This window comes from Rattus norvegicus, chromosome 9 (assembly GCF_021556685.1).
Source record: "Rattus norvegicus strain SHRSP/BbbUtx chromosome 9, alternate assembly SHRSP_T2T, whole genome shotgun sequence".
NCBI classification, from domain to species: domain Eukaryota; kingdom Metazoa; phylum Chordata; class Mammalia; order Rodentia; family Muridae; genus Rattus; species Rattus norvegicus.
In genome coordinates, this window is record NC_141542.1 from 64,270,844 (window position 1) to 64,342,932 (window position 72,089).

The 72,089-nt window shown below is 40.9% G+C and overlaps 1 protein-coding gene across 3 annotated transcripts; it reads left to right on the forward strand.

Annotated features, from left to right (window-relative positions):
- Window positions 1-5,892: 5,892 nt before the first annotated feature.
- Window positions 5,893-45,311, forward strand: Nab1 (Ngfi-A binding protein 1). 3 transcript variants are annotated; one of them, XM_087567544.1, is made up of 8 exons: window positions 5,893-6,131; window positions 15,184-16,018; window positions 24,531-24,664; window positions 25,971-26,022; window positions 34,811-34,900; window positions 36,738-36,897; window positions 39,361-39,477; window positions 42,346-44,334. In XM_087567544.1, exons 2-8 carry the CDS (start codon window positions 15,203-15,205, stop codon window positions 42,432-42,434), a joined length of 1,458 nt encoding a protein of 485 aa, XP_087423670.1. In that variant the 5' UTR covers window positions 5,893-6,131; window positions 15,184-15,202; the 3' UTR covers window positions 42,435-44,334.
- The last annotated feature ends 26,778 nt before the right edge of the window (window positions 45,312-72,089 follow it).

Genomic DNA, 72,089 nt, shown 5'->3' on the forward strand with positions numbered 1-72,089 from the left:
AAACAAAAACAAAAACAAAACAAAAACCTTTCTCCATTAAGTTGCCTTTGTCAGGATATTTTGTCACAGCTACAGGAAAGGAAAAGTGTAAACACAGCAACTACTTTACACATTAAGCCACCTCTTCAGCCCCTGCAATATGTTTTAAAATCTCCCACATATACACAACGGGATGGCCACACTTATTACTTAGCAGTTATCACTTGTGTCAAAACATTACATTGCTAATTCTATCTCCAAGTTCTACAGTAAATCTCCCAGACTTACTCCTTGTTCCCAACTAAAGCCCAATATCCTTTAGCCAATCTCTCCCCACTCACCTCTGATGGTTATTCCTGGTTGTCAACTTGATTACATCTGGAATGAACTACAATCCAGAAATGAAGAGCACACCTCTATCTTGAGGCTGGAAGACAGGTTTCTGACCTGGATCTTGACATGGAGATCTTGAAGCATAGTGGCTGTGAAAATCTTAGGCCCAGGCCAGGTAGTACATGCCTTTAATTCCAGGAGACTGAGGCAAACAGATCTCTGAATTCGAGGTTAGCCTGGGACAAAGCAAGTTTTAGATCCAGACATGGTGGTACACAGCTTTAATCTGAGCCACACCGTCTGCTGGAGGCCTACATAAGGACATTAGGAGTAGGAAGACTCATTCTTTTTCGACTGCTGGCACTTCCTAGCAAGCACATCTGTTGGAACCTACTTCTAAAAAGCCAGCTTAAACAACTAGCCTTGTAGAACTGAGCAACTACTAGATCCTTCAACTTTTCATTTTCAGCTGCCCACTGTTGGATTAGTTGACTACAAGACTGTAAGTCATTACAATAAACTCCCTTAATATATAAAGGCATTCCATGAGGTCCATGACTCTAGAGAACCCTGACTAAGACACCATACCAGCTCTGATTCACCATCATTGTCCTTCTCCTCTGGGTTCAGCTTCCCCAGATTCCACATGTATGAAATTATGATGGATTTGTGTTTCTGTGCCTGGCTTATCTTGTTCAAGGTTCAAGGTTCAAGGTTCAAGGTTCAAGGTTCAAGGTCCATGCAGGTTACTGCAAGTGACAAGATTTTGTGCCCTTTGAAGACTAAATAGTATTGTGCATATATCACATTTTCTTTGCTCATCCCCTGATAAAACACTTGCTAATAGCATAGTTTGGCTTTTGAAGTTGGTGTTGGAATACACATCTCTCTGACATTGATTTCATATCTTTCAATCAATATCCAGCAACATTTTTTAATTTGTCAATTCTATTTTGAATTTTAAGATAATTTTGTATGACTTTTCATAATTTACATTTCATAATTTATATTCTTACCTTAGCAGTTTTCTTTTATGCGTGTTTGGGTTTATTTTACTTACATACATCTATTTAAAAGATATTTTGATATTCTTACTTCAGTGGATTTCACTTGCCTCAGTAGAGGACAAACTTAAAAGGGAAACAATGTTTTCAAATTCTAGCTACAGACTAAGGCCTGCCAGAGGCTCTGAAGTAAACCTGGTATCTCTATCTTTCTTTTAAGACAGAATTTAGTAAGTGTAAGAGGATTAAAGGCAGATTGGCACCAACTTGAATTTCTTTCTTCGGAGGACAGAAGGAGAAGTGCAAAGGGAATAATTTTCTCAGCATGTAATTTGCTGCTATCTGATGCCACCCTCCACTTCAGTCTTGATCCTTCTGGACCAGCTTCCTGTGCTCTGGGAGCCATTAGAAGACAGGGAAGGAGGGGCAACATCCCTTTGCTACAGGCCAGTTTGCTGCTTTTTATAGGTGTGCTGTATGCACCAATTGTGCCTTTTTTATGGCATACATTTGTATGTATGTATGTATGTATGTATGTATGTATGTATGTATGTGCGTAATGCATGTATGTATGTATATAAATCATTTTGAACCCCACATCCAAGAACTCTACAAAAATTATAATTTCTAAGCTCAGAAGAGAAAATTCAGTGTTCTTGCAGGATACATATTAGATTTGACTATATGAGATGACATATTTCACATTGATTAAAATTAGCAGTAGAGAAGCTTTATCTGGGAATGATGGAGAGCTAAGACAATAACCTAGCAGAGGGCTTTGAGACTCCTTTTTAAAAAAGTGTTTGCAGAACTTAGAACATTCTAGAAGTAATTTGTGAGAAGTAGGCCTGTAGAATCCTTGCGTTTGGAGATAAGGAACTACATCTGGGATATCTGCAGATGGTGTTCCCAAGGAGAAACACAAGTTAATAAGGGATAAGGGGTAATACTTCCTAGGCTACTTTCCAAATGAACTCAGCTTACAACTTGGTGTATTTAACAACCTTTGCAATTGTTTTTTTTTTAAAAATTGTGCCTGAAAATGCAATATCAATAAGTTCAATAATCAGGCATTGTGTTGTAACTTATTGTATTGCAATTTACATAGCATTTGTAAACATACTCTTACCCTTAATATTTTATTGAAGGTATTAGACATTTGCTCAGAAGTAGACATCCATTTTAGATTCTTCTATTAGGAATACAGTCCATACTAAAAACATCTACAAAGCACATAAGAAAGAAGTCATTTTCTACTTTCTATTTCATTCAGTGACTCAACAAATATTTACTGACTAGTATGTGTCAGCCATTGTTCAGCACCACATACAACTCAACAGATACTCTAAAAGCCAGAAGGGCTTGGGCAGATGTTTACAAACTCTAGGAGACCACCGATGCCAACTGAGCAAAACCTTCAGTCCCCTTTGATGGAAAAAAACAAGACATCTATCTGAGTTAGAATGTTACTGCTGTGCACAGACACCATAACCAAGACAACTCTTACAAGGACAACATTTACATGGGGCTGGCTTGCATGATCAAAGTGGGAGCACAGCTACATCCAGGCAGGCATGGTGCAAGAGGAATTGAGAATTCTTTTACCTCTTCATCTGAAAACTGCTAGGAGAAGACTGGCTTCTAGAAAGACAGGGTGAGGGTCTTAAGCCCACTCCCACAGTGACACACTTCCTCCAACAGGCCACACCTTCTCCAATAAGTCCATACCTCCTAATAGTGATATACCCAGGACCAAGCGTATTCAAACCACCACATTATCCTATGACAAAATCAATTTGTAAGTATCTTTCCACAGACCTAGACCTACAGAAGATACTACACAGAATACTGCATCCCAAAGAGGATAACTACACTTGTGAAAACACAGGAAATTAATAATCTCACACAGCAAAAGCAAAAGAAGAGAAGTGCATATGTAATACACACACACACACACACACACACAGAGAGAGAGAGAGAGAGAGAGAGAGAGAGAGAGAGAGACAAAGAGAGACAGAGAGGTTGATTAGAAACTATATTCTGCTATCCTTAAGGCTCTTTCTGGAATGTGGGATGAGACAGGAGCCTCCCATTTTAAAGAACATTGGTTCTCTTTCATGGTGACATGGATTGGTGACATGGATTCAAGGGAGGGTCACACTGATAATTATGTTGCTGGTCTACGAATCTGTTAATATAGGAAATAAAGCACTGAAGAGAAACAGACACTGTTCCTTAGCTTTCAGGCTTTCTTTTGTTCTCCTTATTTTTGCTGTCTTATAGAAAAGTTCTGGGAACAGAACCATGGTTTAAACTGTGGTTTAACCATGGTTATTTGTGTCCTCAGAACTTAACTTTGGTATTTAATTAACACTAAACAAGACGTACTGGAGAAAATGAGTAACTTAAGCATACAGGTATTTATGGTAAAATCAAACCAGAAGAAACAAAGCGACTGCAGGGTTCTTTTTTAACAAAAGATAATCCAAATGATCTCAAGAAGAACTATTTGTGTTGCCATGTTCTCTTAGAACGGCCTGGGACTGCCTCCAAGGAATTCTGAAACTGTCTAATCTCTCCCAGAGGGCCTTCAGAGAACAACCCCACTCTGTAATTGTCACCTTACAGAATGTATCCCCTCTCCTCCCACTAAGGAATGAGGGAGGTAGAAGACCCTGCACTGAGACCAGGGAGATGGTGCTTAGGGACAGGAGGGAAGGCATGCCACAGAATCAGTGGCTTCTCCTCCAACCTGTCTCGCACACAGGTCAATACCTCAGGCCTGTCCCACGGTCATGATGACTACAGTGTGCCCATAAAGAACCTGATGCCTAAAAGCTTACAATTTTTTCTTTCATTTTCTTTCCTCCCACCACCTCCCCCAGCAACCATGGGGCATTTAAGCAAAGCAAAGTGGGCCCAGAATGCCATTCTTAATGTGGGAAGAACACGCTATCTAATGTGCCCAGAAAATAAACAAGGAAAGACTTAAGTGGTTAGTTGTAGAAAGGACCAGCTCCAGACACATTTCCTTGTCCTTATAGCCTGCAGCACGGCAGAGGTCCACCCCATCAGAGCATAGCATGCTGGTTATGCCAACTGGACTCAGTTCCAGAGAGGGCTGTGCAGCGCAGGTGAGCTCACCAAGTTCATGAGTCACGAGGTTGCATAAAGCTACATGAACACCTCCCCCAGAGGCTTTTCAGAACCAACAATGTTTGCAAGCCATCCGAGTTCCCAATGAGGAATTAGAAGAATTTTATGGATTTCATTAGCCAGCCAAGAAATTGTCTTAGTAGCCCTGACTGTACTTTAACCACCCAAATCAAATTTCTCTTCACTGACCAGGGGCCGCAGCTGCATAAACACTGGCAATTGGAGTGGTGGGAGAAACTTTAGGCAGTGATTTCTTCTGAAGAATTTGAGGAACTAAGCATTTTTATTTAAAATACCAACTATTCTAGACAGGCTCGTCACCGACAGGGAAGATATTTCAGTTTAAATATATATTTAAGTATGTAAATACTTATATATTTTTGTATTTAAGTATATATCTACTCCATTGACATCACTCATTTGTAGAACATGTTTTTACAAAAAGAAGAAAAAAAAGGGTTTATTTAATAAGGTCTTTTTCTTTCAATATTATTATCCCATCCATTGTTGCAACATAAAGATGTGGTTTGAAGAATTTCTTTTCTCAAAGAATGCCTTGTATCCCCTTCAACCAAGTAGGCACACTCTGGGAGGCCAGCCAGTAAGTGGGGACGGCCTACTAGATAAAGCTCTTTTTTTATATGTACATTAAAACAGGATTCTACCTGTATTGCAGTAAGAACACACCATTAAAAGTTGAAATCTTTGCTTTGACACCCCTGTCCCCAAGGAAGGCAAAAACAGATTTAATTTTTTTTCTAACATTTTGGCAATAGCTTCAGTTTTAGAGGTGCTTTAACACTTTCTTTGGCTAGAAAAGTTTATGCAAACCAAGCTCAAAATTTCTACACCTTGCCTTAAGAATTCTATTTTGACACATTCAAGACAGCACTGATGGTGTCATTTGCCTACAGGAAGACAACGGAGAATAGCCCTTAAAGTAACCCAAGGTTTCCAGACTTAACAAGGATGGCATTAAGTTACCAGGCCAGAGGTTTCCCTCCTCAAACAAGGACCCGGCGAGGGTGGGGACAGGGCGGAGTGGGAGAGGCGCCGCACCTGCGGTTTTGTGTCGCTCCCCCCTCGCCCCCCACTCTCCTGGGCTGGCCGGGTTGCGGGGCTTGGCAGGCAGCATTGTGAGCCGCTCCACAGAAGCCTGCTCTTCCGACCCGCGTGCGCGCCCCCACCCGCGCGCTCTCAGCTGCCGTGGGAATGGGCCACCCTCGGGACCGCGCCGAGCCTCAGCCCCGCCGGCCCCCACCCCCGCCCCGCGGCCGCCCACGCTGGGATCTGCGTCACTCGGCCGCGCGTGGGCGGGAGCCGGAGCGGCGAATGGAGCAAGAGCGGAATCTCCCGATGTGACAGCGCGCGGGGCGGGGCGGGGGCGGCGGAGGTGGCGGGGGAGGGAGAGGGAGAGGCCGAGGGAGGGGCGGCGGTAGAGGCGGAGGGAGGGTGCCCCGGGCCGCCGCCGCCCGCCTCCACCCGAGCCTCCGCCCGCGCGGCCAAGCGAGCGCCGTCGGGGCGGGCGGGGGACAGAGCGCACGCCCACCACGTCCCTGCCCCCCTCGATGGGCGCGGGGGCGTCCCGGCCGCCGCAGCCGCCGCAGGAGCCCGGCAGAGCCGTTGTCGCGGATCGCTCCGCAGCCGCGGGCCGCGTAGGTACCGGGAGGGCCTCGGGCCGGAGCGGGGGAGGGGGGCACGGACGCGTGGCTCGGTCGGACCAACGCGTTCTGCCAGGCGGGGGACGCGGGCTGGGTGGGGAGGACGCGCTCGCGGGCCCGCGTGGGGTGCCAGCTCCGCGGCGACCGGGGACTTCCTAAAAGTGCCGCTGAGTCTCCGTTTTCTTCCTGTTATCCGCCCCTTCCTACTGTAGTTGTGCTTTCAAAGCGGAAGGAGAGTTTTGCTTGGAAGTGGCTTTCAGAAACTTGGCACCCAGGTGCAGGGGAAGCCGGAGTCGCCGAGCCTTGAGGCTGAGTGGGGAATGTGCAGACACGTGTAGGACAGAGAAGCTTTGGATGCAGGTGTGTGACCTTATGGGGACAGACACCGAAGTACAGTCAACCCGGGAGATCTGCAAGGAGTCTCCCGGGTAGAGCTGGAATTTGCGTTTGTAGGTTGTGCTGACCAAGTTTTGCGGCGGGCGAGCAGCAGGAACCGTGTCCTGGCTCAGGGAGGCTTGGGAAATTTTGGAGTGCCTGCTAATTTACAATTTGATCCGAAAGAGCAGGTTTGGAGTAAGTTGTCACTACCGATTGGTTTGCCAGTGACGTGCCTGCCAACTTTACGGAGTGCAAAGATCAGAATCTCTAAAGAGATTCTAGGATCTCGTTTAAAAATATTTTGGCAGTTTTAATAGTTAATATTAGATTGCATAGGCGCAGAGGAACCGAATTTAAAAATAGATTAGTCACATCCGAAATGGTTCGCTGTTTTGTACACGCAGCGAATTACCCTTTTTAAATATTCACTTTTTGAAAATTCTTTCTTTATACAAATACGTTATGACATTTATAATTTCTCTGCCGGTTTTAAGAAGAGATATTGGAGAGAGGATGTATAGGATCCAATGTATAGGATAGCCAACCAGAGTGGAGGCTCTCTTCCTGAGATTGAAAAGGCTGCTTCACACCCAGCTTCTGTGCCAGCACAAGTGACTTCCATCGAAGGTTTCTTCCTCCAGCTTGCATCTTTTGAGACATTTCATTCTGTTCTTTCATTAAGCTCAAGCAGATTAATAAATATGCTGTTGAGAATTTGTAGACGGGCAGCATGGTCAGCCTTCCTCGTCTCTGTTTCCTGTGTAGATATTGGAACATTACATCTTGAAAGAAAATAATTTCAAGGAGCGCCAGGGATCTAATTTGTTTCTTTTTTCTTTTCTTTCTTTCTTTTTTTTTTTTTTTTTGACTTGACCATCTTTTGCTTAACCTGCCATTCCACTTCTGAGCATACTTTTTCTCTCCTGAGGCCAAGTCTCCTGTATTAGTGGCAGCAGGAACAAACTTATACACACGAAGCACTGTATATTTTACTTCATTCTGGCCCTTAGATGTGAATACGTTTCGGATGACAAATTCCTAAGATTGATATAGATGATACTGAAATTTTTAGTGAGCTATTATAATAATAAACTCCATCAAATAAGTAAATGATTAATCTTGCATAATCTTAACCTAAACTAAAAGTTTTTCTTTTGTTACTGGTTAGTAACAACCATGCCCTGTAGAAGCCTAGGCTTGTCTCCTTGTCATTATTTAAACAATCAGCTAAAGCACTTCCTATCTCTTTTATTTCAACTTTAAGAACATATGGTTTGTTGAAATTAGTACCGTAGATGCTTTGAAAGAAGAATTTGTTTCATACACTCTAGATTTTAAGAGTAAAAAATGGGTGGATAAAAGCAAGTGTGTTAGAGTTTTGTGTTTGGTGATTTAAATCTGTCTTAGAGTTGGGCCCTGGCTATTTCATTGTAATAAACATGTCTTTGTTGCATTTTTTAAAAAGGAAATCTCTAATTTTGACATAATGCAGATGTGTTTTGTATACCACAGGGCCATCATATATTTGCGTTACTTCCATGAAAGTGACCATCTTATGAACAGTTCCAAATGGTGCTAATGTGCAACTCTCTCCCATGCTCATATTTCACTGTGGATCTTATCAAACATAGTAAAGAACAAAAAGCAGCCATTTGAGTATCCTCTAAGGTTGCCAGCTCCTTCGCTGGGGTCTCACTCGTCTCTCGCCTCCTTTTTCTCATCCTTGAGTAGTCATTATAGTAAGTGCAACTTTCCTTTCTGATCTGACACGTTCAATAACTCATATTGTAGTAGGAGATACCCTCATCTTAATAATGGAACAATAGGGAAATTTCAGAAGCCGATGCTGGGAAAAAAAATCATTACTCTTCATCTTGAGAATTCTCAAAGCTAAAACATATCATTAAGCTTTCAAATAATGTGTCATTTTCCAGCACATTACATCTAGGAGCTGTATGTTAATTCACATGGTATGTCAATACTTTTCACAAAGGAACTTCTGAAGACCGTGAGATTCATATATGTATACACGTTGCCTGCAGTCTACCTAGATGCTCTTAATGCCTGCCAAATGCCTTCTCTATTGGCTGAACTATTCCCAGCTGTCGCTGGTGGTGGTGGAGGTGTTTGTCTGTTGGTATTAATATATAGCTGTTTAATAGACAAGTAAGTCCAATTTACCTTCTCCTAATTTTAAAAAAGCATGTTATAAACCTACCCCTTATTGTTTGGGCTGAATTTTAAAAGAGTCTGTTTAAAAAAAAAAAAACCTACTCAGAATTGCAGGAAGAATCCATAGGGAAGAATACTTTAATTATCCCAAATCAGCATAAATCCCTTAGAAGCTGAGGGTGTAATTCATAGCTGTATAAGCAGTAAGACCTGAACTTGTCTTGACTTAAGATTTGTCACTGTGTGCTTGAGAGTATAGCTTGTGCGGAGTGTGCACATAGCTTCTGGTTGACCGTTCAACCCCCAGCACCAACAAAAGCCCAAATACTACCCCATACTTCTGAGTGAGTGTGTCTAGGGATGACTTCTTAGAACTTGATGAGTATTCAGGGAATGCATCAGTCTTACCTAAGCCAGGAAATGCAACCGAACCACATGGAAACAGTTTCTAGCCTTGAGTTCTGGATTTTAGTATTGGAAGTGAGACATCTGCATGTCCTACAGGGTCCTCCTTTTCTAGGCACTTTTTTGAGTCTCTTCCTTTGCTGTGGCTACTGCTCCCTTCTCCCAGGCCTCTCTGCTTCCGAGCTACTCTCTGAAACTGGCTGGCCAATGTCCTCTTCATATTTAAAAGTTCACTTGTGGGGGCAGCAGATCTCACTTGGATGTTAGGGAGTGGAATTAATACCCCTTCATCTATAAATGATGCATGAGATCTTCAGTAAGTTTCACACAATGCTTTTCAAGAGGTTGCTATTAACTCAAAAGCTCCCAACCTGAAAGTTCAGACTCTGTTGCATAGATAAGTCAGGCCTCATGGGAGATGCTGCTCTTGATTTCTTGCTAGTCCCCGAAGAGTCTTCTGGACTGCCCTGGACCTCCTGAGAGTATATTAAATATATATTCAGAGATGCTAAATGTGTATGTGGCAATCGTTTTTTCAGTATTGCAGGAAAATATTTAAGAATAGACACGAGTCTGTTAAAGGGTAGTGTGATCTATAAGATGCTTGTTACTTATTTGAAACACACTACATTGGACGTTTAGGAACACAGACAAAAATGACCCAGGATCTCTCATAGTCTAACCTCTAATTTCTTTTTTAAAAATGCTGACCTGGGGGATTGGGTTCATATACAATGAATGTTACAGCTCTGGCATGTCTAGCTCCTGGACTTGGCTTTGATTCTTTGCTCTCTTAGGTAAATAGCCCTGCTATGAGTGTCTGCAGTGTAGCCTCCATGAAAGGATGAGGGACAGGAAAGGATGCAAAGGAAGGCGCTGCTGCCTGATGGGCAGTTTTGGAGACACCAAGTTACTGAGAGGGTGCCCATGAAGTAGGAAAGGGGGCTACTGCTGAGACTGACTCAAATATTAGGTTTCATTATATAGCCATGCTTGTAGAAATAGTGTTCCACACAGAACACTCTGCTGAGAATGATGGTGAATAAAAGGTTAATGAAACCTAATTCCTATCCTCAGGGTGCCTGTAACCAAACAGTGCCTGTCTTCAGAGCTGGGGTAAGCCCTTTGTTCTGAAGCTCCTTTTGTACAACACACTGCATCCTATTTATCACAGCACTTAAACATGTGCTTCTGCTTAACCGATCTTCATGAAGGACAGCCTTTCTTCGGGGTCATCTTCATGAAGGGCAGTCTTCCCTCGGGGTCCTCAGGACTGGCTCAGGATTTCACATACTGGAATAAGTTAAAAAAAAAGAAAGAAAACCAAAAACTGGGGAGGGTGTTGGGCAGAAAGAAAGGAAAACATTATTACTGTAGGCAGCCTGAAAACCAAGAGAAAAATCTATAGCCCAGCTGTATGGGAAAGGCTATGGAGCAATGCCCAGGATGGGCCCTGAGAGAAGGGATGGAAGGTAGCTTACAGGACAGGGGAGGAAGGTACGGATAGTATATGTGTGATTTAGATTGCTTGTGTTAAGCTGTGGTAAACTTACAGAGAAGAGGGAAAAGCCATACCTCATTGAGTGGGAGCAAAAAGCAATGGAAACCAGGATTGAGTGCTTTGGGAACAGAAAGAAACAGGTTGATGCTGATGATACGGCCCAAGGACATGCAGAAGTAGTGAAAACAACAGTGGAACATTTTTATTAATCTGGGAAACAGGGAAAGTAGTACAATGGAAAAGACTGAGGGGCTGCAGAGAGCAAACCTGGGAGTCCAGAAGTCAGGAAGCAGATGAAGCCCTGCCCTGGGTTCTGGGCACCCCAAGCATGGATTTGGCAGTCTTCAGGTAGGATCCTAAATTACAGCCTGAAAGAACGGTTCAGGCTCATCACTCTCAAGTATTTCCGGCATGAGAATCACTTTTAAAATAAAGTCCTGCAAGTACTCAGGATTATTTTACGTTTAACATTGTTCATTGAGAAAACACTGGGCATTCTCAGAGGAACAAGTTCAGTTATACTTTAAATTAGTGTGTACCTTGTGAAATAAAAGAAGCGTTCATTTACTTTCGTTTGTAATGAAAAGCTTCAATTTTACTTTGAGATCTCTTTGTTGTGACTCCATAATCCTCTCCTCCATTATCCCACTAAGCCACAGGTTCTTCTTCTTCTGTTTTTTTAAAGATTTATTTAATTTTATGTGGAGTGATGTTCTGCCTGCATGTCTATGGAAAGATGCTAGATCCTTTGCAACTGGAGTTACAGAACAGTTATGAGCTGCTACGTGGGTGCTGGGAATTGAACATGGGTCCTCTGGAAGGGCAGCCTCTTAATCATTGAGCCATCTCTCCAGCCCCCTAAGCCACAGGTTCTTTTTTTTTTTTTTTCTCCCGGAGCTGGGGACCGAACCCAGGGCCTTGCACTTGCTGGGCAAGTGCTCTACCACTGAGCTAAATCCCCAACCCCAAGCCACAGGTTCTTAAACTACGGGTTTTGACCCCATGTGGAGTCATGGAATCCAGTGTGTGAGATGGTGAAGGTTTCTGCGGTAGTTAGAATTAAATGTGTAAAAGAGGCTGAGGTGTCTCTGGCAGGTGGCCTGTTTTGCCTCCGGCGTCTTCAGTGAGGCCTTGGTTCTGAACACACAACATGCACACCTTGCACTACACAAGGCTTCAGTGCAGGGTAACCCTAAATGCAGCTAGAAACCTGTTGACTCACGTTCCAGACTATGGGTAGGTTATGAATTGTGTTGTTTCTGCTGTACAAATTAAAGTTTTCTGCTTTTTATAAAACTGATATTTTAATTGCAGAAAACAAAGGCAGTGTCCTTCTGCCGTCATTTTGAATCAGGTTAGTATCTAATTAGCATATCCATAGATTGTATCATGTTAAGATGTTTGAGTTTGAAAATTGCTGTTTGAGTTGCTGACAAGTTTCAAAAGCACACAAATTTATTAAATAAACTTCGGCCTGAGATTGGGACAGGGTTTCTGAAATGGCTCTAACTACAGTGCTTTCATTTTGTTCTACATATTTACGTGAAGCACCATACTCTCAGCACGGACAATTACAAAATAAAAATATCGATCAAGCCTTAAAGAGGCTTTAAAGTACCAAAGAGTGCCCGAACTTAGGATGTAGTAGGGGAAGATGGGGGAGGGGAATCAGTGTGCCGTTATCAGATTCCAATGAAAATGCCTGAGGGAGTGACAGTGGCAGAGTGATTGCTGGGACGCCCTGGTGAAAACTTAGTAGTCCCTCAAGATTTCGGATATCCCAATGGGTCCTGACACAGCACGCTTGATGGAAAGGCTCCCCTTTTTCTGTGAGACCATGAAAGGCCTCTCTCTGTCTTACTCTAAATCTTCAGCCCCAGGCCTGGAAAATTCTATTTCAGTAAGCGAAGTAAGAACGAAGCAGTGACTTTTTCTGCTCGGTTTCACACAGCACAGGTTGAGCTAGGCAGGTGCCCAGTGCTGTGTGGGCCAATGGGGAAAATGTGTAAGGTTTAGGAACTCGGTGTTACCATTTAGTGAGCAACGAGCAGTCTAAAATGAATTCTGAATGAACTTCTTTCTGCCTTTTAAATTCGTCTTTCCCGTGCTCTGGACCTTCTCAGCGACCAAGTTAATAGGGAATGAAATGCTTTGCAGGGGTAAGCAGGGCTGGGTTATCTTTAGGAAACAGCAAAAATGAATGAGTCGATGGTTTCTTTAAATCATGGGTTTTATGAAAAGGTCAGAGTGGAGGTGATGCTCCATGGGGTCTTGGAACAGCCAGGTGCAGTGGCTTTTAGCTGAGTGGATTTATCGTGTTGTCAGTTACTGGAGTGTGGTGGTGTTACTATGACCCTTTGATTCCCAGTTCAGAGAGATACAGGCAGAGGTTGTTTCTAGCTAATTTGACCCTCGTATTGAAGCATGAATAGTTACAGATTTGGTGGAAACAGAAACTCTCATAGAAGTTTCAAGTCAAATCAAGTTAACATGTGAAGTGAAGCTGACATAGTCTTCTAGGGAGAAAGCTTGGGGAGAAACCTTCTTGCCCAGCCCTTGAGGGTGGGTCTTGAGAAAGGCTTTGGGATTCCAAATAGTGTGTCTGTCCTTCATCTGCCATTCTGACTTTGGAAATGTACGCTTTCCCCTTCATTCTTTACAGTGTTAGCTGCTTTGCCAGTCCACAAGGCCCTTCTCAAGAACTAGATTTGTTTAAGTACATGAGAAAGGAGAAGACTTAGAATCTGCTGTTTTCTAAGCCCATTACCTTACCTCAGAAGACTATTCTCTAAGTGTGCATCGTTGGGTTCCTGAGGTCCTCTTATATTTTTTTATTTGTCTAAGAAATACCCTTTTTCTCTCCCATTGTTATAAAATGACTGAAAGATTCTGTTCATCTAAGTTATGGACTGTGTCTATATTCCGTGATCTGGGAAACAAATATGGTGAATTAATTTATCACTTAGTAGGTTTTGTAAAGCCACTGTCCTCTTATGGAAAGGACTGTGCATATACATGCTTTTCTGTGTGTGGATTTTTTTTTCCTGTTGTACTGTGAAAGTATGTAGAGCGGCTACACAGGCGAATGACGAGGGAGTAAGTTTCTTTGCTTTGCTTCTATTCAGACACTCCAGAAGCTCTTCTGATGGAGAGTGTAGGTTACAGACTTAAACTTGGTCTCCCTCTCAAGACTGTTTTGAGGCCTAGTGTCCAGTTAGGTGATAGACACTGCCTAGATGGGTCATCACTGAGGTGATTTAGAAGAACATTTTACTCAGAGGACTGAGATGGAGTAACTGTGTTGGTAGACCTGAAGTCCTGAGGTGCTCACAGAGCATGCAGCTTTTGTTGGATGGGTATATAAAGTGAGAATCTAATTGTACACTTTGCCTCATTTGCCAAACCCAGATTCTCACACAGTGGAACTGAGGGTCTAAGGAAAGTGCTTTTCAAAAGCACACTAGATGGTTCCCCCTAGGTGTTAGCAGAAGTCACTGGATACTCTCTCTATTTTTAATCTGTCGGACTTTTATTAACGCCATGCCTGTACTAATCCATGTAAATATAGAGCCATTGCTGATAATGGAAGTTGGAGAAGGTTGGTAGTTGATCAAAACACGGATAATTCAAAGGTCCTGGGAGACAGGACTACAGAAGCAGTGCTTAGAATGGTAGACTCTTTTTTGTATTAGGGTGGCTGAGATTGTAATTTTTGTAGCATTCTAGTTGGAGCTTCATGGCGACTTTCTGTTTCCCAGTGTTCTCTTAGTATCTCGGCTTCTGTGTCTCCAGTCAGCTTCCTCCACACCAACAGAGTTGGATTTCCTTTTGCCTCCATGGTGTTCATGTGCCGGGCTTCTGTGGTGTCTCATTTTAATCCATGGGTATATTGCTTACAAGGTTGCTTTGCTTAATGGAAGTCCTTGGCCAGTCCTCATTCCTGATCTCATAGGAAGTGTTGATAAGTGATAACTCTGTCTCTTCTGTGTTCTACATGCCTAAGTGAGCACAGTTTTCCCTCATTCCTTCACCCACCCATCTCTAAGTATAACACTTATTTTCTTATCTTCAAGTCACATTGAAATCTATCTCTTTCACTGGCTAGGTCTAGAAATAACTCTGTCAGAGGGTTTACATGAAGATTAGACATAATAGTATTCATCACGTTGCCTGGCACAAAATAAACAGTTCAATGGACGGTGATGTGATAGTGTCTTACTTCCTGCTGGTTTTTTATTCATCGTCACCACCATGTCCACACCATGAAGGGAAGAAAATGCAAAGCTGAAAATATGGGATAACCCCTTTTTGAGCTTTGGTCTGTGTTCCTAGTTTGTGTTTAATGCTCATTTTCCTTAGGGAACATGGGTGGGTTTAGCATGACTTTCTGAGTTGTGAAGAGTAGGGCTTGATGGAGTATGTGTGTCAGGATGCAGCTTTAACTACCAGTTGCTCTGCAGATACTTTGTGTCTTGTTTTGCCCATGTTACTTTCTAAGTAATGCAATGTTGCTATCTAAATAATACAGTGTTGCAAGCCATTTAAAAAGCTTAAAGCACTGTGATGATGAGTCTGTCTTTCCTTCTTTTTGTAGGTTAAGCCCATCCACAGTAATGGCCACAGCCTTACCTAGGACCCTGGGAGAGCTGCAGCTGTATCGAATATTGCAGAAAGCTAATCTGCTTTCTTACTTTGATGCCTTTATCCAACAAGGTGGTGATGATGTCCAGCAACTGTGCGAAGCTGGAGAAGAAGAATTTTTGGAAATCATGGCACTGGTGGGCATGGCAAGCAAGCCCCTTCATGTTAGACGGCTTCAGAAGGCTTTGAGAGATTGGGTTACAAATCCTGGCCTTTTCAACCAGCCATTGACTTCCCTTCCTGTCAGTAGCATACCCATCTATAAATTACCAGAGGGATCACCAACATGGCTGGGAATATCCTGCAATAGTTATGAAAGGAGTAGCAGTGCCCGAGAGCCACATTTAAAGGTCCCTAAATGCGCTGCCACCACCTGTGTTCAGAGCTTGGGTCAGGGCAAGTCAGAGGTGGGAAGTCTAGCACTGCAGAGTGTCAGTGAATCCAGACTCTGGCAAGGACACCACACCACTGAAAGCGAGCATAGTCTCTCCCCAGCAGACCTGGGCTCCCCAGCCTCCCCAAAGGAAAGCAGTGAAGCCCTGGATGCTGCCGCCGCGCTCTCTGTGGCCGAGTGTGTGGAGCGGATGGCCCCCACGCTGCCCAAAAGTGACTTGAATGAAGTGAAAGAGCTGCTGAAGAACAATAAGAAGTTGGCCAAAATGATTGGTCACATCTTCGAGATGAGCGACGAGGATCCACACAAGGAGGAGGAGATCAGAAAGTACAGCGCCATCTATGGGCGATTTGACTCCAAAAGAAAGGATGGTAAACACCTCACATTGCATGAGGTAAGGAGCCTGGTTGTGTGTGTGTGTGTGTGTGTGTGTGTGTGTGTGTGGTGTTGGGGGTGCATGTTTGCATGTTTGCATTTGCTGCTGTTCACTGCAGGGCACTGGTTGATGGGTTACAGGGAGGAGCACTACTGGAGCAGCACTAAGAATGCTGACATGTGCCATGTCTGTTCTGAGCAGAGGCTGCTTACTGCCCTAGGGCTGCCTTCTGTTGAACTCAAACACATTTGAGTTTTAAAACTACAGTATAAGGTAGGTTTTAGAAAAAAAATGTCAGACTTCAAGCAGTGAAGCATACATTTGCGTTTGCAATGTGATCGGTTTCCTAGTTAAGTAAAAGGGTTTTAAAACATGATCTTCATTTAAAAAACCTTTTTATTAAACTTTATTTAAAAAAAAAAAGAACCATAAAATGACCAGAACATAAGGCAAATCTCAGCTAGTGTGGAAAACAAACGTGTTAGATGAAGGTTGGGGTCGAGAGTGGCTTTGGCTCTTGTTTTAGTAGATGGTTAGCATACAAAGGTCTCATTGTTTCATTTCCACAGTACTTTATCCAGAGTGTTCTGCTTGAGCATGTGCACACGTGCGCGCGCGCGCACACACACACACACACACACACACACACGCACACATACACATACACACACACACCTCTTTTGAGTGTGTTCACACATCTTTGCACTTCCTTGTTTTTTCTTATGTATCTGGCCAACACCTATCTTGATTATTCACTGGAGATGTAGGCTTGTCTTTGCTGTGATCTTTTCCTCCAAGTAGGATGTCCCATCTGCTTCCTTTTTCCCTTTTCATCCTGCGTCTTCTCCTGTCTCAGTAGCTCTAGAACACTTTGTTGTAGGGTGTTCTATCCTGGTCTGTCTTTTGCTGGATGATATCTTTTTTGTCTTTTGTCCCTAGAGTCCAGTTGTCCAGCAAGTGCTTAGAAATGGATTCATTTTCAGAAGCGAAAAAGACTTTCATAATGACATTTTAAAAATAGCCACCTACCCTTTAGAAGAAAGGAATAAGCCTTCAGAAAGAAATATTAGGTTGAGTGTAGAATTTTATTCCACATCGTGTTTCTCTCTCTAGTCTTGTGCTTTAATGTGGAAACGAACATGTATTCACTGTGAAGGTATCCTGACACAAAACGATGTAAATTACTGACTTGTAAACCTTCAAAGACTTACCTTTGCGTGTACAAACGTGAGTTCATGTTTCACAAACTGTTCTCCAGATTCCTTTGTTGGTGGCAAAACTCCACGCTGCCACAGGAAGCTGCCCGCTTCATCTGCGTGCTGCCTTATGGGCCATTACTAGCTGTAATTCTTCACTTCCCAATGCCCTTTAGATTATTCCTAGTTTAAAAAGCTTATATATTGGTGTGTGAACATTATAATACTCCCTTAAAACATTTGTTGTTTTTAATTATGTCTGTGGCTCTGCTGTGTAAGTATGTCAGTACCTGTAGAGGGCACAGGAGTCAGACCTCATAAAGCAGGGGTTCTAGGCAGCTGGGAGATCCAGTAAGGGTCCTCCGCAAGAACACTGTGCTCTCCTGACCATCGAGCCAGCCCCAATCACACATACCCTTTTATAGTTTTATTCTTCTGCAGAATGGATGCCAACATGTAAATTGTGGGATCAAGGAGTATGCAGATGTAGTATTTCCATCCACTGTTAATTGCTGCTAACTTGAATTCTAAAAAGCTGGAAACACGCGCTCCCGTCACTGCTATGCAAATATCTGTTTATCTATGCTTGCTAGTAATGCATTTGACATTTAAACCTCTACCAGTCTTAGTGGATGGAAACCTATATTCAGATTTGCTTCTCCTAGTGTGGATGATGAGTTTCTTTTCCTATAACATATGATCGGTCTTTTGTCCATAAAACTATTTTACGAGTTCAATTGTCTTTTAAAATTTCGACTGGTTCTGGGCGTAATCCCAGCATTCAGGTGGCGGAGGGAGACTCTGTGAATTTGAGACCAGCATGGTCTATCTCAGTGACTTCCAAGGGTACGTAGTGACACTGTCTGTCTCAAACAAAAGGAAACAAAACAACAGCAAAACAAGAACTTCTATTTTATGGACATGGGCCATTTGTCTTATAATACTAATTCCCATGTGGTCATCCTTCCTCTGACAGTTGACTGGTTTATCGAGTGTGAGTTTGGTTTTACTCAGTCTTATCTGTTGATCTGTTTCTGCATGGCTCAGCTGACGTTGTGTTCCTCACTGGGATAGACTTCTTCAGCTGAGTGTCTTTACAGCAGTCTGTGGCATGGAAAAACACATCTTTATTACTCTTGCTCTTCCAGCTTTCTTTGTTTTGGTTTTCTTTTTTAAGGTTTTGTTAATCTTACATATTTTCCTTCCAAATAAAATTCTAGATACATTTACCAAGTTTCTAAAAAAAAGTGTGATTTTAATTAGAAATGTTTTATGTGTAAGTTAACTTGGTAATAGGTGGGATATTTGTAGTAATGGAATCTATAGATATGTTTTTTCCTATTTAGAAATCTTATTAATTACATTAGTAATTAATTTTATATTTCTTTTAGTTTACATGTATTTTGCACATTTCTTATCTGGCCAGATTCTTGTCTGTTGAGTGTCTATATTACGTATATTTAATTTTTCCTTGCTCTAAGATGTACAGGTTGATGTAAATGAGATTTTTTTTTCTCAGTACATTTTTAATGTATCACCGGGTGAATTTTGTATGTTAATCTTGTTTTCAGCAATTTCACCACCTGGTATTTTAACATAAATGGTTTTGAAGGCTGAAGTTCATGATTACAGAATTGGTTAGCAGGAGTGACTGGAATCACAGGTCTGTAATTTGGTCTCTTTTGGAGTTAGCTTGTGCCGTGATTGGGCCTCATCAAGCTTCCTGCTCACAGGGACCAGTGAGCCATAGGATTCTGATGCTCCTTTGTGCTTTCTTTATTACCTGTAAACAATAAAGGTATCCAGCTGAAAAGCTGTAATTAGTAGGAAAAGACTAACATGTATTGGTGGTTTTAGTTTTATGCCTTAGCCTATCTTTATATAATTTTTAAAGTCTTTCAGATAAAACACAAAGTTAAGAAGAAAACCCATATTTTTATCAAAGTAAAAGTAATTTTTACAATGATTTCATTTTCACTATGAAAAAAATCCTTCTTTATATTAAACAACTCAAAAGAATTATTCTTTTTAAACATTCATTTGTTTACTTACTATATGTAAAGTGTTCTGCCTGTATGTATGCCTACATGTCAGAAGAGGGCATCAGATCTCATTACAGATGGTTGTGAGCCACCATGTGGGTGCTGGAATTGAACTCAGAACCTCTGGAAGAGCAGCTAGTGCTCTTAACTTTGAGCCATCTCTCCCTCCTGTAAAAGAATTCTTCTTGTACTAGGGTTTCACTGCATGCCCTTTGCTTCATTAGCTAAGTAGGGACGGATGAGTAAGGGAGTCCTCAGAGTGAGTGCTGGGTGCCGGAGCTGGAGGCGGAGCTTTGGGAAATCTTCCTCTGAACTTCACCTTGGACAGCTCTTGTTTACTGTGGCTCCAGCATGCAACTGTAACCCAATGGTATGGACGAAGGTACAGGCTACAGAATCCATTTCTCTTAAGCTCTCAGCCTCTCTCAGACCTTGGGGAACACTGGAAGTCTGAAATTATGTGAGAATAAAAAGTAGTGTTATCATGACCTTTCAGGAACCATGAAAATATTAGCTGCTTAAGTCAGAGAAAGACATTTTAGTATTTCTAAATATGTAAGATTAAAATAAATGTCGCCAGTTTATTTTCAGTTTCCAAATAAGGGAATATGTAATTTCCTTGGCTCCATCTAACTGTTCTGAGAATTTTCTTTATAAAAACCCTAGATGCTTTATTTAAATCTTTCAAAGCTAAGTGTTGTCTGTAGTTTCTAATGATTATCAGCACCTCTGACACCTGGGGGGGAGGGGAAATCAATTCTAGCCAAGTCTACAGACTTGGATTTTTTTCTTGTAAACACTTTTGTATTTGTCCCCAAAAGCATTGTATTCTGTACGGTAAAGAATTATATAATAGAACATCGTCCTTCACTTTTACTTTTGAAGTTAAGAATAGATAATTGATGTACACATACACACATATACCCCTGTGCGATGACAAAACTTAAACCATACATACTCTTGGTATGGGACCAGCGCTAAGGGGCATGGGACAGCTGCAGATGTGGTACTAGGAATTTCAGCAGGTAAAACATTACATGTTTCCAGAGGCACAGTTGGAGACAAGAGATGGGAAGGTAGGCAGGCAGTGTGCTTTGGATCTCAAGTCAACGGATGATGAGAAGTAAACTGAAAATTGGAAACAGCAAGGTAGTAGAGAATGTGGACGTAAGCAGAAAGGGCGCAGAAACAGAAGTGCATAAGTAACGTCTACTGCGTGCTGTTTGTTGCAGATAGCATCTTCTGGTGAAAGGACTCTAGAGCTTCAAGATGGAGAAGGAGAGTAGTCAGCAAGTAAATGATAATTCCACTGAAACTCGGTGGGAATATGGCTGCTAAGAAATTAACAAGATAAAATCCTCAGGATCATGAAACAGTGATGCCAAATGTGAGAGGTCAGCTGGGTGGGAGGTCAGCAAGATGAGAGATCAGCTGTTAGATCAGAGGTGAGAGGTCCGCTGGGTAGGACGTCAGCTGCCAGTGCAGAGGTGAGAGGTCAAAGTTGAGATGTTTCAGAAGATCCCAGAAGTTCCAGTCTTGAGAGAAGGAACTGCATCTGGGACACTCACACGAGAACACATTCTGTATAGGTGACAAAATTTTCACTCTCGTGCTGTCAGCCTGACGGTTCTTAGCACCTTAAGGAGTGCCAAGTTTTCCTAAGATGACTTTTAAAAATAATCGTAGGACTTTTAAGGTGGTCTGTTTCTTCTTGAATCACATAGGAAGTTTACATTTTTCTAAACACATTGATTTCATTCATCTTCAAACACTAGCATGGTTATTTATAATTTTTATGACCTAACATAGTCTATTTGGTCTTTTATCCACCCATTACATTTGCTCCAAAATTCGTGAACAGGTTTTCTTTGAGAACCATAGACAAGGGTCAGTGGGCCCGGTCTGGTCTTCTGTCTTAGTTAGAGTTTCTGTTGCTGTGAAGAGACACTAATACCACAACAACTCTTATAGAGGACATTGAATTTTTAGTCCACTGGCAGCATGCAGGCAGACAAAGTGCTAGAGAGGAGCAGAGAGGTCTACATTTCGATCTGCCGGCTGCAGAAGGGGACCGTGTGCTACATTAGGCTTAGCATATGAAACCTCAAAGCCCAACCCAACAGTGACACACTTCCTCCAGTTAGGTCACAGCTACTCCAATAAGGCCACATCTCCTGATAGTGTCACTCCCTACGGGCCAAGCATTCAAACAAAAGTCTATGGGGGCTGTTCCTCTTCAATCCACCAGAACTGCCTCCTGTATTTTGTGAATAAACTATTGAAACATTCTTGCCTTTGTATGTAGTGTCTGTGGTTGCCATTAAGCTACAATGTTGTGTCTGTGGTTGTTGTTAAGCTACAGTGTTGTGTCTGGGGTTGTCTTTAAGCTACAATATTGTGTCTGTGGTCTCTTCTAAATTAAATTGGGTGTTGGATTCATTAGTATTCCATTGTTCTTATATTTCTGATTCAAGCAGTTGTAGCTCTTGAGTTTTCACTGTTCATGGGTTCATTGTTATTCTTAAAAGCTCAGTATTTTATGTTTTATTTTATAATTACTGTCTCGTGAGTTATTTAGAATTTTGTTTGCTTCTAAACATGAGTGAATCTTCCCTACCCCTGGTTTTTGTTTTTTTGTTTTTTTTCTAATTCTTGTTGGATTACATGGTTGGTTCTCTCTACCATGCTGGTCCTGGAGAATGAACTTAGGTAAGAAAGCTTGGTGGCAAGCTCCTTTGCCCACTGGACCATCTCATTGGCCTTGTTTCTCATGTTTAATTTCTTTGACTGAGCTCACATGTCTTAAAAGGTTTAGAAGTTCTTGGAAGGAAATGGCTTCTGATACTACTTATCTGGATTTATTTCTACAATTTAACAGAAGACACAACCAACAGTAATGTCTCAGCCCATTTAGTGTGAGTGAATTAGGGCTTGAGGTCTATGTGAGGATGGAGGATTTGTCTTTTGCTCGTTTCCACATAGCTCTGAAGTTCAGGATAGGTAATGCTCCTTGATGCCTCTGGTAAAGGGCAAGTTTCTAAAGCTTGTGCTTGGAGTTTTGTGGATGGTAGTGACTTAGGGCTCCTCCCTCTGGGGAGCACTGAACCATGTCTCTTGGTCCTTTCACACACTTCCCAGCCTTGTGACACTGTGACTAGTTTGGGCACTCCATCCTTAACTTACTTGCTCTTTGAGCACCGCCATCTTTTACTCTTTTTCTGACTCATCAAGCATTTCTGGTAATGTCCCTGCCATCGAATCTCTGTTTTAGTCAGCCTTTTGTTGTTGTTGTTGTTTTTGGTTTGGTTGGTTTTGGTTTGGGTTAAGTCTTAATTTTTCTGTCCTTAAAATGTCCTGATAAAAGCAACTTTAATGAAGGAAGAGTTTATTTGGGCTCATAGTTCACCATGGTGGGAAGCCAAGTCAGCAGGACTTGAAGCATCTGGTCACATTGTGTTTATAGTCAGGTAGAACAGAGCAGTGAATGCTTAGGGCCAGTTCACTTTCTCCTTTACGTGCATCCTCATCTCAGCTTGGGGAATGGTGCCACCCACAGTTGAATTTTCCTCTCAACTCCAACTAGCCCAGTCAAGATAATCCCTTGCAGGCATGCCTCAAGGCCTGTTCCCCAGATCTCATCTCATTGACAATTGAGATTAACCGTCACAGTTCATCTTATTCTCTGATCAAATAGATGTATAACAAATCAAAAGCCATCTGGATATATACGAAGTAGGTAAAACTTTTTAAAAGATAGAAAGCAACACTGGAAATGATTCTAGGAATGATCTTCCTAGGTGTGTTTATGGTACTGGAGTAGTTTCTCTAAAGGGAAATCGTGGTAGGACATAAAAAGTTAGTGAGTGCTGGTGATATGGCTTAGTGCTTGAAACTGTCTTGCTACTCTTGTAGAGCACTCGAGTTTAGTTCCCAGCATCTATATCAGGCAGCATTCAGTGCCTGTGAAGACAACTTTAGGGGACCTTATACCCTTTTCTGACCTCTGAGTATCTGCATACATGTAACATACATCAGGACAAACATATATAAATAAAAACTAATATTTAAAAATCTTATTAAAATTTAGTGTGTTCTATGATCTAGCAATCCATTTGTTAGTGCTTATGACACATAATTAGATATGCAGGCAAAGATGTACATTTACGAATGTCCTTTTCTCTTCTGCTTATAGTACTAGAACTGGGGTTATGTAGGTGAAGTTGGCTTAAATTATATATTGCTCGTAACTGAAATAATGTTTTACATGTATGACAAATATTATTATAAAGGATTTTAAAATTATCAGTCAACAGTATTTATTGTGCATTGACCCTGTATCAGGTACTCATGTAAATAAGCCAAGTTTCTGTCAAAAAACATGGTAAAAATAAAATATTCAGAATTATATAGGTGAACAAAAGGGTTGACAGCTCTTAGTGTAGAGAAATAAGAAGTTATTAGCAGTAAAGGTGAGGTGCCTGGGTAGAGAGGAAAGGTGGATGACTAAACTTTTTGATAAAATAAAAAAGAGCTGAACACAGCAGCAGCTTCATACCAGGTATTTCTCCATTTCTTACTGTGACAGCTTTGGAGTGGTACAGAGCAAGACTTAGGGACATCTCTGTGTGTCCAGAGTCACATAGCCATGAGCAGTTGAACAGAACTAGTCCCAGGTCTGTTAACACCAAGCCCTTCTTCCCACCATGACCCACACTGACTAAGGACATTTCTTACTTAATAAAAGTGTATCTTATCTGCCAGCAGTCCCCTGCATCTCCTTGACACAGCTATGGGGAACATACGGGCATATTAACAAGAAGTATTGAATTAAACAAATATAAAAAGTCTAAGAAGTAGCTTTTCCAGTGCCAGTCTGACTTGTCACAACTTTGCTGTTTAAGTGATCTGATTAAGGAACTTTGTGTCAGTGCACATGAGAAACACTGCCAGGCTGTGTATATTCAGGGTTGGCTAAAGAAGGATTGTTACCATTTCATAAATCAATTTTGTTTTTTTTATAAGAGAAATGAGATGAAGAATATCTGTCATTCATAAAGTCCCCTGCCTAGTCAAAAATACAGAATAAACAACTACAGGTAATAAAAGTACGGTATTTTTTTTCCAGATTGTTTGGTCTCTAGAAGACCGGAAGTCAGCTGTCCCTTCTGAAGGCTGGCATGAGCAGAGAGGGGGAGTTTAGGCATTATTTCTTTCTGTAAAGATGCAAGCCTTTCTGTTATCTAATGAAGAAGAGATCCTTACACTTCTGAAAACTTTCTTTTGTGTGTTGAGCTCACGGTTAACGAGGCAGCTGCTCAGCTGTGTGTGAAGGACAATGCCCTGCTGACGAGAAGAGATGAGCTTTTCGCCCTGGCCAGGCAGGTTTCTCGAGAAGTTACCTACAAATACACTTACAGGACCACCAGGTAAGGTGGGCGCCGGGCATTTGCACTGTGGGTAGAGGCAGTTTGGAACATGGCTCATAGATAGACTATAAATGTTTCTGAGAAAGTAAGATTACAACTCATTTAGACCTTTCAAAACATTGTTTCAAAGATATCCTTTTAATTAAATTATTTTAAACTGGAACTTTAAAAAAAATGTTTGTATCAATGGGCACCATTTGCTATTTAAATAGATGATGCACTGTATGATGTTGAAATCAGTTGCTAAATTTAGCTGCTCAAACATTTATTATGCATTCTTACTGAAGACATCCCAAAATCTGGGCTTTGAAATTAATCAACTGTATATAATTTGTCCACAGTACCCAGTGGAGCTTCTTGATCTTAACAGCAATTTCTGGTTTTTTGCTTAATCCTCTTATACCTCCTCTTTTGAAAGTTATAGTCTCCAGGCCTGTAGAGTTCTTGCCATGGTGTAGACATTCTATGATGTAGACCTGTTCATGTTGACAGGATCTCTCAGCCCTTCAGACAGAGTGATACACCCATTAACAGCCAGACCTGGTGATGGCTGTAGAAAAATGCTTCCTTTGTTAGTTATGGATTCTTGTTTATAGTCTTCTGTTATTAGAAATAATACCACATTAAATAAAATTGCATTTTGCCTATTCCAAGATACACTTTTCATATTTTAGTGTCTTTATAGTGATATATAAGTTAGATTGACTTCTTATAGCTTAGTTGGAAAGAACATATACATATGTATGTGCATATATAGACACACATATATAACTATACATATATATGTACACACACACACACATATATCAAGGTGGTGCCTCAAAGAATGGGATCCCCTAGCACTGATGGTGCCATGCCATATGTATGTTAGTAATTCTGTTGATAGTTTCCAGAAGGAAGACATCCAGGTCAGGTAAGGATGTCTGTGGTATTGGGAGACGGGCACAACTGTCTTATTTCATGCAGTCTGAATTTCAAATGACCATTTTTATCATTATGTTTTAAATGGTTCCTACTGACCTCTAAGGAGACATTCCTTGATGGTTTGTTGTCGTTAGATTGTCGTGAGGTAGCCTCTGGCCAAGTTCTCAGGCCGGAGGCTTTTTACAGCATATAATGGTGTGTAAGTATCCCTTAATATTAGCTTGGAAATGACAGGACAGTCTTTTCCATTTTGTAAATGGTTACTGATGTCATTTTTCTATGTTTTTAGAATCACATATTCTGAGGGAATGTTACAGACTGAAATAATTCAGTAATAACATTGCCTATATTCTCAAGCTTTTTCTTTCTCCCTTCCCTTTAGGTTAAAATGTGGTGAAAGAGATGAATTGTCTCCAAAGAGAATTAAAATGGAGGTATGGATACATGAATTATATTGGTATGCTAATAAGTTTTGCTTTATTTATAATGAGATCATCAAAATAATGTTAAAATTTCCTAGTTCAGGCACAAAAAAATGGCCCTATAATTCAGTAAAAAAGAAAATTTACATCTTAAAAGAAATACAGAATTTGTTATTCTGAAATACTTGTAGTCATCTCAGTGAGTAAACCAAGGAGATTTTTTACATGTTTTTGAGATTTTCTTATTTTTATTTTATGTGTATTGGTGCTTTGCCTGTGTTTATGTCCTGTGCCACATGAGTGCAGTGCCCTGTGGACCAGAAGAGGGTGTTGGATCCCTATAGCTGGGGATGTACCTGGTCATGAGCTACTTTGTCAATACTAGGAATTGAACCCATGTCCTCTGGAAGAACAGCCAATGCACTTCAACACTGAACCATTCCTCTGGTCTCTTCCCCCAGAAGAATCTTAAAAGGAAACTGTGTTGACTACACTGATACTTAGTATATTGATTTACAAATTAATTTATTAATTTGCAAGTTAGCGTCTTCTAGACTGGAAAATCCTCATTGGTTGAACAGCTCTTTCCTCTCTGGTTATTAGCCATCAGGTCCCTCAGGAGTTGACTTTTTCTGTGTTATTCTCAGGAACCAACAGCTCAGTAGCTACAATCCTGGAAACATTATTGTATTACAACCTTTCCCAAGGGACTCTGGTTGAAACTATTATTATCATTTTAACTTGGGAGTGGTAAGATGCAAACAGAACAAGAAAACATGCATCTCTTAGGGTTCTTGAGGTACAGATAGCTTCAGAACTACTCCTTCTCAGTTGGGTTGCATGTCTAAGTCTAGCTTACGGCAGAGTGAAAGTTACAATCGCAGTCCCCCCTCTCATCCTTCCCTCTCAAGTGTGGATATAGACATGGACTCTCTGGTCTACCCCATTATTTAATGTCAGGTTCTAGCAGGTCAGCTATAGCTGACCACCCCAGCTATCTATCACCACGCTATCCTTTCTTAATGTCTGTATGGCAGAACCCTTCATTGTACTAAGCCAGAATTATCTTGTAAAACATACATTTTTCTCGCTTTAACCCCAGTGGCTTTCCATACCTATGAGGAAACCTAACATGGGAGGTGTCTGGGACCCTCACAGTCTGGCTCTGGCTTGCTTCTGGTCTGTGCTCTTTAACATTTCTGTTCCGACTAGTTCACCTGCACAGACTAATAGCAGCCCATGGCTGGGATTGATGAGTTCAGTGTTCTCAGCATCCACCACCGTATTCCAGCCAAGGCGGCCATGGCTTGGAGGGGGGCTTATGTACCCCAAATCACACTCTGGCTGTTGTCCAGCTTGCTTCATAGCACTTATGATTATGAATTCTTTAATGTTTGTGTTTAATTTAGAAATGGTCTGCCCTGCTAGAGAAGAATAGGGCTCTTACCTATGTGTCTCCTCCCATACAGTGAGTCATGACTTGGTCTGCTCTTAATGTCCGCCCTACGGTTTTATACTGAAATGTGGTCATGGCTACCTCTGGAGCTGCCTTTATTGCTTTTTGGTTGCACGAATCTTTTCTTGAACCTCTCAATGGCCCTGAGCTGAAACTTAAGCAACTTCTTTCTGTAGCGATTTGAGTTTATCATTAGAAACTGGAGAGACTGTCGGGTCATTATCTTACCTGTGAAATTTCAATCCCTTGACATATATCCTGAAGAGAAGTCGTTCAGAATGGTTGGCTCATTTTATTAGGGTCATGAAGCCACTTGAATAGGTGAATGGTTTCGATTTAGAATTAAAACAACCGCAGTTGCCTTTCCCTGTAAAAATCTTAGCCCTTCCTAACAAGGCTAGCGACAGACTCTCTCAAGTGTCCCATGCATATACTGGACTCCTAACTTGTTCCTAGAAATAAACACAATCCTTACCTTGAACACTAAATCATGTTCTATCGTTTTCCTTACAGTTTTGGGTTTGGTTAGTTTTGTAAAAGTACTCAGGCTTCGCTACCATTCTCTTCAAAGTGTTCTCTGTGCATAATCCATGTCACTCAGAGTCCCAGTCTGTAAGTCTAGCATTGTCCTTGCCAGGTTCTGTTCTGTGTTCTGAGTATGTTTGGGTGTTGGGGCTGTCCACGTGCTTGCAGAAGCTGATGCTGGGGTGGGTGGTGTTGGCTCTCATGAGGTCTGCTCCCTGTAACACTTGTCACCAAGATTAGTGCCTTCCATGAGGCAGCTGTGGCATCAGAGTGTGCGAGGGGTGAGTAGGGCCTCCCCTGGAAAGTTTCAGTTGAGCTGGGTTTTAAAGGTAGGAATGCCAGGGGTTATTTAGGGTGACATTCAGGAGAGACAGATGGAACAAAAATACCAATCGGGTTTAGAAAAGCAGTATTTGTTTAGCAATATTCCCGACACCAAGAACCTCACAAGGAAACCTGGAATCAGAAAGACTTTAGAACTCTGTGAGCCTATTTTTACTCTCACTTTAATAAACGTTTTTGTGCTTCTCAGCTTATTCCTTATTTGAAGATAGTAACATAAAGACAGATGTAGGACAGATTTCCAATTGCCTGGGCCGAAATTAATTCAAGGACTACTTCTCTCCCTTGCTCCAAAATTTGCTCCAACTGCCAGTAAGCACACAGACCAAGTTGCTCACCTGTTTCCATGATTAACACATTTGCAGAGAACAACACAATGTCATATCCAGTCCAGTAGGGAAGGAAACAATTTTGTGTGCTGTTGTCAGTGCCTTAGGATGTACTAGTAAGGCAGTGCCATGTCCAAGGGCGGTCTGATCTCTTCCTGTGGCTGAAGGCACGTCTCTCAGATCCACACCGTAGGGGTTGGGTGCAGTAAATGAAGAACTCACCTCACTATCTCCCCTGAGACAACACTGTTCTCCCATCATGATGGCTGTAACAAGTCAACCAGACTGTGTAAAAATATGTCTTTTGTTCTTAAATCATGTTAGATGGTGAAATATGTAGAGATTTTGAACATTATTTCTTCAATTTCTAAAGTAAATAAGATAATCACAGAGACCCTTCCTGCTTGAGTGAGCCTTAGCGAAAGCACATAAAAGTGGACAGGTCCGGGGAAAGCCCCTCTCCAAGCCCCGTGCAACAGTGAGTCAGGCTTGGTAACACTTCTGCAGGGTTGAACAACTGCAGAAAACCCACCTCTAGCTAAACCAAGAGTGAACTGCGTGGTTTTATTCTTATTTTTACCTAGGGACCCTAAAGCATGCAGCTGTGGGACAATCATAATGAGGATGATTTTGTAAATCATGCTATTATGTGCCTGTCCTCACAGACCTTCTTGTGTATGCTTTATGACGTCCATTTCACAGACATGGAAGACCCAGAGTTGCCATGTTGCTATCCAGTGCAAGAACCAGGGTTTCCAGCTCGTGTCTTACATCTGAGCTCCAGACAGTACCTTTCTGGGTGAAATGAGTATTCGCAAAACACCTCCTGCACACACCAGTTCTGTCGGACTTAGAATCTTCTTTCCGCTCTGTGGTTATGAAGGAAAAAGTGTGTGTAGGACTGGCGGTCTCTCATGAAGGCAAGGACAGTTACTGTTTTCTAATCTAAGGATGACTGCCTGGTAAAAACTGTAAGATTTGAGTAGAAAATTTAATAGTGGAGACTATAAAATATATTACTATGAAAGAGAGCTTTCTGTTCAGAGTGAGTATAAAGAGTACATTGGAAAGATATCCACAGAAGGTAGTCTGACTTATTTATACTCTCCTATGACAAGGTCAGGATGGCTTGACTGGCCAGCATGAGCTGAGGAGTTACGAGCCAGAATTCCTGGATGTCTTATTACTGGTTAAAAGGAGAGTCAGCTGGTAACCTTTGTTTTTGGTTTAAGAACAAACTGTCATTATCTCCAGTAATGGTAGTGTCATAAGGAGCTTCTTAGAGAGACTGCTGAAGACCACTGACTGCGTGGATGGACTGTGTACTGTGTCCGCTTTCATGCTACTTTTCTTCATTTGCCAGAACGGCTAGGAAGAGGACAGACAGGAGGGGTGACGACTCTGTCCCTGTGGACTGGAGAGGGCAGGACAGACATGAGGGGTGACAACTCTGTCCCTGTGGAGTGGAGTGCAGGACAGACAGGAGGGGTGACGACTCTGTCCCTGTGGACTGGAGAGTACGCAGCTGGACGGATGAATTGAATTTGTTAACAGACCAGAAAGTCTTGAGAACTGGGTCTGAACAAGAAAGAGGAAACATCTGCCAACCAGCTGCTCTGGGGCAGTGGGGAGTGAGAGGCAGGGTCAGAATATCCACCTACACTGTGACTAAGCTCGAGAAAGGAAAGCCGGTGGAGTCTGAAGCAGGCTCTTCTCTCTGGATCAGAAAAGCAGAAACAGTACAATCTGCTATTCATACAGAAAGCGTGAATAGAAAAAGGGGGAAATGCACACATGGGGTTAAGAACATCTGCCATCACCCAGCACTCCAAAACAGCAAGGCAGCTTTCTGGGGCTCGGTGGAAAGAGGGGAGACCGAAGCAGTGAGACTGATTAGGTCACAAACAGCTTCCAAACATGTATCTTATTTTCTCATTGCTGAGACCAGAGTCTCATCACCAAGGGAACACTGTGATTAATGGCAGCATGTGGCATGGAGAGAAACCGCTCATAGCATGATACAGCGGGTGCCCTGAAAGAGGGCTCCAGAGCCCCCAAATAAGCTCTGTACCAAATATAGCAACTACCAAGCTATTCCTCTACCAATATACGAGTATCTTGGAGATGTTCTCCCTGTTGATTCTCTGTTGAATATGCCAGACACCCTGTTTCTTATCACAAACAATGAAGTACTAACCCCCCATTTTCCAGAATGCTTTTCTGTCCAGAGTCGAAGTTTCGCTCCCCAGCTTTGCAGTATTCTCATGGCTGAATAGTCCTGACCATGAAGGCACTCATGACAAGATTTGCCATCTGCGTAGTTCATTTAATAGGCACAACCCTCCCCTGGGCAGGCGAAGCAGGTGATACAATCTCCATGGAAAAATTGAGAATGCTGTAGACGATGCGGCTGACTTACTGAGACCACACATCTGGTCGTAACACAAGAAAACTGGCTAGCTTTTTCCTCCTTCACAAGCCTCTTCAAACAGCATTCAAGATACTGCGGCATCTGGGGCTCCCGTCAGCAGCTCCACCCACAACATACGGTTGAGCTGATGGCTGTTGTAAGTCTCCAGCCCTGACTTCATTTTATACAGGGAAGTCATGGCAGCCCTTAGAAAAAGATGTCTCTGCCTGCATCAATCCATTTTCTATGTCCCCTTGTAATCTATGCCTGGCCCTGTAGCCTTTATTGTAGTGAGTATCCCCAATGTCCTTCTAGGCCACTGTCATCCATCTTCACCACAGACATTGACCAAGTATCAGCTGTGTCTAGTGTAGCCTTTCTAAAATATGGCCTGGCAGTGTTCTCCGAGAGCATCAATGGCTTCTTTTTACCATTTAAATAAAGGGGATATTTACTTTGTTTAAGATAAGATTTAGATTTCATAGCATTGTGTATAAGGCTCCACAGAATCTGGCAGTGCCTGTCTAGCTTCACTGGACCCTTCCTTAAGGTACTCCTAAGTGTAACTGTGATAAGCTATGTGCAGCCCATTGCTTACCCTCAGGCATTTATCTAAGCCACCGTCTTTCTGAAGAACTCCTTCCTTTCAGCTTTATTCCCTCCCTCCTTCCCTCTCCCTTTCTCTCTCTCTCTCTCTCTCTCTCTCTCTCTCTCTCTCTCTCTCCCCCTCCCGCCCCCTCCCCCTCTGTCCCTCTCTCCAGTGTTCTGGGTCTCTGATCAATGGCCTCTGTGGACTGCTCGCCAAGGTGTGGCACCATGCCTTCCCTAGCTGCTGCTGTATCCCCAAGTGCTTCTAGATTTCCATTGTACTTTTCAGCAAAATATTCCCCTATCGGTATACCCAACATTTTCTTGCTGGTTAGAGTTTTAAGTATATGGCGCCCCACTCATCCGTGGGGAGTTATACTATACCTAAAACACGTTCTTTTCCTCTACATAACAAAGGAATGGGTAAGTCACCTATACTGGGATGTTTTATGTTAATTAACCTGGTGGCTTTGGGGCAGACCATTCTAAATGGAAGAAGCATTTTGTGTGGGTAATTCATATGTGCCAAGTACTGAGGCGCAAAGTATTTATTTTGCACTTTTCTGTTTCCCTAAAAATGACTGTGTAAATTAGCCTCCAGGCTGCTATAGTGTCCCTCTTACAAATGGGACAATATATACTCAGAGGCAAAATGATTATGTTCCACATCCCAGGATTAGCAATAGCAAAACTTCAAACCCAATATAAATTACAAAGTTCTAGTCAGTTCTCATGAAAAATAGCTATTTTTATAGTCAAGTGTCAGAAATACCCTCACATTAGGGCAGAATGCACCGAGCTTAGGCTTGGAGCTGATGTCTGTTGCTGTAGAACAGGGGAAACGAGCATTGTTTGTGAGGGTTAGGTAGAAAATGCCTTTGAAATGGGAACCAGTACAGTTTGGGCTTCTGAATGCTAGCAGGGCTGTTGCTGGGCAATCTCCTTGATGCTTGATCCAAGTCTACTTTGAGCTTAAAGGAAGGTTTGCTCCAATGGAGACTGGAATTGTAGGAGTAAAAGAAAATCTTAGAAGAAAAATGGAATAACCAAGAGAATGGTTTATTTTCATGCTCTTTTATGAGTTGACTCTAGCTTACCTACTGGGTCAGTGTATATATTCCATACAGCAGTGTAGGAGCTAGAAAGGCAAGAACCTTCAATACTCAGAAAGTACAGTTGGATATCTTCATATCCAACATGAAGCTGTCTCACAGTGTCAAAGTTACTCACTTTTTACTGCCAATCATGTGTTTCATGTCTGACCTCAAACAACAGATAATTAGCTCATTGTAGTTGCAGTGCCTTTAATCCCAGCCCTTGGAGCCAAGGCAGAAAGGCTAGGAGTTCAAGGCCAACCTGAGCTACAACCTGGGCTGTAAGATGAGACCATCTCAACACTGTAAAATTTTTAATTAAAAATAAAATAAAATAAAAAAATTAAAATAAAATAAAAATTAGATGTTATTTAGGAACTTGATTTGGTAGATTAAATATTTGAAAGCATGGCACGTAAAGACAATAATGGGAGACAGTTTCAAGACAATATTTTATAATCTCTAATGAAATAAAACATTTTATTAATCACCACATCTTTTTCTCCTAAGTTACTGTAATAGTTTTGTTCTTTAATTGATAACCCTGTGTTAGAAGCATATAGCTGATCTTACAAAGGGAAAGCTGCATTGGTAATGAGTGTTTCTGTAAGGAGACCCGAATGGCCTTCCTTAAGGCTTCCTTACTAAAGCCATCATAGTTGCCCATAGCTGTATATATAACAGCAAACAGGCAGCTAAAAAGGAACTTAAAATTAATGGTGGGTGGGTTTCCCCAGATGCACATGACATGAACTGATGTAGCAGACAGGTTGCCCTGGCATAGAATGCCCTCCAAACCCTCTCCATAAGTGCCATACTCCATAAGTATGATAGTATTCCACAGGAATCCTATGTTACTGTTATCACTGTGCAGCTGTCACGGCCCTTCTCCCCACAGAGACTAGCTCAGGAAGACAGGTACTTTAGGTTAATGTAGGTTCATCCTGTCAATGGGGACTCAAGGACAGGACTGGGAGATTCAAGTTAGGTGGCAATTTAATTGTTTTCTTTTACTTTAGGTCTTTACCAGATAGATTACAAACAAACAATAAAAACTGTGGCAATGTGGCTATTTACTGAATTTCTAAAACAAACTCCCTTTTGGACATTACAAAATCATGGTACAAATCATACTACACAAGCTTATGCAGCTGTCAAATATAAACCAGAGGGTAAGACACAAGCTCATGTATTGATTTGGTAGATTAAATATTTGAAAGCATGGCATATAAAGACCACAGTGGGAGACTGTAATATATTAATTTTTATATGTCAAAGCAAAAATAATTAACAAAAAATATTTTTAAAAGTCCAGCAGTTCCCAGTCCCAGCAGGGAAAGTCACACTGGATGAAGCACATAAACCATCCAAGCGAGGCCTTTAACCACTGGTTCTTAACCTGTAGGTCAGGAACCCTTTGGGAGTAAAATGACCCTTCCACAGGGGTCACATATCAGATATCCTGCATGTCACATACTTTCTAAGATTTATAACTGTAGCAAAATTACAGTTGTGAAGTATCAACAATGTAATTGTATGGTTGGGGGTCACCACAACATGAGGTGTTGAAGGGTGGCATCATTAGGAAAGTTGAGGACCACTGCTACAGTGTTAGAAGACAGCAAGGGTGGCTTCCTGCCTCTTGACGTTTTTTGTACTAGATAGTCAAAACTATAGAAAAATGCTATTTTCATGGAAATACTTCAGTGCTTTTCATAAAACTAGAAGTAGGAAATGTCTCCGAGTGTCTAGTGTGAGAAGGTGAGCACGGGAAGGGGTGAGCGTGCGAGGGGGTAAGTAGGTGAATCTGGGAGCGGGTAAACGTGAGAACATGTGAGCATGTGAGCTAGTTGAGTGGGTGAGCAGGTGAGCATGGGGGTGGAGTGAGCATGTGTGTGTGGGGGCGGGTGCTAGTTGGGACTCTTGGTGACTTAAAAGATTGAAATGCAATATTCTACATTAAGATCTCAGATCATTTAATACTCAGGGCAGAGTGTTGTTTTTGCTTTGTGTGGTAAAAAGTCTGAACATCCAGTCCTTATGATCTGCCCCACAGGATGGATTTCCGGACTTCCAGGAATCTGTGCCAACACTCTTCCAGCAGGCCAGAGCCAAAAGTGAAGAGCTTGCAGGTCTCAGTTCACAGGTAATGCACCTGCAGTGGACCGTTGTTGTAGCTGTAGGTTGGGGGTAGGTGGGAGCTTCAGCTAGCTTCCGCATGAGGTTTGTGACTATTGAGTTTGTTTCTGGTTGTTGTTGAATGTCTTCTGCTCCTCAGCTTTATCTGTATGATTGGAGGAACATCTTGGTTTCATTTGGTTCATGAACAGAATCTGATAAGACGTTACTTATTCTCTGTAATTCTGTAGGAAGTGACACGTTCTTTGAGTATCTGGGAAAATAGCCATTTTGGTACAACTCTTAGGTAAAATAGCACAAGATCTCAATAACATATTGTCAGCATTGCCACTCTCACCCCATTTAAAGCATTACCGAAGAGTTGTTGTTGTGTGTGGTTTGGGATGATTGTATTGATTTCTGTGTATATGTGAGGGGGTGCATGCTTGTGTGGGTACACCTGTTTATAGAGGCCAGACGGAAGCCTTGGGTGTCGTTTCTCAGCCTCCGTCCACCTTGATTTTGTAAGACAGGGCTCTCATTGGACTTGTTCTTATTTGTTGTGCTAGCTGGCTGCAGAGCCCCAGGGACCCACCCGGATCTGCCTCCCCACTGCTCTTCCTGTGGGCGCCGGGGTTTGAACTCAGTTTCTAGGCTTATGCAGCCAGTACTGGGTGCCGCAATAGCCATCTTCCTACCCCAAAATCTTAGTAAATTTTTAACTATGTATGTGCTCAGAAATGTCCATTCTCAAAGTCCTTGTGTGAATGCCCCTTTTAGACAGAACTGCAGCCCTGTTTGCAGGCCCATGTGGTGTTGCCAAACCTTGCTACTGGAGAAGAGAGTGAAGGCTGTGTTTCCCTCCCACAATGGCCTACCGAAATATCCTCAGTTAACTGGTTGAAACGAAGCCATTGCTACCTTTGATCTGGTTTATACCTATTTAGAAAAGTAGTAAGGGCATTTCTCCTATTTTTTAATCCATTATGTGTTCCCCCTATTGATTTTTAAAATTGTGAATCATGACTTTTGTAACCAATTTTATAGAGTGGCATTCTTATAGTACTTTTATATAACACGGTAATGAATCATATCTGCATTTTGACTATTACTTCATTGGCAAATGTCATAGATACACTGCTCTGAATACCACATGCAAGTAATTTAGAGCCATCATAGGAAAGGAGCTTCCGAAACATATGCAGAGGTGACTTCATATGTCACACGCCAGCCTCGTGTTCTAAACACGTCCATCTATGCTTGCTTGGCAAATGCTGCTTCACTCTGGGACAGCGGCAGAGATCCTCGCTGGCAGGGATGTGTCTCTGCATAATTTGCATTGTTTAATTTTGGTGGGAGGTGTGTTTGTCTTGTTCTTCTAGACAAGCATTTTACACCTTTTCTCCTCCAAGCAGGCTGTCATCACAGCAGAATCCGGGTAGCGCCAAATCCTAAAATAAAATGCCAGGATTTCACCCTGTGCTCAAAGCAGTTGACAGCAGATGTTGTGGGTGCTCTTGGGCTCCTTTTTTCCTCCTCCTTTACTTTCTTTTCCTTTTTTTTTTTTTTTTTAAGAAAGAAGGGGAAATCCTTTAAAGGACTCAGAACCTTGGGAAACCAAGTGAAGGTTACATTGGCTTTGGGTTTACATAGAATTCTCTTTATGGGACTGAAAAGAAACCTTTTGAATAAAAGGCTTCTTACATAACACAAACATTTATTCATATTTATGGAGGCAGTCACCTACAAGGAAGTATTAGCTTTTTAATAAATACTAAATGCATTTGCTGGTGTCTTACCGTAGGCCATTGAGAAATCTAGAATGCTGTAGTCACTGCATGTGCTTTTGCTTTCTGTACTCACAGGCTGAGAAGGGGATGGCAAAGCAAATGGAGCTCCTGTGTGCCCAGGCCGGCTATGAGAGGCTGCAGCAGGAGAGGAGACTCATGGCCGGGCTCTACAGGCAGAGCTCTGGAGAGCAGAGCCCTGATGGCGGCCTTCCTTCTGATGGCTCCGATGGACAAGGTGTGTCTCTGCTGTGACTGATCTTCAGAGCCACGTGCCTTTCAAAGACAAATGGGGAGAATGGATGAGGCTGAAAGCTTGATGCTTTGAAAGGATTATATCTGAAAATCCATTCACACTAGTCTCTTTTCAAAGGAGAATATTCATCCTGCATCCAGTGTATTTTAATTTTTAAAAATCCCTAAATTTTATTATTCTTATACTAGAGTTTGTACATGTGTCTTGTAGAGGGTTGGTCAGAATAGGGATGTGAGTAGACAGCCCATTTCCCCAAAGGAACAGATTCCATCAAAGACGCTTCTTTGCTGCTAGCACCTGTTTCCCTGTGGTGCTGGGATTGAACGTAGGGCCCTCGCTGAGGCACACCTTCACCTTTCCAGAATGATCAAATCATCTTTCTTTAAACTTCAAAACTCAATATGTCTAACACAAGACTGTGTTAGAAAGCTGAGTCGTTAAGTGTTTTTACTACTCTGAAAATTCTTTGACTTTTCTCATGTCTTTAATATGAAGAAAATGCCATGTCATTGTCATCTACTCATTGAAGAGACTTTTTGAAGTGTTCTCTACATGCCAGACTTGCCTCCAAGCCCAGAAGGCAAAAGAGTGCAAGCGACATCCTCACTTAAGCACAGTATAAGAGAGAAATAGCATATGTCAACCTGTAAATCGGTCCTGCAGCTTCAAATATCAGTAAATAGTATATTGAAGGAAAACAGCAGTTTCATATTGTTTTTATTTTATGTATTATTTAGTTTCTAGCAAGTGCTTAGTATTATTAACTTCTTTTATCAAGTAAGAGTGCATTTAAAAAATGATTTAAGTTCATTCAAAGTAACAGGTTTTGGTGAGGCATTTCATGCAGTTCCTCCTCCCTATAGCAGCCCCTCTCATATTTCTCTCTTCACCCTCCCCTAGAATCCCTTCTTCCTGTCATCCCCTTTCTGGTTTCATTACACACACACACACACACACACACACACACACACACACACACGCACGCACGCACGCATCTCGGTTCAACATATAAAAGAAACAGTGGAATTTGTCTCTCGGTTTGGCTTACTTCACTTAACGTAGTACATGACTCCCGTTCTGTCTGCCTCCTCGTGAGCATTATCATTTCACTTTTCCCTGGCTGAATAAAACTCCCCTCTGCACCTGTACTTCACGTTTCTCATCTGCTTTTCTGCTGCTAGATATCTGGGCCTGATGATATCTCAGCTGTTGAAGAGTGCAGCGATAGCAGATGTGTGCACGTCTCTGTGGTAGGGTTTCCAGAACACCACAGGCATGTATGCAGTGGTAGAGCTGGGTGGCATGAAGGTTGTTTTTAGTTTTTTGTGACCCCTCCATACTGGTTTCCAAGGTGGCTACACCAGCATTCACTGTCACCAGCAGTGAGTAGGAATTTCTTGCCCCGTGTTCTCTCTGGCATTTGCTTCCTCAATGTTAGCTACTCCAACTGAGGTGAAGCAGGATTTTTAATTTTAATTTGCATTTACACAATAGCCGAGGATATTGAGCCATTTTCTAGATATTCAGGGAGCTTGTATATTTTTTTCCTTGTAGAATTACCTTGCCGTTTCACTAGTTCAGTTATTAATTGGAAGGTTAGAGGTTTTCGTGACTGATTTCTGCACTCCTTTATATGCCGTGGATGTTAATACTGCCTGACGTGTTTTGCAAAGTTTTTTTTTCCCATCCAAATAAGAATACCTTGTTAGTAAGCGTTCTCTAGCTGTGAAATGAAATGTCAACTTTGATCACAACTCCAGAGTAAAACAAAGATTTCCTTTCTAGCTTGGCAGAAATATTTTAGCTGAGGTCTTCTTTAGCTTCTCTGACCCTTCTTAGTGGCTAAGAATTAACATACAAGCAAAGACAGTCATGAACGATTTGATGGTGATTGATTCACGACACTAGGATAACTTGCTGTGGGGTAGTAATTTGCTGCAACAGATAGTATGATATAATGTATAAAGCATTTTTACAGTATTTGTACTAATTATTTTTTCATGGATTGTGTTAAAAAAAAGCTGTAATTGGCCCAAAGCATTCTCTGCCTCTCTACTATTAAATGTGTGGTTAGTTAATGGCATGCCTTAGTATATGGTTATTAAGGAAAATCTCTTACAGAGGCGCTGTATTAACTCAGTGTTAGAGGGCTTCTAGAAATGTCTATCTCTTGTTTGGTCCATGTTAGCTCTTAAGTATACCCCAACAGTTTGTATCCGCCAGGTACTAACATTAATGACTTAACATTTTCCTCCTAAGTTACTATTTTAACTGTCATTTCCTGGCTATGATAAATGCTTCAGAGCCTCCTGACTCTTCTAGTTCTCAAATAGGTGTCTTTTGGCAATATTTATCTACAAAATCAAACAGAAACCAAACAACAAAAAAACATGGGGACTATTTAAAATGTTACTTTTTTTCTTTTTCTTTTTTCTCTTTCATTAGGAGAAAGGCCTTTGAATCTCCGAATTCCTAGTGTGCAGAACAGACAGCCCCATCATTTTGTGGTGGATGGGGAGCTCAGTAGACTTTACTCCAACGAGGTGAAGTCCCACTCATCAGGTGAGAATGTAGCCTGCGACCAGAGAAAACCTGATCACGTTCTCTTAGCTCTTATTCTCCCACTTCTGTCCCCCATTGAACCGTGTTACCTGTCAGTTTCCCTTGGAAATTACTGATTGCCAAAACATTAGACAGCCTCTCTGAGAATTATAACATTATAAGGGATGTCAGGGAAGAGTTGTAAAGGTTAAGACAATTTGCCTAGCCCTGGATTTCAACCTGTAGTTTAAGCTGAATAGTTAGTTATGCTGAGCTGGACTGGCTTTCCTTTCCTGACAGTGCTGTGGTATGTCGCAGGCATGCTATGCATCTGTCCTCATGCTCAGAGAGCCTTTTGTACCAGGACCTGACTTTTTGCACAGATGCATTTTAGGATAAGGTTGATGGTATCCCAAGTGATCAGCACATTCGTGTACTCAAGTGAAATGAATCAGACAGCGTTAGATAATGGGTACCAGCACCAGGGAGGAGAGTATGCTATCATTCAGTCTTTGAAGAAAAAAGTAACTTTAGGGATCGCTTGGTCAGTCTGGGGAAGCCAAGACTGGACAGTTCACTGAGTATGTACGTTAAGTCGGAAGGAACTTGTCTTTACGGCCAATGGTTTATTGAAGATCTACTATGACATTTATCCAGAGGGTCTGCGTCATAATGTTCATGCTCTTAGGAGCATTTGCTAAAACGGCTGATGTCCTGAATGACATTCTGTACCCTGGCCACTTGGCCACTGTTTCACACTGACTGTCAAAGAGTTGAGGATGAAATTACCCAAACTAGTAGCAAATCCTTCTCGTATCTTAAGCAACATAAAAAGGCAACCTCTTCTTTAACGTTCTTAACAAACAAACTCACATGCTCCCTACAAACCCAGATTGCTTTGAAAACCTTACATAAAAGAAAGTGCAATTACATTGGTCACATTTGCTCACCATGGAGACACTTGGTATCGCTGCTGCACAGAGACTTAGTTAGGCTGGGATTTTGCATAGAACACAACTCTTCCTAAGGAAGAGTTTTGGCTTTTTTCATGGTTTAATTTTAGTTTGGTTTTTCTTTGAGAGTTTTACACAATATACTTTGATCATACTTCTCTCCTCCCCCAGCCTCCCCCAGATCCTCCCCCAACCTCATCACCCACCCAACTTGTCTTAAAAAAAAAGTGGGTGGGGGGGTAAGGCTGGAGAGATGGCTCAGTGGTTAGGAGCACTAACTGCTCTTTCAGAGGTCCTGAGTTCAGTTCTCAGCAACCACATGGCGGCTCACAAACAGCAGCAGCAGTGTACTTACATATATAAAATGAATAATAAAGAAACCAAAAGTATTCCCCCAGACCCCACACACAGAACAAAAACTTCATGGAATTCTATTTGTGTTAGCCAGTGACTCCAGAACATGCCCCGTGTTCTGGATGCTGTGGTGGATAAGGGCCCATTGTCAGTCCATTGAGAAATACTTTCTTTAAAAAAAAATGAGTATATAACACAGTTTCCATGCAGCCTGGTAACTTGGCCAAGAAACCCCTGCTTCTCCCAAATGCATCTGTAAAGTGGGTACCTCAGGGTTTTTGTAAACAAGAGTGTGTGAGTTATATGACTGGCAAGAAAGTATCGGAGCCCTTTTCTTACTCCTGAGTGCAATGTTAAATCCCTTTTTGAATAGAGAGGGTGCCTGTGTATAGTCAAGCTAAGAGCAAGCTTAGTTCCCTTTGTACAGCCCTTTCAAGGGGTGTGTGTGTGTGTGTGTGTGTGTGTGTGTGTGTGTGTGTGTAGGTGTTTGTGTGTGTAGGGGTGTGTGTGTAGGGGTGTGTGTGTAGGTGTTTGTGTGTGTAGGGGTGTGTGTGTAGGGGTGTGTGTGTAGGTGTTTGTGTGTGTAGGGGTGTGTGTGTAGGTGTTTGTGTGTTGTGTGTTGTAATGTCCATATGTTTGCATGTATGTAAAGTACAATGCATATATTGTTGAAATAACAATTCATAAAACTCCATGGAACCATTATTTTTGAAGTAACCTTTATTCCCACTCACCCCAATTTTGAATGCCATGACTAGAGGAACGTTTAGAAATTGTTTATTTTTAAAATCAAAAATGTGTTTCTGTCTCATTTTAATGGTAAATATTTTAGCTATTAACATTTGTATGTAAATGGCCAGTTTGATTCTATTACTTAACACAGTAAACTAAGCATTTTTTGGAAAGGTCTATCTGGAGGCTGGAGAGATGACTCAGTAATTAAGAGCATGGACTCCTTTTCCAGAGGACCTGGGTTCAATTCCCAGCATCCACATGGCAGCTCACCACTGTCTGTTAGTCTACCTCCGGGGTTCTAACACCTTCACGCAGGCAAAACACCAACACACATAAAATAAAATAAATATAGAAAGGTCTCTCAGTTCATACCGTCCACTCATGTGTATTGTGCCCTTGCTGCACATCCTAGTCTATGTTAACACTCTCCTCATTTTATAAGTAAGGACCCAAAGCCCAGCTGTGTCACATATCCCAATTAGTTTATACCTAGCAGTTGGTGCAGTTGGGTCTAAATAAAGCAGTGGGTTAGTTTTGTTTTTATTTGTCTGTCTGTCTGTTTCTGTTGTTTTTCATGAAACAGGCTCTTGCTGTGTGGCCCTGGCTGGCTGGCACATAGCCCAGGTGCAGAGTGCAGTCCTCCTGACTTAGCCTCCCTGAGTCCTGGAAATACATCACTACCATGTTCAGCCAGGACCCATGCTTCTAACTCTGCAAATAAAATTCCATCTGGAACTTCATAATTATGAATAGTTAACGTTCGCTAGGAAGCTTGGGGTTTAATCACTTGAGTCTGCAGTCCGCTGATTTTCAAATTCCAAACTCTTTCTGGCTTTGTTTTACGCAGAGAGCCTTGGGATTCTAAAAGACTATCCTCACTCTGCATTCACCTTGGAAAAGAAAGTTATTAAAACAGAGCCCGAAGACTCAAGATAGCTGAGATTCTCCCCCTGCTCTCTGGAAATGACACCAGATCCGAGGATATGCTCCATCGTAGATTAAGCCTTAATAACCAGTGTTGCCTCATTCAGCTCCCAGACCATAGCCAAAGCGTAAGAACTCACACAGTCGTCTGTGGGCACCAGGACAAAGCAACAGCCACAGAAGAGGGAACCGAGATAGCACTGCAAAGTAACGGGCACCGACCGGTTACCTTCCTGTGTAAGTTGCTTGTGTGGAAAGGCTCAATACCGTAGGCATTCACTATTTAAGAATGTACAATGTGTCTGTAATTTATAGAAGCAAATCTAGGTGTTGATACCTTGCAGTCTAATAGACGTGGATCCCACTTATTTTACTTGAAATTCTGTTGTCGACTTTAAGTGTATTTACCGTAAATGTTACTTGTCAGCATTCAGAACTTTCACAGTCCTAGAAAGAAAGCCTGGGCAATGTAGTTATTTGCAAGGTGACTGGAGAAAGAAGATAAATACAAAGTTTACACCAAGGAGAAGACCCATGTGCTTGCTACTTGATAACATTGATGTTGATCAATAGGAAATAGGTAGCTGTCAACTAAATAATGTCACTTTCATTGGTTTAATCAATGCACAAATTAAAAATTGGTAGTAGCATTCCCAAGATGCGGTCGGCTACATTTATGACAGCTGCTCAAGATGTAACAGAAGTTGGACAGAGGACTTGAAATAAATGGGTTACTGTGTAAAGCCTTGACTTAAACATTGATATTTCAGAATGTGTTAAACAAATTAAGGCATAGTAAGTTAACCCTAAATGTGATAAAGATGATGATGTTGGTGAATTGACATGGCGTGTGTGTGTTTTTAGTTCTGTTTTAGATCATGCTGTCATAGATATGAGTTCCTAATCTGTTATACTGAAATCTGTTGGCCAGATGTTCGATGAAATGTCTGCACCGTAAGCTCTAAGCACTGTCTCATAGATAATCACATTTCAATTTGATCTGTAAGAGTTTTACAGTAAAAACACCAGTAAACAGCGTTTCTACTATTACAAGGCTTTTTCCTTCCTAAATGTTTCTATTGGACCATAGATTCTTGCCCACTGAAGAAGTATCTTAGGGACCACGTGCCTCTGTTGCTACTGTGAGGTTGATTACTGTGGTCTCACTATCCACTGTGTGTAGAGCTAGTGCAATACCATTTAAATAGAGTGTTTAGTTCTAATCTTAGCCACAGTGCTGGCTAGTGCCCCTGTACTCTCATGAACTGTTTCCTGTGTTCCATAATCTATTTTGAGAAATTTTGTGGTCCTTTTTGTTAAAAAAAAAAAAAACTATGCCATACAGTTCAAGTTTGTAGATTTTAACACGCAAGTTTTAAAAGATGCAGTGGTCTTCCAGCTAATATTTGTTTCTCCTGGACCTAGAACCTGCATTTTTAAATCCAGAATTAAGTCTCCTTAAGTAGCATACTTTTTTGACTTCCAAGCTTAGAGATAAAGAAGTGTGCACGCACACTCATGTAGAGCGCGCACGCGTACACACACACACACACACACACACACACACACACACACACAAATTTTCAGTAGAATACAGTTTTTATCTTGTGAACACTAATGTATTAAACTTGCTATACATTAAAGCAAATAATATATATTTTTATTTGGTAAATATAAATTAGATGTTATAACTAGTTGGGTTTTTATTTTTAATTTTGTTTAAGATATTTCCACTGAACAAGGTCAATTGGTTACCTCAGTATTACAGCCAATATAACCCAAGGGACCATTTCTCCCTAAGTCTGTGTTATTCTTTATTGTGTGAATTCTGCATTTTTGTGATTCTTAAAACTGTTGAAGAGATGAGTGCACTTGCTTCCTGTGGCAATAAAGGAGTTCTCTGCCTCACAAATCCTGGCTCAGAGTGCTTGCATAGCACGCGATGTTCATCCACACCGCCTCCTTTACAGCATGTCAGGGGACAGGAAGAGCTTCTATCTTTTTCCTTTTTGTGACACTGAGAGTTTAACCCAGAGGCTCTACCACTGAGTGATAGTCCCAATACTCATGTTACTTTTTTATTCTGAAACAGGCTTACTAACTTTCCCCAGCTGGCCTTGAACTCACTTTGTAGACCACAAAGGTGGTGGTCACACAAGGAGGCCTTTCCTAGTGTGTGGTTCGTACATTTCAGTTTTGAAATGGCAGAGTATTTCTAGCACAGGACCATTTTGTTTTCGGCTTTGATGCTGCTCTGAATCTTCAAAGGAAAACCAACCAGGTTGTCAACCAAGTGAGAGCAGGAGCCCGTGTCTGTCTCTTGTAGATGGGAGAAAATACGACAGCCAATATTTAATGAAAGCCCACTTCTGACCCAGCTGTGCGAAGTTGGTTCTGGGAATCCAAGCGCATGCATTTGCTGTTATCTCTGGGCATTCTCATGAATGACATTCTCCAGTGGGCTTCAAATTAACAAAGGATGACTCAGCATCCTGACACCATTATTGAAAACACACATCAATCTCAAAGACCTTGATGATAGCTATTTCCATAGTCACTTCACAAAACAAACGTTCCTGACACCTAAGTGATCAGAAGCTGACATTATGCTAATGTTTTCATTTCAGAATGTGTGATGGCTAAATCTTTAGATCTATCATCCCTGGATTCTCCTCTGACTGACTTACAAAAATGAAGAAAGCAATCACTTGGTTCTTGTGCAGAAAATATGAATCAGAATTTAAGTTTTTAATTTTTTTAAACTAGTTTTATGTTTACTTACATATATTTTTCTGTCTTTTTTTTTTACCATGGCTTTAGAAAGAATGATAAATAATTGCTGGTTTTGTTATAAATTTAATAAAATTCCTTCCTTTTTTCCTATTTTCACATCTGGTAGGCTACAAAATTCTTGAGCATTACAATATTCTTTTGAATTCTGGTCTCCTGGCAGTGCCTGATTCATTGGTCATAATTTCTAAGTCTGTTCTTCTGATAGCTCCACATATGTCCAGCTCTCACTTGTAAGACATAAATGGGGTCATTTCTGCCAGTTCATCCTCAAGCACAAGAAAAGTTTAATGTTTTTATAGTGATTCAGTATGACCTTTAGAACAGAAACATTTCAAATTATGCACCAAACACTATTAATCTTGTTTTTTTCTTAGCATTTAAATGAAATGCTATTTACCATTAGCCTCATCTTTTTATTTTTATTTGTAAAACGTTTAATGATTACTTTTAAAGTAGTGAATTGGGCCAGTGTGATGATACCCACTTCTAATCGATTCTTGATGGTTGAGGTGGGGCTACTGTGAGTTAGAGTTTGGCCTACACAGGAAGACTTAGTTGCAAAAGGCAAAACATCAATTGGTAAATGAAGATTGTACATATTTAAGCACATAACATGGGCTGTCCACCTGTTTTGAAAAACGTATTTACTGTGTGTGCATGATATGTGTGTGTGTGTGTGTAGCACATGTGCTGTGGCACATGTGGGGCAGAGGACAGCTTGGTGGAGCTGGCTTAAGACCGAAACTAGCTGCTAGGCTTGTGAGCCACCTTTACAACCCTGATTATTTACACAGTGCATCCTGATTGTCACAGACAAATTAAGACACTTCAGAGGAAAAGTGGATCCTGGCTGTGCTGGACTGGCACTCACCATTCTTCAGTTTGCCCACCTTTGCTAAACTCTGTGCATTGTTAGAGACTGGCAAAGACATAAATACTGCTTTAGACTCCAGAACTTTCATCCATTTTTTTATGCTTCTAGAGTTGAACCCAGTGCCTGCATGCAAGACGAACACTGCCACTAAGCTCTGTTCTCAGTCCCTATGTTTTAAATCCTTTAATTGTTCTCTACTTAAGTTTCTCATTGTGCCTTCCCCAAAGAATCAACTTGTTTTTTCACAACTCCCAAGAAATGTCATGGCAGGTGCTACCATCAAAACCTGATGTTTCAAAGTGTAGGTTATGCATGTGACATTGGTTCAAGATGAATATGCAACAACAAAGGCTAAAAAATAACCAGGGGTCTTCTCTGTTAACCAAGGAGTGTTAAATTCCAAGTTTCCTGCATCTAAACAATTTGCTAGTCAACTCCATAAGCATTACTGTGGTAAGAACCCATGACATTATAAATTAGACTGTGCTTCATATTTACACATTCTGAAACCCTGTGAGTCATCTTTGTATTAAAAGTTTGCACCTCATAAATGTAGGTTTCAAGTGCCATGTTTAACACCCACACATAACCCTAGGCGAGGAAAGCCCTTCTCTTCTAACCGTTGCAGACACCTATCTTGGCAGGTCACTTGGTCTTAAGTACATAGGAAGCTACTTAAGCAGTGAGTGTGTAGGTGGAGTCCTGCCAGTAACTGGCTCAGCATAAGCATTTGGTAGTTTTCTGAGGCTAAATGCTATCGTCAGCTGTCACCTGTGGTCTAGCACTGAACCTCCACTGGTCCTTCCCAGACAAAAATGATTTCTTTGTAAAGATGTTCCCACACACAGGCTCTGCTGAATTTCACCATTTGAGTTTTCTCTCTCTCTGACATGCATCCCTCCTACTCACGGGTCCTGACTCAGGCAGAGTGATTTTCCATCCACATCTGATGCTGACACGGCTGTCCTTGCCCTTTCAGATCTCTTCTGTCATTAAAACGTGTATTCGTTGTATGACTCCATCTTACGTTCATCAGCTAACACAGGATCTCTGGCTTTGTTGATAAGGCACAAGACAGGGTGTTCAATGAGATTGGACCATTGCAGCCTCAGCTGATACTGAAAGTCCTTAGGGTAGTCAATGGCAATTTCCAGTTAGAACTTAAACTGAGGGTGAAATGAATGGGGGGGGCACCTAATCTTTCAGAGAACATCTTCGATATCGCAAGGTTTTAAATGGGAAGAAAGATGGGTTTCCTTTGCCAAGACTAAGTTTGTGTATGATAGTTGGTTTACATGGGAAAATGTCACAAGACTGGTTTCTGTTTCGTGAGGCACATGACCTAAAACAGATTAGTCTTCTTAAACTAAGGAACTTCAACAGTGGGATATGACAAATCCACTGTTTCCTGGCACAGGACAACAGCGTCATATTTAATCGGCATAATCAGTAGGTATTAATCATCTCAGCTATGCAGATGAGAAGATCCCTAAGGTGTTAGTAATGGTTTCTATACAAGGGCCAATCCGTGCTTCTGGTGCTAATATCTCTTAAACCCAAGGACGTACATGATACATAAACACTGTACAGTAAATATTACTTACAGATTATGCTTAAATATTCACATATGACAAAACCACCAGACATGCACAGAAACAGTCACATTGATAACAAGGTGAGCCAGTTAGCTTAGTGCCAAGATTCCGGCAGAGGTTCGTTCGAAGGCCAAGGTTGAAGCCAGAAGTAAAATGAGCTAACTGCTTGTGAATAGTATGTTGGAACCACCAAGGCAGGGTGTGAAACAGGCACAGGCAGATACCGTTACAGATGAGGTAGAGAATCTCTAAAGATTAGAGATGAAACAGCAAGGAGAATGCTGATTGAATCTAAACCCTAGAAACTCTACAGAGACTTACTTGGTAAACAGAAGCATCTTAAGGAAGGAGGTGAAGCTTCAAGAATATCCTAAAATAAAACAAACTGGATCCTTGAGTGTTTCGGGGATGCCCAGCTTAAGTGGGCCTCTGGCTGTGGCAAGGTGTATGATACTGCTGTTGGAGCTGTCCAACCCCAGCTCAAACTGAATGCATAGAGAGAATGGAGTGGAGGCTATACAAGTGTGAACAGTTCACTCAAGACATTTGTTAAGTCTTTTGCCTAGAAACATCCAGGGACAGGATTAGGAAGTGAAGACATCAAGGATCTTCGATTGTTCCCATCTCCACAGACACACTGTAATTAGAATCAGCTTTATAGGTTAAATGTCCAGCCTGTTACCATTGGTAGAAATACCCCATGGCTATGAACCAAAGAAAAATAGAGGTTTTCCAAAGGAAATTTAAGAAGGGAAACTGATACTCAATATTTTGTTTGGGACAATTCTGGGGTCGTTAGTGTATGTGCAGAGAGCTAACATGCAGCTCTCAAACAATGGAGTAGACTGGAAATAGGGGAAGGGGTTAGACAGACCAAAGACAGTGTAAGATCTGAGTGGAGTTGTGGTCTTGATCTGACTCCAGGACCTACATAAAAAGCCAGGTGTGGTGGCACATGATTGTAGCCTACTTGGTAGTAAACGAGACTCTCCCTCCCCCCAAAAAATAAAGGAGGGAGGGAACACCACAGGCTGTCGTCTTCTGGCACACACACACACACACACACACACACACACACACACACACACACTCAGAGAGCCCTATGACTAGTGGTTGATGTGTGTTTTGTATGTATTATATATGGAGTGCAAAGGAAGACAGTATTCAAAAAGAAAAAAGGCAGCCACTTAGCTGTATATCAGACTATAGTTCATTTAAACATCATTTGCATATGCAGATTTTAATGGGGAATTGTTTTATTGTCTGGAACTCTGTTCTTTCCTGCCACCCAGTGAGGAATTTCTAGAAGTTCATTTATTTAAAGCTTTCAAGGTTAACTTTATCATTACAGTTGTAGCTTAAATAATCCAATTTATAAGCCAGTGAACCTGGTACTAATACCTTCATTTTATGAAAGGAAAAACTACCAAGAGATTCCAGAACCCATTAATACTGAGAAGAGGAATTAATTTTCATGGTGTGTTTTGCTTCTGTTCTGGTCATTTTTTGTAATAAGGAAGAAAACCCCAGACTGTTTAAAAGTGTACTTCTCCAGCCCCTCCTGCCCCTCGATGCCAGCCAGTACATAGTGAGCTGGCTATGTAGGAGCAGAGAGGAAACATACATATAGATGGCTTAAGATAACTTCAAGCCCAAATAGAAATATCGTTTCTTACTGGTTACTTATATTAAGGGCCCTTTGTTTAAAGACAAAAAATATAATTTTGGGGGTCTTGGTTTGGTTTTGGTTTTTATTTTGTTTTGTTTAAAAAGAGAAACTCAAAGGCACACTAGGTGTAGTGGTGCACACCATTAATCCCAGCACTTGGGAAGCAGAGGCAAGCAGATCTCTGTGAGATCAAAGCCAGGCTGGTCTACAGAGTGAGTTCCAGGATAGCCAGAGGTAGATAGTAAGGTCCTCTCTTAAAAACAAAAACAACAACAACAACAAACAAACAAAAAAACCCAAAACAAAAAAAATCTTGAAAACAAACCAAAAATAAAATTAATTTAAAAAAACCTCAAAGATTCATTCCTTAAGAACAAGAAACCATCATCCATGCTTTTAGACACATTCAATGAGAAGAGAAAGAGTGATTCTTGAACCAGAAAGGTTTACAATTGAATACATGAATTCATGAAAAATGCTGGGATTAGGCAAGAATTACAAACAATAACCAATGCACAGGCCCATTCTTTGCATTGATTCAAAGACATGATCCTGGAAAATTGGCATCACTGGAGGCCATCTTGGCCATCTTCCCCAGCAAACAGGAGCTCTGTTTGGAATACGCTCAGTTACTGGTTATATCATAGAGCTATCTGGGATTGTTTAGACACAAAAGCCCAGAGTGCAAGTAAAAAATCACCCTTGTGAGCATCAGCTTTTCTTAAAAGCAGTTGAAGGTAGAACATCTAATGAGAACCTGAGCAATGAAAAGCTGATTATGGATAACCTAGATAATATTGGGGTAGAAAGACAGGACACTAAGTAGCCAGAGAAGCAAGAGGACAGCTAAGGAGAGGGCAGGAAGAAGCCACAGAATGCAGGTCACCAGTAATGTCAGATAAGGATCAAAGAGGAAAAATTGACTTAAGGAGGCCAACATAAAAATTTACAAAGTACCCCTACTGCCTGGTCCTTTCTGCTGGGACAGACTGCTACCTAGTCTGCTCCCCGGAAGAGGCTATATCTTCAGACACACCAGAGATATGTTGTACTTGGCATTTGGTAAGAACCCCCCCTCCCCAAGTTCGATAGCAGCTGCTGGGGACCATTGGACTCAGGGACCCATCACCTCCCCAAACCCCCCACCTGCCAAATACCAAAACGCCAAACCACCTGGTCCTTTTGGCTGGGACAGACTGCTAGCAAGTCTGCCCCCTAGAAGAGGCTATATCTTCAGACATTCCAGAGGATCTGCTGCACTCAGAACATTTGACATCATATCCTGAAGTATATCAGAAGAACCACTGTACTCAAAACATTTGATAGCACATCCTGAGGCATCCCAGGAGATCTGCTGCCTCCAGGGCATCTAACACTACAACTGGAGACATCCTAGGAGATCCATTGCACACAGGACACCACAGCTTGAAGGCATCCCAGGAGTTCCTCTGTACACAGGGCAACTGGGCAATTGACACCATAGTCTGAAGACCTCTCAGGGGCTCTGAGATATACAGGGCAACTGACCCAAAAAACAGCCTCCTTGGAGTGTGGCTACACACAAGGAAACAGAAACCACAGTCCATTGACCCACCCCCACACCCCCAAGAACAGCTTCTCACAGGACAACAGTGTGGCTGCTCTTCTGAAGACCCAACAGTCTAAAGGCCTCCCAGGAGATCTACTGCAGCCAGGGAAACAAATCAGCAGCTTCCCTGTACCTCTGAATACCCCCAGTTGGAAGGTCCCACAGGAAGTCTGCTACAGCCAGGGCCACAGGCGTACTATAAGACCTGTTGCAACCCAGGGACAAAATAGGCAGACTCCAGACAAAGTCACCCAGACCAGCAAACACTAGGGACAACTAGATGGCAAGAGGCAAGTACAAGACCATAAGCAATGGAAGCCAATATATGTGGGCATCATCAGAACCCAGTTCTCCCACCACAGCAAGTCCTGAATACACTTAACACACCTGGAACTCAGGAAGCTGTCCTAAAATCCTATCTCATGAAGATAATAGTCTTTTAAGAAGGATATGAATAACTCAATGAAAGAAATACAGGAAAACACAGGTAAACAGGTAAAAGCCCTTAAATAAGAAACAAATAAATCTCTTAAAGAAATTCAGGAAAACACAATCAAACAAGTGAAGGAATTGGATGAAGTGGTCCAAGACCTAAAAGTGGAAGTAAAAGCAATAAAGAAAGCACAAATGGAGGCAAGCCAGGAAGTGGAAAACCTAGGAATGAGGTCAGGAATTACAGCTGTAAGTATCACCAACAGAATACGCGAGATAAAAGAGAGAATCTCAGGTATAGAAGATACTGTAGGAAACATTGACACAACAGTCAAAGAAAATTCAAAACATAAAAAACTCCTAGCCCAAAACATCCAGGAAATTCAGGACACAATGAAAAGACCAAATCTAAGAATAATTGGAATAGAGGAGAATGAAGATTCCCAGCTCAAAGGAACTGAAAACATCTTCAACAAAAACGTAGAAGACAACTTCCCCAACCTAAAGAAAGATATGGCCATAATGGTACAAGAAGCCTACAGAACACCAAATAAATGGGAGCAGAAAAGAAAATCCTTTCATCACATAATAGTCAAGACACTAAATGCACAGAACAAAGAAAGAATATTAAAAGATGCAAGGGAAAGGGGCCAAGTAACATAAAAAGGCAGACCTATCAGAATTACACCAGACTTCGCACAAGAGACTATGAAAGCCAGGTCCTGGGCAGATGTCATACAGACCCTAAGAGAGCACAGCAGAGAATGCCAGCCCAGGCTACTATATCCAACAAAACTCTCAATCAACATAGATGGGGAAACAAAAATACTCCAGGAATAAAACAAATTCAAGCAGTATCTATCTACCAATCCAGCCCAACAGAGAATCCTAGAAGGAAAACCCCAATACAAGGAAGATAAGTATACCAAAGAAAAGACAGGATATTAAGCATCTCACAACAAAGCCAAAAGGAGAAAACCACAAGCACCTAAAGTTACCTACAAAAACAAATATAAGAGGAACCAACTATCTGTCTTTAATATCTCTCAATATTAGTGGACTCAACTCACCTATAAAAAGACATAAGCTAACAGACTAGATACAAAAACAAGAGCCAGCATTTTGCTGCATTCAAGCAACACACCTCATTAACAAAGACAGACACTATCTCAGAGTAAAAGGATAGAAAAAGGTCTACCAAGGAAATGGTCCCAAGAAACATCCTAACATCCAATAAAATAGACTTTCAACCAAAAGTTATCAAGCGTGATGAGGAAGGACACTTCATATTCTTCAAAGGGAAACACCACCAAGAGAAAGTCTCAATTCTGAACACCTATGCTCCAAATAAAGGGCACCCATATTCATAAATGAAAATTTACTAAAGCTCAAAACACATTGAACCCCACACAATAATAGTGGGAGATTTCAACACCCCACTCTCACTAATGGACAGGTCATGGAAACAGAAATTAAACAGAGACGTAGACAGACTAAGAGAAGTCATGAGCCAAATGGACTTAACAGATGTCTACAGAACATTTCACCCTAAAACAAAAGAATACACCTTCTTTTCAGCACCTCATGGTACCTTCCCCAAAATTGACCATATAATTGGTCACAAAACAACCCTTAACCAATTGATTAATTCTTATTACAAGAAGATTGAAATAATCCCATGCATCCTACCAGACCACCATGGCCTAAAGCTGGTCTTCAATAACAGCAAAAGCAACAGAAAACCCATACATGTGGAAACTGAATAACTCTCTACTCAATGATAATTTGGTCAAGGAGGAAGTAAAGAAAGAAATGAAAGGCTTCCTGGAATTTAATGAAAATGTTGACACATCATACCACACTTCTGGGATATAATGAAAGCAGTATTAAGAGGAAAATATATACTACCAAATTCACTGGTAAAGAAACTGGAGATCTCTTACATTAGCAACTGAACAGTACACCTGAGAGCTCTAGAACAAAAAGAAGCAAATTCACTCAAAAAGATTAGGAGGCAGGAAAGAGTCAAACTCAGGGCTGAAATCAATCAAGTAGAAACAGAACAATACAAAGAATCAGCAAAACCAAAAACTGGTTCTTTGAGAGAATCAACAAGATAGATAAACCCCTAACCAAACTAAATTAAGAACCCAGAGGCAGTATCCAAACATACAAAATCAGAAATGAAAAGGGAGACATAATAGCAGAAATGGAGAAAATTTTAAAAAATCATCATATCCTACTACAAAAACCTATACTCAACAAAACTGGGAAATCTAGATAGAATGGATGGTTTACTAAACACATACCACATACCAAAGTTAAATCAAGAGCAAGTAAACTTTCAAAACAGGCCCATATCCCATAAGGAAATAGAGGAAGTCATTAAAAACCTCCTAACCAAAAAAGCCCAGGGCTAGAAGGATTTAGTTCAGAATTCTACCAGACCTTCAAAGAAGAATTGAATCCAATATTCTCCAAGCTACTACATAAAATAGAAACAAAAGGAATACTAGTTAATTCATTCTATGAAGTCACAATTACTGTGAGACCTAAAGCACACAAGGACCGTACCAAAACAGAGAACTTCAGACCAATCTTGGTTATGAATATCGATGCAAAGGTAGTCAATAAAATTCTCGCAGACTGAATCCAAAACCACATCAAAACCATCATTCACCACGATCAAGTAGGCTTCACCCCAGGCACACAAGGTTGGTTCAATATATGAAAATCCATTAACATATAAACAAACTCAAAGAAAAAAATCACATGACCATCTCCTTAGATGCAGAGAAAGCATTTGACAAAATATAACACCCCTTCATGTTAAAAGTATTGGAGAGATCAGGAATTCAAGGCCTATAACTAAACATAATAAAAGCAATTTACTGCAAACCAACAGCCAATATCAAATTAAATGGAGAGATACCACTAAAATCTGGGACAAGACAAGGATGCCCACTGTCCCCATATCCATTCAATATAGTTCTCAAAGTGCTAGCTAGAACAATAAGACAACAAAAAGAGATCAAGGGGATACAAATTGGCAAAGAATTAAAGGTATCACTATCTGCAGATGATATGATAGTGTATGTAAGTGACCCCAAAAATTCTACCAGAGAATTTCTCCAACTGATGTATAATTTTAGCAAAGTGGCCGGATACAAAATTAATTCAAATAAATCAGTAGCTGTCCTTTACACAACTGGTAAACAGGCTGAGAAAAAAAAATCAGGGAAACAATCCCCTTCACAATAGCCACAGATACTATACAATATCTTGGGGTAACTCTAACCAAACAACTGAAAGATCATTATGATAAGAACTTCAAATCTCTCAAAAAGGAAATTGAAGTTCTCAGAAAATGGAGAGATCTCCCATACCCATGGATTGGCAAAATTAACAGTAAAAATGGCCATCATACCAAAGGCAATCTACAAATTCAATGCAATCACTATCAAAATTCCAACACAATTCTTCAGAAACATGGAAAGAACAATTCTCAAACTCATTTGGAAAGGCAATAAATCCCAAATAGTGAAAACAATTCTTAACAATAAAAGAACTTCTGGTGGAATCACTGTCCCTGACCTCAAGCTCTACTATAGAGCAATGTTGATAAAAACTGTATGGTATTGGTACAGAGACAAACAGGTTGATCAATGGAATAGAATTGAAGATCCAGAAATAAAACTACACACATATGCCCACTTGATCTTTGACAAAGAAGCCAAATATATACAATGGGGTGGGAGGAAGCATCTTCAATAAATGGTGCTGGTCTAACTGGATGTTTGTATGTAGAAAAATGAAAATAGACCCATATTTATCACCATGCACAAAGCTCAGGTTCAAGTGGATTGAGGACCTCAACATAAAACCAAATACACTGAATCTAATAGAAGAGACACTGGGAAAGAGCCTTGAACTCATCGGTACAGGTAGAAATTTCCTAAACAGAGCTCCTATGGGACCTCATGAAACTGGAAACTTTCTGTAAGGCAGAGGACATAGTCAATAAGACAAATTGGCACCCTAAGAGATTGGGGGAAAAAATCTTCACTAACCACACATCTGATAGAGGGCTAATATCCAAAATATGTAAAGAACTCAGGAAGATTACCACCAAAAACAAAAACAAAAACAAAAAAAAAACAAAAACAAAAACAAAAACAAAACCTAAACAACCCAATCAAAAAATGGGGTATAAAATTAAACTGAGAATTCATAATAGAGGAATCTCGAATGGCTGAGGAGCAGCTAAAGAAATGCCCAGAGTCCTTAGCGATCAGAGAAATGAAAATCAAAACAACTCTGATATTCCACCTTTCAACAGTCAGAATGGCTAAGATCAAAATCTCAGGTGACAACACATGTTGGCAAGGATGTGGAGATAGAGGAACACTCCTCCATTGCTAGTGGGATTGCAAACTGGTACAACCACTCTGGAAATCAACTTGGAGGTTCCTCAGAAAATTGGAAATAGACCCTCCTAAAAACCAAGAAATACCACTCTTAGGAATATACCCCAAAGGTGCCCCACCATGCCACATGGCACATGTTCCATTATGTTCACAGCAGCCTTACTTGTGATAGCCAGAAGCTGGAAACAACCCAGATGTCCCACAATAGAAGAATGGATACAGAAAATGTGGTTCATCTATACAATGGAATACTACTCAGCTATTAAGAACAAGGACATCCTGAGTTTTGCAGGCAAATGGATGGTACTAGAAAATGTTATCCTGAGTGAGGTAACTCAGACCCAAAAGGACATATATGGTATATTCTCACTAATAAGTGGATATTAGCCAAAAAGAAAAAAGAAAAAAAAAGTACAGAATACCCAGAATATCCAAGATACAGTCCAGAAAACTCAAAAAGGTCAACAAGCTGAAAGGCCCAAGTGAGGATGCCTCAGTTCCACTTGGGAGGGAGAAGAAAACAACACCATGGGGGAAGGAAGGAAGGGACAGGGGAGGGAAAAAAGATGGGGTGAGGGTAGAGGGGAACATGATCTGGTATTGGGTGGGAGAAAAGAACTGAAGCCCTGAGGGCCAACAGAAATAATGGAAACAGGTGACCTCAAGAGGAAGGAGTTTGAGACCCTCTAGGATATACCAAAGACCTGGAAAGTGAGAGAATCTCAGAACTCAAAGGGGAGAGGACCCTAGATGAAAGACCCTACAGTGAGGAGAGTGAACTTATTGAACCTACCTCCAGCGGAAAGGCAGGGCATCAAGTGAGAGATGGGGTTATTATCACACTGCCAAAGCGCTGACCCATAATTCTTCCTGTCTGAAAGAAGTGCAGGGATGGAAATGGAGAAGAACCTGAGGAAAATAAGGTTCAGTGACAGGTCCAAAGTGGAATCCAGCTCAAGGGGAGGCCCTAAGACTTGACACCATTACTGAAGCTATTGGGCCTTCACAAAAAGGAACCTGTCATGACTGCCCTCCAAAAGACCCAACAAACAGGTGAAAGAGTCAGATGCAGATATGTGCACCCAACCAATGATCAGAAGCTGCTGACCCTTCTGGTTTGAATTAGGGAAAAGTTAGAGCAAGCTGAGGAGGGCAACCCTATATGAGGATCAACAGTCTCAATTAACCTGGACCTCTGAGATCTCTTAGACACTGGATCACCAACCATGCAGCATGCACCAGCTGAGATGGGGCTCCAACACATATACAGCAGAGGACTCCTGGGTCTGGGTTCAGTCAGAAAAAAATGCACCTAACCCTCAAGAGACTGGAGGTCCCAGGAAGTTTAGAGGTCGGTAGGGTGTGTGGGGTGGGAACATCCTTGTGGAGACAGAGGGTGGTGGGGAGTCCAGGGACGGTAGGGAGGAGGTATGGGATGTGGAACCCTTGGAGAGGGGGTGTGGACTAGAAAGGGAATAAAATCTGGAGTGTGGAAATAAATAAAAATATCCAATAAAAATGTCCCCCATTTCCTCAAAAAAAATAGAAAAGAAAAGAAGATAAAAAGGAAAAAGAAATACACAAAAACACTGGTAAACAAATAGAACCCCTTAAAGAGGAAACACAAAAATCCCTTAAAGAATTACAGGAAAACACAACCAAACAGGTTGAAGGAATTGAACAAAATCATCCAGTATCTAAAAAAGGAAATAAAACAATAAAGAAATCATTAGAGAGATGACCCTGGATATAGAAAACCTAAGAAAGAGAACTGGAGTCATAGATGCAAGCATCACCAACAGAATACAAGAGATAGGAGAGAGAATCTCAGTTCGCTGCACCCAAATCCTGTGGGGAAGAGAGCTGAACACCCAAGAGTACATACCATGTGTGCTTCTGAGGCCGCATGACAGACTGCCACCTCTGCACACCTTTGCCCACATCCCTGGTCCAAGGGGACACTGCACAGTGCCTCTGGACACAGAGATATAAGAACAGACAGCCAATGGTGCCTGCGGTTCTGGTCTGTGCCCAGGACCGAACTGAACTGGCCGAACAGCTCCCTGCACCCAATTCCTGTGTGGGAGAGAGCTGGACCCTTAGAAGTGTGGATACTTCTAAGAAATCAAAGAAGACTGCCCTCTGCCCACAGTCCAGACCCAAGAGGGAATCACATAGTGCCAACTGGGCCCACTGGGTGCAAGGACCTAGGAGTAATCAGGGGCAGGACCCTTTTTTATTTTTTATCTTTATTAACTTGAGTATTTCTTATTTACATTTCGATTGTTATTCCCCTTCCTGGTTTCTGGGCCAACATCCCTCTAACCCATGCCCCTCCCCTTCTATATGGGTTGCCCCTCCCCATCCTCCCCCCATTACCACCCTCCCCCCAACAATCACGTTCACTGGGGGTTCAGTCTTGGCAGGACCCAGGGCTTCCCCTTCCACTGGTGATCTTACTAGGCTATTCATTGCTACCTATGAGGTTGGAGCCCAGGGCCAGTCCATGTATAGTCTTTAGGTAGTGGCTTAGTCCCTGGAAGCTCTGGTTTGTTGGCATTGTTGTTCATATGGGGTCTCAAGCCCCTTCAAGCTCTTCCAGGCCTTTCTCTGATTCCTTCAACAGGAGTCCCATTCTCAGTTCAGTGGTTTGCTGCTGGCATTCGCCTCTGTATTTGCTGTATTCTGGGTGTGTCTTTCAGGAGAGATCTACATCCGGTTCCTGTTGGCCTGCACTTCTTTGCTTCATCATCTTATCTAGTTTGGTGGCTGTATATGTATGGGCCACATGTGGGGCAGGCTCTGAATGGGTGTTCCTTCTGCCTCTGTTCTAAACTTTGCCTCCCTATTCCCTGTCAAGGGTATTCTTGTTCCCCTTTTAAAGAAGGAGTGAAGCATTCGCATTTTGGTCATCCTTCTTGAGTTTCATGTATTCTGTGCATCTAGGGTAATTCAAGCATTTGGGCTAATAGCCACTTATCAATGAGTGCATACCATGTGTGTTTTTCTGTGATTGGGTTACCTCACTCAGGATGATATTTTCCAGTTCCCTTTGATTCCTGCCTACGCCTAGAGCTGAAAAACAGTCTCCAGCAGTGCCAACACACCTTGAAATCAGAGCACCTGTTCTCAGGAAAGGCTGAAAGAAAACAGAAAAAAGTTCTGCAGGAGTGCTGACACAGAGGCCTACAGCAGGATCAAGATACTCTCAGAAACATCAAGACAAACTAACACCAGAGGCAACCCAATGGCTAGAGGCAAGCATGGGAACCTAAGCAGCAGAAACTAAGACTACTTGGCATCATCAGAGCCCAGTTTTCCCACCAAAGAAAATAATGGAGATGTAAACACACCAGAAAAGCAAGATTTAGATTTAAAATCACATTTCTTGATAATGATGGAAGACTTTAAGAAGGATATAAAGAACTCCCTTAAAAATGCAGGAAAACACAAGTAAACAGGTAGAAGCCCCTTAGAGAGGAAACACAAAAGTCCCTGACAGAATTACAGGAAAACACAACCAAACAGGTGAACGAATTGAAAATGGAAATAAAAACAATAAAGAAAGCACAAAGGGAGACAACACTGGATATAGAAAAATCTAAGGAAGAGACAAGGAGCCATAGATAACAAGCATCACCAACAGAATACAAGAGATAGAAAAGAGAATCTCAGGGGCAGAAGATACCATAGAAAACTTCAACACAACTGTCAAAGGTAATATAAAACGCAAAAAGCTCCAAACCCAAAACATCCAGGAAATCCAGAATAAAATGAAAAGATATAACCTAAGGATAATAGGTATAGAAGAGAGTGAAGACTCCCAGTTCAAAGGACCAGTAAATATCTTCAACAAAATTGTAGAAGAAAACTTCCCTAACCTAAAGAAAGAGATGCCCATAAACATACAAGAAGCCTACAGAACTCCAAATAGATTGGACCAGAAGAGAAATTCCTTCTGTCACATAATAGTTAAAACACCAAATGCACAAAACAAAGAAAGAATATTAAAAACAGTAAGGGGAAAAGGTCAAGTGACATATAAAGGCAGACCTATCAGAATCACACCAGACTTTTCGCCAGAGACTATGAAAGCCAGAAGATCCTGGACAGATGTCATACAGAACCTAAGAGAACACAAATGCCAGCCCAGGTTACTGTATCCAGCAAAACTCTCAATTAACATAGATGGAGAAACCAAGATATTCCATGACAAAACCAAATTTACACAATATCTTTCTACAAACCCAGCCCTACAAAGGATAATAGATGGAAAACTCAAACACAAGGGGAGAAACTACACCATACTGAAAGCAAGAATAGAATTTCCTTGCAATGAAACCAAAAGAGAGACAAACATAATTCCACCCCTAACAACGAAAATAACAGGAAGCAATATTCACTACTCCTTAATAACTCTCAACATCAATAGACTCAATGCCCCAATAAAAAGACATAAACTAACAGACTGGATATGTAAAGAGGACCCAACGTTTTGGTGCATACAGGAAACACACATCAGAGACAAAGACAGAAACTACCTCAGAGTAAATGGCTGGAAAACAACTTTCCAAGCAAATGGCCTGAAGAAACAAGCTGGGGTTGCCATTGTAATACCAAATGAAATTGACTTTCAACCAAAAGACATTAAAAAAGATAAGGAAGGAAACTTCATATTCATCAAAGGAAAAATCCACCAAGATGAACTCTCAATCCTAAATATCTATGCCCCAAATACAAGGGCACCTACATACGTAAAAGAAACCTTACTAAAGCTCAAAACACACATTGCACCTCACACAATAATAGTGGGAGATTTCAACACCTCACTCTCATCAATGGACAGATCATGGAAACAGAAATTAAACAGAGAAATAGAGAAACTAACAGAAGTTATGAACCAAATGGATTTAACAGATATTTATAGAACATTCCATCCTAAAACAAAAGGATATACCTTCTTCTCAGCACCTCATGGTACGTTCTCCAAAATTGACCATATAATCGGTCACAAAACAGACATCAACAGATACAGGAAGATAGAAATTATCCCATGCATCCTATCAGATCACTACGAACTAAGATTAGTCTTCAATAACAAAAATAATGACAGGAAGCCCACATATACATGGAAGTTGAACAATGCTCTACTCAAGGACAACTTGGTCAAGGAAGAAATAAAGAAAGAAATTAAAGATTTCTTAGAATTTAATGAAAATGAAGATACAGCATTCCCAAACTTATGGGACACAATGAAAGTGGTACTAAGAGGAAAACTCATAGCTCTGAGTGCCTGCAAAAAGAAACAGGAGAAAGCATATGTCAGCAGCTTGACAGCACACCTAAAAGATCTAGAACAAAAAGAAATAAATAAACCCAAGAGGAGTAGAAGGCAGGAAATAATCAAACTCACGGCTGAAATCAACCAGGTAGAAACAAAAAGGACTATACAAAGAATCAACAAAACGAGGAGCTGGTTCTTTGAGAAAATCAACAAGAGAGACAAACCCTTAGCCGGACTAACCGGAGATCACAGAGAGTGTATCCAAATTAACAAAATAAAAAATGAAAAGAGAGACACAACAAGAGAATCTGAAGAAATTAAAAAAAAATCATCTGATCCTACTACAAAAGTCTATATTCAACAAAACTGGAAAATCTGGAGGAAATGGACAATTTTCTCGACAGAGACAAGGTACCAAAGTTAAATCAGGAACAAATAAACCATCTAAACAACCCCATAACTCCAAAAGAAATAGAAGCCGTTATTAAAAGTTTTCCAACCAAAAAGATCACAGGACCAGATGGGTTTAGTGCAGAATTCTACCAGACCTTCATAGAAGACCTCATACCAATACTGTCCAAACTATTCCACAAAATAGAAACAGATGGAGCACTGCCAAATTCATTCTATGAAAACACAATTATTCTTTTTTTTTTTAATTAACTTGAGTATTTCTTATTTACATTTCGAGTGTTATTCCCTTTCCCGGTGTCCGGGCCAACATCCCCCTAACCCCTCCCCCTCCCCTTCTTTATGGGTGTTCCCCTCCCCATCCTCCCCCCATTGCCACCCTCCCCCCAACAATCATGTTCACTGGGGTTCAGTCTTAGCAGGATCAAGGGCTTCCCCTTCCACTGATGATCTTACTAGTATATTCACTGCTACCTATGAGGTCAGAGTCCAGGGTCAGTCCATATATATAGTCTTTGGGTAGTGGCTTAGTCCCTGGAAGTTCTGGTTGCTTGGCATTGTTGTTCATATGGGGTCTCAAGCCCCTTCAAGCTCTTCCAGTTCTTTCTCTGATTCCTTCAACGGGGGTCCTGTTCTCAGTTCAGTGGTTTGCTGCTGGCATTCGCCTCTGTACTTGCTGTATTCCGGCTGTGTCTCTCAGGAGAGATCTACATCCGGCTCCTGTCGGCCTACAATTACTCTTATACTGAAACCACACAAAGACCCAACAAGGAAAGAGAACTTCAGACTAATTTCCCTTATGAATATCGACGCAAAAATACTCAATAAAATTCTGGCAAACCGAATCCAAGAGCACATCAAAACAATCATCCACCATGATCAAGTAGGCTTCATCCCAGGCATGCAGGGATGGTTTAATATACGGAAAACCATCAACGTGATCCATTATATAAACAAACTGAAAGAACAAAACCACATGATCATTTCATTAGATGCTGAGAAAGCATTTGACAAAATTCAACACCCCTTCATGATAAAAGTCCTGGAAAGATCAGGAATTCAAGGCCCATATCTAAACATAGTAGAAGCAATATACACCAAACCAGTAGCTAACATCAAACTAAGTGGAAAGGAACTTGAAGTAATCCCACTAAAATCAGGGCTGCCCACTCTCTCCCTACTTATTCAATATAGTACTCGAAGTCCTAGCCAGAGCAATCAGACAACAAAAGGAGATCAAAGGAATACAAAAATGAAGGGAAGAAATCAAAATATCATGATTTGCAGATGATAGGATTGTGTACTTAAGTGACCCCAAAAGTTCCACCAGAGAACTACTTAACCTGATAAACAACTTCAGCAAAGTGTCTTGGTATAAAATTAACTCAAACAAATCAGTAGCCTTCCTCTACTCAAAGGATAAACAGGCTGAGAAAGAAATTAGGGGAATGACACCCTTCACAATAGTCCCAAATAATGTAAAATATCTTGGTGTGACTTTGACCAAGCAAGTGAAAGATCTGTATGACAAGAACTTCAAGTCTCTGAAGAAAGAAATTGAGGAAGATCTCAGAAGATGGAAAGATCTTCCATGCTCATGGATTGGCAGGATTAATACAGTAAAGATGGCCATTTTGCTAAAAGCAATCTACAGATTCAATGCAATCCCCATCAAAATTCCTACTCAATTCTTTATAGAGATAGAAAACAAAATTTGCAAATTGATTTGGAAAAACAAAAAACCCAGGATATCGAAAACTATACTCAACAATAAAAGAACTTCTGGGGGAATCACCATCCCTGACTTAAACAGTATTACAGAGCAATAGTCATAAAAACTGCATGATATTGGTACAGAGACAGGCAGATAGATCGGTGGAACAGAATCAAAGACCCAGAAATGAACCCATGCACCTATGGTCACTTGATCTTTGACAAAGGAGCTAAAACTCTCCAGTGGGAAAAAGATAGCATTTTCAACAAATGGAGCTGGTTCAACTGGAGGTCAGCATGTAGAAGAATGCAAATCGATCCATTCTTATCATCATGTACAAAGCTTAAGTCCAAGTAGATCAAGGACCTCCATGTCAAACCAGATACACTAAAACTACTAGAAGAAGATTCTTGAATACATGGGCACTGGGGAAAATTTCCTGAACAAAACACCAATGGCTTATGCTCTAAGATCAAGAATCGACAAATGGGACCTCATAAAACTGCAAAGCTTCTGTAAGGCAAAAGACACTGTCATTAGGACAAAAGAACAGCCAATAGATTGGGAAAAAATGTTTACCAATCCTACATCTGATAGAGGACTAATATCCAAAATATACAAAGAACTCAAGAAGTTAGACTCCAGAGAGCCAAATAACCCTATTAAAAAATGAGATACAGAGCTAAACAAAACATTCTCAGCTGAGGATTATCAAATGGCCAAAGAGCACCTAAAGAAATGTTCAACATCCTTAATCATTGGGGAAATGCAAATAAACAAAACAAAACAAAACAAAACAAAAACCCCTGTGATTCTACCTCATACCAGTCAGAATGGCTAAGATCAACAACTCCAGTGACAGCAGATGCTGGCAAGGATGTGGAGAAAGAGGAACACTCCTCCATTGTTGGTGGGATTGCAAACTGGTACAACCACTCTGGAAATCATTCTTGAGGTTCATCAGAAAACTGGACATTCTACTACCTGAGGACCCAGCTATACCTCTCCTGGGCATATACCCAAAAGATACTCCAACAAAGACACATACTCCACTATATTCATAGCAGCCTGATTTATAATAGCCAGAACCTGGAAATAACCCAGATGCCTTTCAACATAGGAATGGATTCAAAAAATGTGGTGCATCTACACAATGGAGTAGTACTCAGCTATCAAAAACAATTACTTCATGAAATTCATGGGCAAATGGAATGAACTAGAAAATACCATCCTGAGTGAGGTAAATCAATCACAGAAACTAAATGCACTTGGTATGCACTCATTGATAAGTGGATATTGGCCAAAAAACTTGAATTACCCATGATGTAATCCACAGACCACAGGAAGCTTAAGAAGAAGGATGACCAAAATGCAGATGCTCCCACTCCTTCTTAAAAGGGGAAAAATATCCATAGGAGGGGATATGGAAGCAAAGTTTAGAGTAGTGACTCAAGGAACGGCCATTTAGAGCCTGCCCCACTAATGGCCCATATATATATATACAGCCACCAAAACTAGACAAGATTGATGAAGCTAAAAAATGCATGCTGAAAGGAACCAGATATAGATGTCTCCTGAGAGACACATCCAGAGCATATCCAATACAGAGGTCAATACTAGCAGCAAACCACTGAACTGAGAATAGGACCCCCTTGGGGAGAATTAGAGGAAGGATTGAAAGTGTTGAAGGAGCTTGCAACCCCATAAGAACAACAATGGAACCAACCAGAGCTTCCAGGGACTAAACCACTGCTGAAAGACTATACATGGACTGACCCAGGGCTCCAACTGCATATGTAGCAGAGAATAGCCTTGTTGGGACACCAGTGGAAGGGGAAGCCCTTGATCCTGCCAAGGTTGGACCCACAGGGCAGGGGAATATGGGGGGCAGTAAATGGGATGTGTGTGGGGAATACCCATATGGGGGAGGGAAAAAGGAGGGGATGGGGGCTTATGAACAGGAAACCGGGAAGGGGAATAACATTTGAAATGTAAGTAAAGAAATATACCTAATAAAAAAATTTAAAAAAAGAAAAGAAAAGAGAATCTCAGAAGCAAAAGATGCCATAAAAAGCGTTGACACAAAAGTCAAACAAAATGCAAAATGTAAAAAGATCCTAACCGAAAACATTCAGGAAATCCAGTGCACAATGAGAACAAACCTAAGTACAGTAGGTATAGAGGAAAATGAAGAACCAAAATTAAAGGCTAGTACATACCTTCAACAAAATTATAGAAGTAAACTTCTGTAACCTAAATAAAGAGATGCCCAGGAACATAGAAGAAGCCTAGAGAACTCCAAAAAGATTGGACCAGAAAAGAAATTCCTGCCATCACATAATAGCCAAAACACCAAATGCACAAAACAAAGAAAGAATATTATACACAGTAAGGGGAAAAGATCAAGTAACATATAAAGGTAGACCTATCAGAATTGCATCAGACTTCTCAACAAAGACTAGATTCTGGGCAGATGTCATACAGAACCTAAGAGAACACAAATGCTATCACAGACAGCTATATCCAGCAAACCTCTCAATTACCATAGAAGAAACCAAGATATTCCATGAGAAAACCAAATTTACACAATATCTTTCTACAAATCCAGTCCTACAAAGGATAATAGATGCAAAACTCCAACTACACTTAAAGAACTTAATTTTCTTTCAACAAACTCAAAAGAAGATAGCCACACAAACATAAGTCCTCCTCTAACAACACAAATAACAGGAAACAACAATCACTATTCCTTAATACCTCAACATCAATGGACTCAATTCCCCAATAAAAAGACATAGACTAACAGACTGGATACATAAACAGAACCCAGCATTTTGCCGCATACAGAAAATGAACCTTAGTGACAAAGACAGACACTTCCTCAGATTTAGAAAAAAATGGGAAAATATTTTCCAAGCAAGTGGTCCCAAATAACAAGCTGGAGTAGCCATTCTAATATGAAATAAAATCAACTTTCAACCAAAAGTCATCAAAAAACATAAGGAAAGCCACTTCATACTCATCAATGGAAAAATCTACCAAGATGAACTCTCAATTCTGAACATCTATGCTCCAAATGCAAGGGCACCCACATTCTTAAAAGAAACTTTATTAAAGCTCAAAGTATACATTGTGCTACACACAATAGTAGTGGGAGACTTCAACACCCCACTCTCATCAATGGACAGATCATGGAAACAGAAACTAAACAGAGACACAGGGAAAATAACACAAGCTATGAACCAAAAGGAATATATATATATATATATATATATATATACAATATTTCATCCTAAAACAAAAGCATGTACCTTCTTATCAGCACCTCATGGTACCTTCTCCAAAATTGACCATATAATCAGTCAAAAAACAAGAAGATAGAAATAATCCCATGCATCCTTTAAGATCACCATGTGCTAATGCTGATCTTCAATAACAACAAAAATAACAGAAAGCCCATATACATATGGAAGCTTAACAATGATCTACTCAATGACAACTTGGTCAAGGAAGGAATAAAGAAAGAAATTAAAGACTTTTAGAATTTAATGAAAATAAAGGCACAACATACCCAAACTTATGGGACACAATGAAAGCGATCTACAGATTCGATGCAATCCCCATCAAAGTGCCAATTCACTTCTTCATAGAGTAAGAAAGAACAATTTTCAAATTCATTTGGAATAACAAAAATTTCAGGACAGTGAAAACTATTCTCAGGGATAAAATAACTTCTGGGGAATGATCATACCTGGCCTCTAGCTGCAATACAGATCTATAGTGATAAAAACTGCATGGTATTGGTACTGGGACAGGCAAGTAGATCAATGGAATAGAATTGAAGACCCAGATATGAAGCTACACACCTATGGTCACTTGATCTTTGACAAAGGAACTAAAACCATCCAGTGTGAAAAAAGCCAGAATTTTCATCAACTGATGCTGATTCAACTGGAGGTCAGCATGTAGAAGAATGCAAATGGATCAATTCTCATTGCCTTGTACAAAGCTCAAGTCCAAGTGGATCAAGGACCTCCACATAAAACCAGATACACTCAAACTAATAGGAGAGAAAGTGGGGAAGAGCCTTGAACACATGGGCAAAAGGGAAAGTTTCCTCAATAGAACACCAATGGCTTATGCTTTAAGATCAAGAATCGACAAATGAATAGGATTTCATAAAATTGCAAAGCTTCTGGAAGGCAAAGAACACTGTCATTAGGACAAAATGGCAACCTAGAGATTGTGAAAAGATCTTTACCAATCCTTCATCTGATAGAGAGCTAATATCCAATATATATAATGAACTCAAGAAGTTAGACTCCAGATAATCAAATAACCCTATTAAGAAGTGGGATACAGAGCTAAACAAAGAATTATCAACTGAGGAATAGCTGAGAAGCACCTAAAGAAACGTTCAACATTCTGAGTCATCAGGGAAAGGAAATGCAAATCATAACAACTCTGAGATTCCACCTCACACCAGTCAGAATGGCTAAGATTGAAAACTCAGGTGACAGCAGATATTGGAGAGGATGTGGAGAAAGAGGAACATTCTTCGTTGCTAGTGGGACTGCAAGGTAGTAAAACCACTTTGAAAATCAGTCTGGTTGTTCCTGGGAAAATTGAAAATATTTCTACCTGAGAATCCCACTCCTAGGCATATACCCAACATACAAACAACATACAACATAGACACATGCTCCACTATGTTCATAGCAGCCTTATTCATAATAGCCAGAAGCTGGAAATAAACCATATGTCCCTCAACAGAAGAATAGATACAGAAATTGTACATATACACAACAGAGTACTACACAGTGATTAAAGACAGCGACTTCATGAAGTTCTTAGGCAAATGGATGGAACTAGAAAATATCATCCTGAGTGAGGTAACCCAGACACAAAAGAACACACATGGTATGTACTCACTGATAAGTGGATATTAGCCCAAAACCCCACAATGCCCATGATACAACCCACAGACCGTATGGAGCATAAAAAGAAGGAAGACCAGGGTGTGGATGCTTCCGTCCTGCATTGAGGGACTACTGTGGTAGATGGAGTGAAAGAGGGACTTGGGAGGGAGAAAGGAGTGGTAGGAAAAAGGTTGGCAGCATCAGGATCTGGAGGATATGTGAGAGAGGTACAGCGCATCAGGAAATCGAACAAAACTATATAGCAAGGGGATAGCCACCAGAGGGTCACAGACACCAGGGAAATGTGAGGATCCCAGAACCCAAAGGGGATGACTTTACCAAAATGTGCAGAAAAGGGGGAGATAGATCCTGTAGAGACCTCCTCCACCAGATAGGCATGGCTCCCAGGGCAAGGGATGGGAACACCCACCCATCTCAAAGTTTTTAATCCAGAAATGTTCCTGTCCAAAGGAAGAACAAGGACAAAAAAGGGAACAAAGACTGAAGGAAGGGCCAACCAGGGACTGCCTTTCCTGGGGATCCATCATGTCTGCAGACACCAAAGCCAACATTTTTGCCGTGGTCTAGAGATGCTTGCTGACATGAACTTAGTGTGTTGGGTCCTGAAGAAGTTCGGCCAGCAACTGACCAATGAAGATGTAGATGTAAATGTAGATGTACAGCCATCAGACAGAGCTCAGGGAATCCAGTGGGGGAGCTGGTGGAAGGAGTGGAGCTGAACTGGAGGAGTGGAGGGGGATTGCAACCCCTTTGGAAGAACAACATAGGCTGGCCTGACCACCCAGTTCTCCCAGAGTCTAGGCCACCAACCAAGGAGTGTACCTGGAGGAACCCACGGCTCCAGATAAATATGTATGGATAAATATAGATAAATATGGATAAATAAATATGTGTGGATATAGGTGTTATTGTTGTGGATGCTTATAATTACGTTTCTGGTGTCTGTGTATTTATGTGTGTGTTTATATGTGTTTGTGTTGTATGTTTATGTGTGCTTATATGTGTAGGTGTGTAGTTTTCTATATCTCATGTCTTTGCATTTGTCTGCTTATGTGTGTTTTGTATATTTGTTAATGTGTTTATGATTCTATCATGTTTCTATGTTTGAGTATTTCTGTGTATGTATGTTGATGCTTGTTTATGTGTGTGGTAGTGTTTGTATGTTTGTATGTGTGCTTATATGTATGTTTTTATATATTTGTGTGTGTTTACACTTGTATGTTTTTGTGTTCCTATTTCTGTATATCTGAATTGGTATAAATTTATATATGTTTTTGTGTTTGTAATTGAATTCATGCTTATGTGTGTTTTGTGTGTATTTGTAAGGCTTTGTGTATTTATATGACTGTATTTATATGTTAATATGCATGTTTCTGTATTTGTATGTGATTGTATGTTAGGGTTTAAATCTAGTCCCGTGTCTGGACAGAACACACCAAACCAACATGGTTCCACGTGGAGAAATTTAATGAGAGAAGAGTGGAGGAGAGGAAAGGTCAGCCATGGGCACATGGGGGGAAGGGGAGGGATGAGGAGAGAAGGGACAGGGACAAAGAGGTCAAGAGAAAGCAAGAGAGAAGTAAGAGGGAAAGAAGGGGGCAAGCAGCCCCTTATATAGTCAGACATAGTTGGCTATTGCTCAGCAACTGTGGGGCAGAGCAAATCTGGCTGTTCCCAAGTAGCTGAGGGGGTGGGGTTTAGACAAAATACCAATAGTATATGTGATTATATGGGCTATTGTATGTGTGATTGTATATGCTTCTTTATATGTTTTGTGTGTAGCACGAATTTTTATGTGTGATTGTGTTTGTGTGCTTCTGTTTGTGTATTGGTGTGTTTTGTGTGTGGATATACATATTTGTGTTTGTTTATGTATGTGCTTCTGTGTGTTTGCATATGCTCTATATTTATGTCATGCATATTTTCTGTGTCTATAAATCTATGTCATTTGTTATGTTTTTATATGTTTGTGGTTATGTATTGTGTGTGTTTGTATGTTTTCATGTTTGGGTTTGTAGTGTTTATGTGTTTGTGTGTATGTGAATTCATGATTGTTTGCAGTGTGCCAATTTTTCCCTGGGTTTTGGTGTGTCTGTTTGTATTTATGTATGTGTGGGTTTGCATGCATAATTTTGTGGTTGTGCTTAGTATTTCCTGTGTTTGTACATGTATTATATTTCCATGTATCTCTGCTTATCTATGTCTATGTTTGTTGTTCTGGACATGTTTGTATTTGTGTATTTCTGTATGTCTCTTTTTATACCATATTGGTGTTTGCATGTGTTTTGTGTGTGTTCTGTTGAATTTATTTGTGTTTACATGTGTGAGTTTATATATACAAGTATGTGTATATGTGTTTATTTCTTTGAATGTTTCTGTGTGTTCGTGCATATTTGATGTATGTGTGTTCTTGGGCATGTGTTGGTTATTTTGTTTGTGCTTATGTCTTTGCATTTTTATTTCTTTATGTCCATATATGTATACTGATGTATTTGTATATATGTTTGTCTCTGTGTGTTGTATATGTGTGTTTATATGTTTATGTGTATTTTGGTGTATTTTTGTGTTTTGTGTGTTTGTACATTGATGTGTGCTTTTGTGTGTTAAGACGTGTGTGCTAGTGTTTATGTGTATATCTGTTTGGTTTTGTATGTTTCTATGTGTGTTTCCATGTTTAGATTTGTTTTATCTTAGTATAAATATTAATGTTAGTGTGTGTGCAAGTATTTGGCTTTATGTTTTTGTGTATACGTTCATGTGTTTTATACTTTTTTTCATATTTATGTGTTTATCTGTGTGGGCATTTCTGTGATCCTTTGTGTATGTTGTATTGTGGATGCATGTTTCTTCATATTTATATTGTTCAAGGTCTGCTGCTCCTGGAGAGCAATGTACAGTGCCTAAAGGAAACTCATTAGAAATCCATTAGAAATACAATGAGCTTGATGGGAGTTCTGTCCATTTGTTTTTGTTTGTTTGTTTTTGTTTGATGTTTGAGAACTAAAGGATTCTGAGAGTTGAAAGGAAAGACCTTGAAGAAAACAAGCATGGAGTTTGCGTACTAAAGGGCAGTTGAAAAGAGGACTTGACTATATTCCTGTGGTCAGTTTTTTTATTTAAATTTTATAGGTACTTCTAGAAGTAGCTCTCATATTTCTCTTCATTCTTTAGATTCATAGTTCTCTTTATCACACCATATCCGTACACAGTGGAGGAGTTAACAATATACCACTCTGACATATTGAATATTTTGAATAAAAATACTTAAAAAGCAGCAGGTATGAAAAGAGCATTCTGACCTATTTTCTGTTTCTTAAATGATAGAGAAATTCCCATATTTAAAAACACTCGGGGTTGGGGATTTAGCTCAGTGGTAGAGCGCTTGCCTAGCAAGCACAAGGTCCTGGGTTCGGTCCCCAGCTCTGAAAAAAAAAAAAAAAAGAAAAAAGAAAAAAAAGAAAAAAAACACTCTGCTGTGTCCCAAACAAAACCAACAGTCCCATCGTTAAAGACCAGAAACCAAAGCAGATAGGATTTTGCACAGACCTTGAAGAAGTCTTAAAGAATTTATTGCATCTTCAAGACATACTCCTTCAGAAATTCTGTCATAAGTAGCTGACTTTAATGGCTACTTTGGCTCTTCATTTATTTATGCCTTGAAAAGTATACATTAGATGAGTCTATATACTTTTCTCTAGTTGATTTGTGTTATGTCAGTTTATTTCAGGCACAGATACAAAGGAACTTTCCAACAAGTGGTAATAAAGAAATCAAAATACACACGGAAGCTGAACAACTCTCTACTCAATGATAACTTGGCCAGGGAGGAAATAAAGAAATTAAAGACTTTTTAGAATTTAATGAAAACAAAGGCACAGCATGCCCAAACTTATGGGGTACAATGAAAGCAGTGCTAAGAGGAAAGCTTATAGCTCTGAGT

What these genes read in the sequence shown, in the direction of transcription:
- Nab1 (XM_087567544.1), top strand. Translation starts at nt 15,203, where the DNA reads ATGGCCACAGCCTTACCTAGGACCCTGGGAGAGCTGCAGCTGTATCGA. An exon ending in AACACCTCACATTGCATGAG is followed by an intron (nt 16,019 to 24,530) that starts GTAAGGAGCCTG and finishes TTGTGTGTTGAG; the next exon opens with CTCACGGTTAACGAGGCAGC. An exon ending in TACACTTACAGGACCACCAG is followed by an intron (nt 24,665 to 25,970) that starts GTAAGGTGGGCG and finishes CCTTCCCTTTAG; the next exon opens with GTTAAAATGTGGTGAAAGAG.